The following is a 60,948-nucleotide window of genomic DNA, read 5'->3' on the forward strand; positions in this document are numbered from 1 at the left end:
TTGGATAAAGCCCTAAGGCTATGTGGAAAACATGGATATAGTCATTGGCTGTATCCATGTTTTCCAGACAACCTTAGAGCTTTATCCAAGTTCAGCAGCCCCAGCTAATCAAATGCCGAATGTTCGGGTTCGGATGGACTTGAGCATGCTCCAGGTTGGCTCATCCCTATTAGACACTAAATTGTAGAATCCTTAGACTGTGCGATGTGACTTTGTTTTTATTATGTATTGGGACAATAAATTGACTACAAACATAGACAAGGCCTTGACCCTTCCTCTATTCCATGCACTGTGTAACTCCCTTGTCATAGAGGTATCTCCGATACTTCCCATCCTGAGCTTCCTGGTTCATTACCAGAACAATAGATCTAAATGAATTATCATTCTCACATATACATTAGACAATTGGTGTAGCTGTCTGTCATTGTAGATGTATATGCCATTCAGAGTGTGGAAAGCAGAGTGTACCTCTTCTGGCTACAGTAATGGCGTCTATCATTGTTTACTGTCAGGACTGGTCTGGGTATCCCTGCACATTACATTCTAGAAGGGATCGCCAAGTGATCATCCTTAGCTGAATAATTTATTGCTGCTGAGAGTCTTGGGTTATTCAGAAGAATAAAGTCACTTGCGAGAGAGGAAGGAGGAGAGAAGGAGGGGGGGGGGGACTGCTGGGTCTTTGACTGTAATGAAGTCAATAGGCTGAGGCAGCGGGCAGACAGGGAGTGGTGAGGATACAAGTCACTGAACCCATGCTGGAGTTATCTGTGCCACATCTGTGTAAGGTAAGCCGTGTGCCGGTGACAACCATACCGCATTATCTTACCAGCTCCAATTCCATTAAGGCAGATTACAGAAGTCCATTTAGCTGCATTGATAGAGGGCGATAAATATTCCAGTGCATGGAGATGTAATATGCTGCAGTGTAGGATTTTACTGTGTCAGCTATGAGCCGCATCTCTCCGTCTGTACAGCTGATCTCCCTGGGAATGTGTAGTCGTCAGTGACTCCCCCGTCTAGAGGAGCTGCCGGCTCATCATCACTATGGGACACGATCATTGTGATGAATTGCAGGCTAGAACTAGAAGAGTCATGCCGCTTGTCTGCTCGGTGGTTTGTGTTAGATTGAAGTCTTCAGTAGTAAATATAAAAAGCAAAGAAATGGCCACATATTAATCTGACTTGTCATCAGGTTGGGTTTATTATCCAGTACCTGTCGCTGACATATAGTGACTTCAGCAGATCGACTTCATTCTGTCCCAATTACAGTGGATGTGTCATTGTTCAGTATCACATACTATATATATATATATGTGTTGTATATTATTATACCAGTAGTATTTTACTACCAGACTGTACAGATGTTATTGTCTTCCCCACTTGTACTCTATTCCCTGGTGCAAATACAGTTCTGACCTGTGTGAACTTTTCCTTAGGCAGAAGCTTAAAGAGAATGGTGGCTTTTAGGACCGTAGTCACTATAGTATTGGGAAAGTCCAAGCCCACGGATCTTCTGATATCTTTAACATTACAGTAATGACTTTTGGGTGGATTTTTCTTTTAAATGTAATGTGATTGGTTCATATATCATAATGATAATATTTGTATAGCGCCAACAGATTCCGCAGCGCATACATATATAACACATGGGGCATTCCTGATCGTACATGCACATTTTTGCATCTGTATTACGGACCTGGCCTGAGTGATTCTCTGGTGCTTTGAGCTGTCAGTTTAGTTTATTACAAATGAGATTTGCATCTGTAATAAAGATGCAAACACATGTACTATGCCCTCGTAAAACTGGACTGACATTCTATTGTTATTGATACAACAGGGAGTGGGGACAACCAAGGTAGATTGAAAGGGGTTATCCAGCATTAGAAAAACATGGCCACTTTCTTCCAGAGACAGCACCAGTGTTAAGTTTGGGTGCAGGTCTTGCAATTCATTTCTATTTAAGTGAATGGAGCTTGATTGCAAACCACACCAGAACTCGAGACAAGAGTGGTGCTGTCTCTGGAAGAAAGTTGCTATGTTACTGGATAACCACTTTGAGACCCTTGTATAACTTTAAATCTTTTTGTTTCTTGCTATATAGGTGGCTTGTATACATGGTGCTGGATTAATGATGATGTGCTATTTTTCCAGCCTATGAAGCGTTCAACCATGGTAAAATGCCGGAAGTTCAGCATCTCGGTCATCGCATTTCTTGCTCTCGTCGTCACCAAAATTTTCATTGACTTGACTTACTCACCTATCAATCTGTCCGAATCCTCCTCTTTCTCTCCGGAACCTGACAGGAACCCACTGATGTTGTTGGAGCCCTTACAAGATGACGAGAAGGCGTCTTTGGCAGCTCTTCATTCCTTGGCACAGAGCTTAAAAAAACTGGTACCCAATGCTGGAGCCTATTGGAATAATGAGCAACTTCAGCTGCTGGACCTGAATAGGCCATGGGCATGGATGTGCAGCAAAGCCACAGCACAGGTAAAACCTCCCGAGCCGTATTCCGACCTCTTATTGGCTTTTCTAGCTCAGGATCAATGCCGAAACCATAGAATGATCATCAATCAGCCAGACAAATGTCCACACAATAGAACTTTCCTTCTTCTGGCCATCAAGTCATCTCCACAGAACTTTGCACAGAGACAGGCAATAAGGGACACCTGGGGGACAGAGAAAGACTATGGTGGGAAGTATATAAGATTAGTCTTCCTCCTGGGCACCATGCCATTGCTTGATCTGTCTCCTCTCCTGGAGTATGAGAACAGCTGCTCTCATGACCTTCTTCAGTGGGACTTTGCAGACACCTTTTTTAACTTGACATTAAAGGACCAGCTGTTTTTGGGGTGGGCGAGGACATATTGTGCTAAGGCCACCTACATATTAAAAGGAGATGATGATGTTTTTGTCCGGACGTCCAACCTAGTACAGGTTCTGTCCATACTGAACAACCATGGACATAATTCACTGTATATGGGACATGTAGTCAAGTTAGCCAAACCTTACAGGGACCCAAAAAGCAAATACTATATCCCTACATCTTTCTATATGGGCATGTATCCACCATATGCAGGAGGAGGAGGGTATGTCTTTTCGGGATCTCTCACCCCATGGCTGTACTTGGTGTCCCATTTTGTGTTCCCATTTCCCATTGATGATGTCTACACTGGAATGTGCTTTATGGCTCTGGGGGTGAAACCAGTCGCACACCCTGGGTTTAAGACATTCAATACACAAAAGAAAGACACACTATCTAGCTGCTTGGAGAAGAACCTCATTTTAGTACACCAGAAGAGCCCTAAAGAGATGTTGAAGATGTGGGGAGGGGATCCGGAGCAGGCGGTGACGCAATGCTGATAGCGGTGCCTTATTGTACACTTACCCCCAGTATTCTTGTGCCTCAACCTGACTGCCTGTCTTGCAAAAATTGTTATGGAGTATGAAGCCTTGGCTTGGCACATGACATGAGATAAGATTTATGGGGCATGATTCAATGCAAGCTGCTTGGACTCTGTATATTCTCCTTATAGGACACAATACATTATTTATAATAAAGGTTTTATCTATTGCAAATGTTCTCTGAAAGAGCTGGATAATATTCCCTGTCTTGTACTGTCATCTTGAATTATGTCAATAGCTGCCTTTACAGGATGGGCTCTTTGGTGCTGCCACGTGGAGGAGTTTATCATCCAAAGTTACATAGTTATATAGTTAATACGGTTGAAAAAAGACACATGTCCATCAAGTTTAACCAAGGAGGGGGCAGAAATCAATAGTACAGGCGATTTTAGGAAACTTTGTAATTGGGTTTATTAGCTGAAAAATGCATTTTTATCATGAGAAAGCAGTTTAAAGCTCTCCCCCCTGTCTTCATGATTGTCTATGGAGAGGGGAGGAGGGAGATGAGGCACAAAAACAGGAAAACAAAGAGTTAATTTACAGCTACGTGGCTTTTACACAGCTCCCACTGTGTAATCCTTTGTTCTCTGCTGCGTACTAATCTCCCTCCTCCCTCCCCTCCCCATAGAACAGACAGGGGCATGTCTGGTGCAACAAGACATCATTTCCTGATAATGAGCAGTGAATGGAAAAGAGGAGGGGGGACCTGGGGAAAGTCTTTTTGAATGCAGATAATGGCATACTTGCCTAATAAACCCAATTACAAAGTTTCTTAAAATCGCCTGTACTATTGATTTCTGCAAAAAAAAAAAAAAGACAGTGACACTTTAAAGGTAACCGGTATTTCTAGATGTGCCATTATAGTTAGCTGTATATCTGCTGGTGCCCAGGTTAAGTATATCCTTAGGAGAAGGATACTTTGCTTTACACATTGTTGAAGGTGAACAAAAAATTTCTGGACACTAATTGTCCCCATACATCTTATACTTTAGTAGGTAGGTCATTGGCTATCAGTATAAGGTGTATGGAGCGCTCCCAACCATCCACTGGTAGATGATGTTGGTGGAGATAGGGGTCAAACATGATGGGAAAAAAAAATCACCATCGGACCCCTTTGTTCTAGGAGAGATAAGCTGTAACCAGAGCTCTCTGGCTGCAACTTAAAGGGGTTATCCAGCACTACAAAAACATGGCCACTTTCCCCCCTACTGTTGTCTCCAGTTCAGGTGCGGTTTGCAATTAAGCTCCATTTACTTCAATGGAACTAAGTTTCAAAACCCCACCCAATCTGGAGACAACAGTAGGGGGAAAGTGGCCATGTTTTTGTAGCGCTGGATAACCCCTTTAAACCTCCCATTAGAGACAACAGGAGTATGAGGAGGATGTGCACTGGACAGGAGAGATACCTGAAGGGTGGGCGATCATTTGGCCATCAGTTATTGAAGATGAATGGGGATTTGTAGTGAAGCTGCAATGTTGCCATGACGTGCTGTTGGTTTCAGTGGTTCCTTGTAGAAAGGAAAGTTGGAAGCTTCCTAATAAAGCTTCCCATAGAGAAACATTGAAAGTGTCTGCAGGCTGTGTTAATGCTGCCGTTTACTATAGGACGCTAATGTGAAGCCATCCCCTTGTATCACACTGACTGTAGTGGCCAATTTCTCAGAATAACTCTACATGGTAACATACAAGTATGATACAGCAAATAATGCGAGAACACAGTAAGGGTATGAAGACCTAGATTAGACCCGCATGGTTTGTGGATAAGAAACCGTGCCTATTTCTGTGTCAAAAGACCAAGCGGTGTCCACTATAAAAAAAACAAAACATTCCAATTGATGTCAATGGGATATGGAGAAAAGCACAGACCTGGTTAAAAATCTTTGACATATCATAGAGACTTTAAATGTTTTGATCGCTCAAGGTCTGAGGGTTCACCCCGCACCTGATCGCTAGATAGAATCAGGAGGAGTTCTCTTTGTCCACTTGACTCTTAGGGTGCTTACACAGTACACACACGACCGATGCGCAGCAGATTTGATGCTGTGTTCAGTTATTTACATCAAATCTGCAGCAGAAAATTCACTGCGATACGAGGTGTGTGAAGCTACCCTTAATGTTAAGGCCTTCTTACACCAAACGATTATCGGCCACACTGTTCTGGCTGATGATCGATAGCGCATGTTAAAAGACTACAATCAGGTGACATGCACGATGAAGGCTGATCTTGGTCTTTTGACATGTTGAAAGATCACGACAGACAGTCTGCTGCTAGCCACTCAGTGTAATAGGAGTGGCAGCAGACCATGGGTGCTCACCTTCTCCTCTATATCATGCTGTGTAACAGGGCCTTAAGAGCAACCGTATTAGACGGCCCAACATTTAATGTAGGTGAGCGCCGATCTGCTAGATCTGTGCTCGCTTACTGAGCCTATTACACGGCTTGATGATCATGAAGCAAGGGCTGGATATATTATTAGCAATGTTTGTGCAGCCCTTGCTTTAAAAGTGTAAAATAATGAAGTTTACTTTATACCACTATACGCTCCCTGGTGTCCTTAAAGGGGTAGTTCACCAAAATATTTTTTCTTTCAAATTAAAAAAAAAAAAGAGAAATTTAAGTCAGAGATTTGTGGAGAAGTTATGTATTCTTTCCAGTCTGACACAGTGTTTTCTACTGCCACCTCTGTCAAAGTCAGGAACTGTTCAGAGCTGTAGCAAATCCACATAGATCCTGCTCTGGACAGTTCCTGACATGGACAGAGGTGGCAGCAGAGCTCACTATCAGACTGGAGAGAATACACCACTCCTTGTATGCAGGACATACAGCAGCGGATACGTACTGAAAGACTTGAGATTTCTAAATCGAAGTAAAGTACATATTTCTGGAAAAAAGTTTTTTTTTTTTTTCTGAACTAAACAGTCTCCCGGCTCACCACAGCCAATGCTGGCACTTCTAAAGCAGTCTCTGGAGTGACAAGTCGCTTAGCCAATCACTGTCCGAGATGGGACAGTGCCATGACCTGCGATTGGCTGAGCGGCCTGTCACTGCACAGACAGTGCCAGTGGTAAAAAGCTAAAAGGACACTGGGGAGCACGGACAGGTTAATTGGTAGATTATCGCTCTGTGTAATAGTAGGGATTGTCTCCTTTAAATTCTCATTCTAGTGATTGGTTGGGGTCTGAATACCCGACCAAAACATGTCAAAAGTTTTTTTTTCTTTTTTGAAGTGTCCTTCATTGGGCAATAACAGGTTAGTTGAAGTCACTGACTGTGTGTAAATGGACAAAGCAACAAAAGTGAAGACAGTGAAGAGCAAGAGGTGGCGACTTCTGTAATGATAAGACAACACCCTGTTTACCATTATGATCCTGAAGAGGAGTAGAGATCGATAGCATTACATTCCCTTCTCTCACAGCTAATGTACTTCACCTCATAACACTGATCCCCAAGCCCTCCCTGACCAGACGGAAACACAGTGTGCTGGTGATTATTATAATAATGTAGAACTAATGGGTTAAAAGCATGACAACTCCCAGCAGTGCAGGAAGAGGCCCGGGCCCCATGGCAGGTACTAAGCCATAGATCTGATACTCCACATGACTTAATGGAGCTGACAGTCATTAAAAAGCAATTATAGGGAAATATTGTAATGATGGAGCGACAGCTGGAGACGGGTAATGGACTGAACGCTGCCATCAGAGGCGGCAATTATATACCACAGGCTAGGAGTATATTGCATTATTTAACTCTCACAACTGATCCTTCCTTGTTTGCGGATTATGGGCAATAGAGGGTTAAGTTGTTATACGCAGATGGGAATTACAGGAGGGCGAGATGCCCGAACTGCGGCAGTACTGAGCGGAGGATTATGGATCGCTGATGGGAAATTACCCAGAGATCATTAGGATGCCATCATCTAAGTGCTTAGACCTTACAGAGCTATAGCAGTACCAAACCTTTCTTCTCACCTCTCATTACTGGAAACCCCTGTCTCCTTATTATACGTACATACAAAACAAAGGCTTCTGTTTCCAATATGAGATCTCCGGTGAGGAGCTGCAGTGTCAGGGCTATAGTATGGATACATGTTATACAGCACCACAGAAATCTATAGGCCAGTGCTGTACATCTGATTTTATAGACCGACTGCACCATTGTACAAGATCAGGCTATTGTGCAGTTCAGTTCTATTAGGGTGGGTTCATACATAACGGAACTGAGAGAATCTCACACTGCCGCTGCCGTCAGTCGATTCCTGACACTGTCAGTTTCGATAGAGTATTTTTCATTCCCCTGCAAGTATGTAAAAAGCCGTCCCCCTTAACCCACCACAGCCCAGTGAATACTTTACTGGTCCATGCTCCGCAGGCCGGAGTACGGACCGGTAAAGTATTCACTGGGCTGTGGTGGGTTAAGGGGGGCGGCGTTTACATACTAGCAGCGGAGTATGTAAACCTATTAAAACTAACAGTACGGATCCACAGCGGATTTCTCGCTGCGAATTCGCAGCGAGATCGGCTGCGGGACCCTGCCCTGTACACTTGAGGGCAGACAAACTCGCAGCGGGATGCACATCTGCACATCCGCCCCGTTAACCCCCCGGCCGCCAGAGTGTATACTTCACCTGCTTCCCGCTCCTGCTTGCAGCGCATGGAAGTGCCGGGAGCCCCAAAGCAAGCCGGAGCAGGAAGCAGGTGAAGTATACAGGGCGGGCTGCAGGCATACTCAAAGCGGGATGTGCATCCCGCTGCGAGTTTGTCTACCCATAAGTGTACAGGGCAGGGATCCGCAGCGATCTCGCTGCGAATTCGCACCAAGAAATCCGCTGTGGATCCGCTACGTGGGAACGCAGCCTTAAAGAGAATCTGTCAGGTCTATACCAGGTACAGAGCTGCAGACACAGGCAGATAGATGGTAGGGAGATAAAACAAGTGATGCTTTTGTCTTTACTGATGGTCATTGCAAAGTTATAAAATTGCATTTTTCCTCAGAAGCTGAAGTGCCACATCTATCTGCTTGTAGTATTTTCATTGGAAGCTGAAGTGCCGCACCTGTGTGTAGCTCCACCTGGTAGGGATCTGACAGATTCCCTTTAAAGTGAATAGTGACAAGATGTAACAACACACACAGGACAGGTATGGGGGGGCTAAGCTAATTTTGGATAATTTGGATAATTTTTTTCATGCTGGATAACCATTTTAACCAGTTCACTACAATGAGTTTGCCTGTGGGCTCACCATTAAGTGCTTCAGTGGGAACCGGACTAAAAACTATTCTAGTGTCCTCCTGCCATATGATTTAGTGACATCTTAGCACTACCATAGGAGATCATGACGTACATAAAAAGTAAGTAACACCCTGTTCCTGCACTTAAAGGGAACCAATCACACTTACATTGGCCATAAAGCTAAGGAAACGTACTGGTAGATCAGCACACTTCCTAAACATCCCCCTGTACCCTCTGTCCCCTGTACATACAGCCCGCAAATTTAGTTTAACAGTCTCCCGCGCTCTATGCAAATGACCATCTAAGTAGTTACGGTGGGCGGGTGGCTTCTTCAAGTAGTCACTGTCCTGGGCCGGCTCAGGCGCTGTTATGTCCCTCTGGGCGTGTGTGGAAAGCGCCGCATGATGACGTAATTAGGGGGGCGGCTTTGCACGTCGGCCACGCCGACATCTTTACTAATGCGCAGTGCAGCCGGAGAAAACGCTGCTGTACTGCGCGGCATAGTACAACAGCGGCTTCACCCACTGTACTGCGCATACGCAGCCTAGTAAAGACATCGGCGTGGCCGACGTGCAATACCGCCCCCCCCCCCTAATGACGTCACCATGCGGCACTTTCCACACACGCCCAGAGGGGCGTGATAACAGCGCCAGAGCTGGTCCAGGACAGTGTCTACTTGAAGAAGCCACCCGCCCACCGTGACTACTTAGATGGTAATTTGCATAGAGCGAGGGAGGCTGTTAAACTAAATTTGCGGGCTGTATGTACAGGGGACGGAGGGTACAGGGGGATGCTTAGGAAGCGAGCTGGCTGATCTACCAGCACGTTTCCTTAGCTTTATGGCCAATTTTAGTGTGATTGGTTCCCTTTAAGCTGGGCAAATATGTACATGGCTGAACCTATGTAAAAAAAGATATAAAAGAGTCCTTGTCGTATGGAAAAACTTGTGACCCCTCACAGAGACGTGAACAGCTTTGACACGTCAAAAGGATTGATCGGTTGGGGGTCTGATGGTTCAGACCATGATAAATCAGGAGAACGAGCTAGGAGAAGTCCGGGCTGCTGTGTGTTCCTCTCTCCGTGCTGGACGGCTCCATCGACTTACATTATGCGGCCGTCCAAGTCACAAAACAGAACTGTGAGGGATTGCTTTTTTTATTCTGATGACAAGACTGCACTGAAAGACGCCACTACCCAAAACCATGAGACATTTATTCACTGCAATGTCAGTTTCTCCACCGTTAGATCTAGTGTTCTCTTCTTACAGAATAAGTTACATAGTTATGATTTCTTATTATGCCCCCACACCCCTTCATCAGACAGCTGCCAGAAGTCCCCCCTCCCAGTTCCATATCTTTTCTCCCCTTAAAACTTCCCTCTCCCTTATTTACAGACCCCGCAGAAATCAGAAATATTCCATAAAAATAAAAATGCGGAATGAGCAGCCCTGAGGAGGAGACCCTGGCGGAGTGTGGTGCTGCCTGTAACAGGAATCCTAGGGTAACAGCGTTTACAGCTTTGTCTCTGCCGCACAGGGACGAGGTTATTTTTCATAGCTGTCCAAGGGATAATGTTCCCCATAAACCTTTAGGTGTTTTTTCAAGGACTCCTCCTGTTTCTTAAGAAGTGGCGGCATCTCGGAGTAGACATCTGTGAACATGTGTTGGACGTTGGGCTTGCGTTCTCGCTCTGCCTTTTCAAAAGCTTCCATGACCTGTGGGAAGAGAGAGTCTCTGTTATATTCACAGTGTCTAAGCTTTTCATTCTCTTATTTCCTAAAAGGGAATCGGTCACCTGGCGTGACCCCTTTAAAGATGATTTTTGAGAAAAATGGACAAGTTACAGTCCTTTCATATATGGTTACAATGATGACGTCACTCAACTCTACGTTTCCAGCATTGTACGTCTTGACTGATGAACTCCCCATAGTGCTGTGACAATGGGGTTTTACAAGCTGCCAAACTCTAGCAGAAACATCAGCCATAGAAGCCTACAGACTGCTCTGGGTGTGTTTTCTATCCCTGCTTTGTACTTATAGTGCAAAAACACTTTATTCATAGATCTTCATACCCGGTTACTAGGTACAGGGCTGGCTACTATGTATTGTTTGCCAAGAAATGTGTCAGGGGAGCAGCATAATATAAGAGCAGATCAAAAGTCAACTGTGATGAGGTCTTAAAGCGACTCTGTACCCACAATCTGACCCCCCCCCCCCCCCCAACCACTTGTACCTTCGGATAGCTGCTTTTAATCCAAGATCTGTCCTAGGGACCGTTCGGCAGGTGATGCAGTTATTCTCCTGACAAACAACTTTTAAACTGGCAGCCCTGTGTCCAACGGTCGGGGGTTCGATTTTGTAAGCATTAGGCTCGCACAACCTCTCTGTCCCTCCTCATCATTAGGAATGCTCTAGGGAGATTATCTCCTATTCATCACCTGTGTGAACACTGAACATGGGCTGGATCGTTATGGCACCTGTGCAATGTTCAAACAGGAGTAAATGTTCATATGGCATTCCTAATGATGAAGAGGGTGGGGAGGAAGGACGGAGGGGCGGTGCAAAGTTAGGGCACAGATACTCCCCTTGGGCACGGGGCTGCAAGTTTAAAAGTTGTTTTTTAGGACAATAACTGCATCACCTGCCGAACGTACCCCAGGACAGATCTTGGATTAAAAGCAGCTATCCAAAGGTACAAATGGTTTGGGGGTGTCAGATTGTGGGTACAGAGTCGCTTTAAAGGAGAAGTCTGGCAAAAATGTTTATTACAGTATTGTATTGTCCCCCAAAAGTTATATAAATGACCAATATACACTTATTACGGGAAATGCTTATAAAGTGCTTTTTTTCCCTGCACTTACTACTGCATCAAGGCTTCACTTCCTGGATAACATGGTGATGTCACTTCCTGGATAACATGGTGATGTCACTTCCTGGATAACATGGTGATGTCACAACCAGACTCCCAGAGCTGTGCAGGCTGTGGCTGCTGGAGAGGATAATGGCAGAGGGACACTGAGGGACACAGGGCACTGGAGGGACACTGAGCATCTCCCTGCCATCATCCTCTCCAGCAGCCACAGCCTGCACAGCTCTGCGAGTTGGGTCGTGACATCACCATGTTATCCAGGAAGTGAAGCCTTGATGCAGTAGTAAGTGCAGGAAAAAAACACCTTTATGTGCATTCCCCGTAATAAGTGTATATTGGTAATTTGTATAACTTTTGGGGGGCAATAAAATACTTTAATAAAAATTTTTGCCGCACTTCTCCTTTAATCTGAGACACAGCAGCCTGCACTATATGTGAATGCTAGGAGGCTGTAGAAGAGAAACTAATCAACAATTTTAGTAACCTGGAGAATTTCCCATACTTACAATGCAAGAATAATAAAAATGCACTCAAAGGTTTTCATAAGCTTTAAAGGAGTTTGCTCACAATAAATACTTTACTCCTGTCTGTAGAGGAGGGGTAGGAGTGTCTGACTGGTGGGGGTCCAACTGTTAGGACCCCTACTGATCATGAGAATGATGTCTCTCTAATAGAATGGATCTGCAGTCATACAATGTGCTGAACACAGACACCATAGTTGTAGTGTACATGTCTGACCGCCACACCATCCAACCAAGGGGACACAGGGTCTCATGATCAGTGAGGTTTCCAGAGGTCAGACACTATTTTATGGACAAACCCCTTTAGGTTGGACTCCCATCAACCATACTGATTAGGGATGGTCCGAACCAAGTTCGGTTTCGTACGAACCCGAACTCTCCGAAATGATTCCCGCTGTCTGCCCGCTCCGTGGAGAGGGTGGATACAGCGGGAGGCTGTATCCCAGTTTTCCAGGCGGTCCTCCCGCTGTATCCACCCGCTGCACGGAGCGGGCAGACAACGGGAATCTGATGCCGAGCGTTCGGCAGTTTCGGACCATCCCTAATACTGATGAAATATCCTAGTGATATGCCATCACTTTATAAGATGTAAAAAACAAAGAAGACTGGAGACTTCTTCTGGCAGCGCTGTTGACTGTATTGTAAGTGTATGCAGTCAACAGAATTTTGTCTCCAACGTTCACCTGAGCAGACAGCACAGCGGCTGGAGAGCGGATTGAACAGCTGCCACACTCTCTCCCCAGCTGTATTTTAATATCACGGGGGTCTCAGCCCACCCCGAACAATTGGGGAGATTTATCAAACATGGTGTAAAGTAAAACTGGCTCAATTGCCCCTAGCAACCAATCAGATTCCACCTTTGATTTTCCAAAGAGTCTGTGAGGAATGAAAGGTGGAATCTGATTGGTTGCTAGGGGCAACTTAGCCAGTTTCACTTTACACCATGTTTGATAAATCTCCCCTAATATCTTTTAATATACCTGAATACATGTCAAAACTTATTTCTAATGACAGACACTTTTGAACCCCCTTTGGGCCTGTACTGAGTATATCAGTGTACGGTATAAGTTATGCCTCAGGTGTTCTACAAAAATAGTTTCAGAAGACTTATCTATGACTTTATGAATGAAAAAAGAAAAGAAAAAAAACAGTGCACAGACATATGAGCGCTCACTTTCCTCAGCACATTAGATGTATATACAAGATATGAAGAGGCATCACAGGAATGGGGATTATTATGGGGACTACAGACCCATTAATTTTTACCATCTCTGTGTTCAGTATCAGGTAAATGGTAAACCACAGTGAACTACAAGCTGGGAAGGAGACTGTGCAGTATGAATCTAAGCATAGGTATAAGTCTCACCATTTTCCGTGACTTCTTCCTCCATATCTTCTCCTGATCATCATCCCACCAGCCTTTGTGCATCATGTAGTGACGAAGCCGAGAAATGGGGTGGTCCTGCTTGTCCCAGTAATTCACCTCATCTACAGAGCGATAGGCTGAGCTGTCATCGCTGGTGCTGTGGTGTCCAATCCTTCAATAATCACAGCGAGACCTATTCAGTATCACGTACTATAGGTATGAGCTCCACATACATCTAGCACAGCACTACAATACCTGTACGTCATGGCTTCTATCAGGAACGGCTGGTTCTCTGCCACTGCTCTCCGTCTCGCCTCTTTGGTGGCATTGTACACGGCAAAGACATCATTGCCATCCACTCGAATTGACATAATGCCGTAACCAGGACCTCGAGCAGCTGTGACATGAGAGATACCATAAGCTCCAGAGCTAGGCAGCTTTACGTCTTATCCGTTAATTGTTATTCTAATGCAGGTACTGTTATAAACCTAAAAAGGTCCCCATACACTATATACTTTTGTTGGCTGCGTATGGGGGTATGATACAGAACCTCAGGGACTCACTGTACATACTTTGTGTAGATGGCTTTGCTAGGTGCCACTGACCACCGTCCACACAATGGTTCACACTCACCAATGCCATCCCCGCGGTACTGCTCTGAAGTAGGAGTAGATATGGCGTAACCATTGTTCCTGCAGAAGAACAGCACGGGACACTCCAATGTGGCGGAAAAGTTAAAAGCAGCATGGGCGTCTCCTTCACTCGCAGCTCCTTCACCAAAATAGCAGATGACGACCCGGTCGGCATTTTCCCTTTTCATGGCATAGGCCGCACCCACAGCTAAGAAGTAAAGCTGGTTATTATATTATATACAGGATGAGATATAGCACAGTATGGTGGAGGAGTAACAAGAACCTTATTAAGATGTCAATCTGGCTGTCCATATTCCGGAATATCAGGAATATGGAAAGTACAAACCAGCCCAAGGGGGAATTCACACATGTAAGAAAGTTAAACACATGATATCCGAGGGCTGCAGCGGACAATGGATAAAAGGCTTTATGCTTGATCTGTCTGTATATTCACCTTGAGGTATCTGGGTCGCTAATGGTGAGGAAATGGTCACAAAGTTCAAGTCTTTACAGCCATAATGTACGGGCATTTGTCTTCCTTTGCCGGGATCTAAGGCATTACCATAGCACTGCGCCATGAACAGATCGAGAGGATATCCCCTGTACATCAGGACTCCTAGAGGAAACCAAACACAACTCTTACATACAGAGTCCACATATATCCTATACAGTAAGATCACTATAGAGAGCCTCTCACCTGCCTCCCGATACTGCCCGAACACCATGTCTGTGTCATTAAGGGCGCCAGCGCTGCCCACGTGCGTCCCCTCCTCGCCATAGTTTGTCATATAGAAAGAAATTCTTCCCTATGAAAGAAAAGTGTAAGAGCAATGTAGAGTCTGCCACAAGCACAGCAGGGGCACAGGCCAAGGGGTATAATGTGGTATACAGTCTCCTCCCACTATAAGAGGAGACACATGGGCAGCTTCTCTTACAAAAGGGACGCTGCATTATTCCCCTATGATCAGGAAAGTCACTGACCCATGTTAGCGTCTACACAGGCCTTGAAAATAGTGCCCTCCCTCTGGTAAGTATAAGGTTAAAATGTTATTATTATCTTTAGCGGGCAGCAAGATACGCTAACAAAATCCTGCAAAATCGTGCTGGGGACGGATTTTTTTCCAGCAGCGCCACTGTATACAATGCAATCAACTGCGCTGCTGGAACAATTATGTCTCCAGCGCATGCCTGCATTATATCCTGTCACCCGCTATAAGATGATAGTTATACTTCAAGCATGCACAGTAAACCCATCCTACACACAAGAGCACCCACCTGCCTCTGAGACTCATACAGGATCCTATCCATGGTGTTCAGCAGCGTCATTGTGTGATAAAACTTTAGGACTTTCTCCTTAGGGATCTGAAATAAAACCGTAAAATATACATATCCATAATTCACGAAGAAAGAAGGAATAGTCTAATGGTGTTATCCAGTGGAAAAAAAAATTCTTTCAAATCAACTGGTGTCAGAAAGTGGCAAAGATTTGCAATTTACTACCACTGAGCACAGTAGCCTCTGCACAGCGAGTGGTGATTGCCATCCTCACTCTATGAGTGTCTACGTAGTACTCACTGCTCGCTGTGCAGAGGAAGTCATGCACAACGATAGAGACTGGTAGCCCACCCTCTTCCCCCTAGTTACCGTATATTCTATATTTAAGTAGGGACCCTGCTCTGTATCACTAGCTCCCATGTCAATTGAAAAGGGTCTTTCAACTGACATGTTAATTCTTTGAGCAGAGAGCGGCAGAAGCAGAGGCGTGCAAGCTGCTTTTACTCTCTGAACATACCCTTATACTTGTAGGACTCATCAAGTTAAAAAATTTGCAAATAGAATTATTTAGCAAACTTGCTTCCTTCTCTGCTGCTCTCTTCCTCCCATTGTTGACAGCTCGTTGTCTATGTTACAGACCAAAAGTTTGGACACACCTTCTCATTCAAAGAGTTTTCTGTATTTTCATGACTATGAAAATTGTAGATTCACACTGAAGGCATCAAAACTATGAATTAACACATGTGGAATTATATACTTAACAAAACAACTGAAAATATGTCTTATATTCTCGGTTCTTCAAAGTAGCCGCCTTTTGCTTTGATTACTGCTTTTCACACTCTTGGCATTCTCATGATGAGCTTTAAGCGGTAGTCACCGGAAATGGTTGTCACTTCCCAGGTGTGCCCTGTAAGGTGTAATACGTGGGATTTCTTGCCTTATAAAAGCAGTCGGGACCATAAGTTGTGCTGTGCAGAAGTCAGGTGGATACACAGCTTACTGAATAGTCTTACTGAATAGACTGTTAGAATTTGTATTATGGCAAGAAAAAAGCAGCTAAGTAAAGTAAAACGAGTGGCCATCATTACTCTAAGAAATGAAGGTCAGTCAGTCCGAAAAATTGGGAAAACTTTGAAAAAGTGTCCCCAAGTGCAGTTGCAAAAACCATCAAGCGCTACAAAGAAACTGGCTGACATGAGGACCGGCCCAGGACAAGGAAGAGCAAGAGTCACCTCTGCTGCGGAGAAGAAGTTCATGCGAGTCACCAGCCTCAGATATCACAGGTTACCAGCAGCTCAGATTAGTAAGCAGGTCAATGCCACACAGAGTTCTAGCAGCAGACTCATCTCTACAATAACTGGTAAGAGGAGACTCTGTGCAGCAGCCTTCATGGTAAAATAGCTGCTAGGAACCCACTGCTAAGGACAGGCAACAAGCAGAAGAGACTTGTTTGGGCTAAAGAACACAAGGAATGGACATCAAACCAGCGGAAATCTGTGCCTTGGTCTGATGAGTCAAAATTTGAGATCTTTGGTTTCAACCCTCGTGTCTTTGTGCAACACAAAAGGTGACCGGATGGACTCTATATGCCTGGTTGCCACCGTGAAGCATGGAGGAGGAGGTGTGATGGTGTGCGGGTGCTTTGCTGGTGACACTGTTGGGGATTTATTCAAAACTGAAGGCATACTGAACCAGCATGGCTATAACAGCATCTTGTAGCGGCATGCTATTCCATCCGGTTTGCGTTTAGTTGGATCATGATTTATTTTTCAACAGGACAATGACAGGCTGTGTAAGGGCTATTTAACCAAGAAGGGGAGTGATGGGGTGCTACGCCAGATGACCTGGCCTCCACAGTCACCAGGTGACCAGAGTGAAGGCAAAAGGGCCAACAAGTTCTAAGCATCTCTGGGAACTCCTTCAAGACTGTTGGAAAACCATTTCAGGTGACTACCTCCTTAAGCTCATCCAGAGAATGCCAAGAGTGTGCAAAGCAGTAATCATAGCAAAAGGCGGCTACTTTGAAGAACCTAGAATCTAAGACATATTTTCAGTTGTTTCACACTTTTTTTGTTAAGTATATAATTCCATATGTGTTAATTCATAGTTTTGATGCCTTTAGTGTGAATCTACAGTTTTTATAGTCATGAAAATACAGAAAACTCTTTGAATGAGAAGGTGTGTCCCAACTTTTGGTCTGTACTATATATATATATATATATATATATATATATATATATATATATATAATGTAGAGGTATAGATATACAGTGTAAATATACTGAATATATATATATATATATATATATATTTATGTTTACTAGATCTATATACACAACAGCCAGACCACTGCTTTTAGAGCAGAAAGGTGGTCAGTAATGTAGACCACGAGCTGTCATTAATGGGACGAAGAGAGCAGCATATCAGAAGAAGACAAGTTTGCTAACTGAATGTATGCAAAATATTTAACATGACAAGTTCTTCTTCATGTATAGCTATATTACTGTAGCTGAGATGAGCATACCCCTTTAACCTTCCTGCTGGTTATCCAGGAAAAAGGGATATCTCTTATCTTCCTGGGCACAGATTAGACAGCTCTGAGTACAGGGAGAGAAGCATGTTCTCCATTCACATACCAGCAACAGATGTAAACTAACACTCTGCCCATCTGTTTATCTCCTCTGTATATAATACTGAGAGGGAGGGAGCAGCATCCTGTAAGTTGTATGGAAATGGTTATTCCCACCTTAGACTCTGATGGTATATCCACAGGATAGGCTGTAAGTGTCTGATGACTGCAATCTATCACAGGATATAAGAAGATGATATATATGTATATAGGACTTACATTGGGGTCTTCGCTGGGGTTGATAATCTGCCCCTGACGGTCCATCACCCTGTAGATGGGGATCCCGGAGATGACATTGGGCTGGATGAACTCCAGAGTCTCCACAAACTCTGCTGAGGCTCCAGGGAACTGAGGCTTCTCCTCCAGTGATGTGAACTCGCTGCGGGAGCGGATGACCTGCCGGATGGAAATACAGAGCAGTCAGCACCATCATGAGGTAACCGTATCATCCATAACCAACATGGCAGTGACATCCACCCCGGGTAACGTGGCGCTGATCCACTGCACGGCTGACTGAGGAAACTATACAAATTCATAGAGACATGAGGACGGACTCACACTGAAGGAGCTGCTAGATGGACGTCCTGCTTTCAGTGTCAGAATATACTGGCTGATTCTGAAACACAGGCATGTCAGGTGTCTGCATTACTGAGGGTCTGGGTGCCGAGATCACCTCTTCCTAGCCATGGCTTCTCACCTTCACCTCCGCTATAACAGCAGAGGTATAACAACCCCCCCAATGTGCACTGAAAGACAACACCACTGGCTACAGTACAACACTCACCGCTCTGCTATTCTAGCATCAGAGTATCTGTGTTTGATGAAAACCATGAGGCCTTGTTACTACAGCAGCTAACAGATCCCTGATCATGGAGTCCATCAGGGTCCTTCATTTCATGGGAATAATAGTAATAACAGCTTGTAAGATCTAATGGTATCTGTGCAGGTCTGGAGCCTCCGGTGCACATCTCATTCTAGATCTATAGGAAAGTGACATTTTATTTATATATATATTTTTTTTCTTTAAAATTATATTATATATATATATATATATATATATATATATATATATATATATATATATATAGGCGTCACATTACAGATCTACGGGTTGTGCAGACAATGAGCACTCTTATTGTGTACGGAGGGAAGGGGGGTGGGCAGGCAGGAATTTCCAGTCTCCACGCCCCCTACTGGCAGCCAATCAGCAGTGAGATGTGCGGCGAGCCTCCCTGTACTGACCTTCCTGCCATCACCAGCCGCAGCTGTATGTACACAATGACAGCCTGTCAGATCACATACTGCGCCACAGTATAGAGATAGGTTACAACCACTGACCTAGGATGTGTCCTCTAAAGGGCAGCAATGGAGCCTGGCCATAAAATATAGAATATAGTATATAGAAGGTATAAGGGTACAGAATACATGTATACTATCAGTATGAGTCTCCTCGCATTCTCTATCATCTAGGACTATGACGGATAAGATGAGTATTAGCTGCATGATGTATACACACCTGGTCACAGTTGTCAAACCTGCGGCCCTCCAGCTGTTGCAGAACTACAATTCCCATCATTCTTGGAAAGCTAAAGCTTTGGCTGTCCAGGCATGATGGGATTTGTAGTTTTAACAACAGCTGGGGGGGGGGGCATAGGTTTGACACCCCTGATCTAACTAAACTATAGTTACAGATTCACCCCCCCCCCCCCCCCCCCGCCCCCCGATGGCAGTGGTACGCCCAGTGGCCTCTTTCCGCAGGATAAAGCCCCGATCACACTGTACATATTACTCAGGAATGGATTTGGCCTCTAAATTCTCCAGATCTCAACGTTGTGGATAAACTCGACTCATTTAATTGATGCTATAGGTGCCAAGATGCAATTCCCGGCACAGCCTGTAACCAGGAGTGGCGCTGTTTTTGGATAGAAGCTGCTATGTTTTTCTAATCCTGGACAATCCCTTTATATGGGTCTTTCCTATCACTGTGCCTGATATCTAGAATCACCCATCACACTACAGCAATGACAACGTCACAGTCATATAATAGTCCCCACAACCTTCGGCCCTCCAGCTGTTGCAGAACTACAATTCCCATCATGCCTGGACCGTGCACCCATATATGTGCCAGCGCACAATCCCACGTCGCTATATACAGTAGGTTATATATATGACGCCTCCATCATCCAGTATATATACATATATATGCATATTACATTGGACTTCTCCCCGTGCATCAGAATCCAGATCAATATGTAGCAAATTCTGCATTGTGTGAATATGACCTTAAAGGGGGTGATCCCTGCAGAACATCCCCTTCTTCTAAGGTAGCTGGTGGGCTATAAACTACAACTCCCATGATGCTTCAAAGGCAAAGGGTTAGAGAGCATTAAAGTGCACTCTTCATCTGTTGCAGAACTACATGTCCCAGCATGCCTGACAGCTGTGGAGCCAGCAGTGCTATATAAAGAGCATGTTCTCCACCTGCTGCCCTCACAGCCCATATCCTATATACACAGTGAGTGACAATCCCTGGTGTCAGCTCCAGGACTCTCCTCACCTGTCTTCCCCCGGCTACTCTCCACCCAGCCGCAGCCCGGACCCTCAACAACGTCCTCAGCGCCGCCATCTTTTCCCAGACTGCCCCGCTCCCGCCTGTTTTCACGTCAGGTCCCCGCCAGTGCCTGAGGTCCGGCTCTGCTTCTAGCTCCTGTAAACATCCCAGCACTTCGCCTCCCCCCAGAACAGAACACGGACTTTCCCGTATACTACACTGACGGGCAGTACTGAGGGCAGCCCGGCGCAGGACCCCGGAAGCGGAAGTGTCTAGCACGTGTTTGTTTTGGAGAATGATGGAGGAGCCGGAGACTGGCCTGAGGGAGATCGGTTGTGAGCAGAGCCTGCTGAGCAGGCCGGATGGCTCCGCTACCTTCGTGCAGGGTAATGATAGCTGATGCCGATTATATGTCATCCATGATAGGTGCGAAATCCTACTATGTGCAGTGTCATACAGAGACCACCAGTGGCGGGAATATGCAGGGGCGCGGCCTAGAGCAGCCAATCAGACCTCAGCTTTCATCTCTGCGGAGCAGATTTGAATACGAAAGTAGGCATATGATTGGTTGCTATGGCAATGCCTCAAGTCCAAGGGCTATTTTTTTCCATAGCAACAAGCAGTAACACTGCTTTCCTTTTGACTGCGTTTTTGCGTCCATAATAACCTGGCAAGTCTTAGGGCCCTATTTCACGGGATGATTATTGTTAAATCGTTCGAATCTAAACGATAATCGTTCGGTTGAATAGCAGTTAACGACTAACGACCGAACCAGTTTAATAAGACCTGGACCTATTTTTATTGTTGCTTGTTCACAAATCATTCGCATTGAATAAGACGTCGTTCGGTACGAGCGCAATAACGACGACAACACGACCGCAAGAACAATCATAAGTAACGATTGTCTTTCCATGTAAATGGGCGAGCAATTTCAGGTCTTTCGCAATAGAAGTCGTTTGGATCGTTTATCGTTAACGATTATGCGAACGATAATCGTTCTCTGGAATAGGGTCCGTTTACACGGACAGATTATCTGGCGAAGATTTGAAGCCAAAGCCAGAAACAGAATATAAACCGAGAACAGTTCATAAAGGAAAGCCTGAGGTTTTTCCTCTTTTCAAATCCATTCCTGGCTTTGGCTTCAAATCTATCAGTGTAAATGGACCCTATGATGTAAGATATGGATGTATTGCAGGTAAATACCACCAGTATGTCATCAGATCTGCTCCTGTATTTCTGCCACACGTCTGCAACATACGGACTGTATACTGCGGACCGGACCTAAGAACTCCCCGCATCATCATCATTCCATGTCAGAACAATAGTGCGTTGTCATCTAGAATTACACATGGAACGATAGGTGCAAAATAAATAAAAATACAGATATAGATCTGTATTTTAATTCTCCATGGAGTTCAGTGGGCGTATTCCAGCCGCATAACATGAAAGTAGCACATGCTTCATTTTTTAAAGGGAATATTTAAAAGCTGCTGTGATGTCCCTATAATGCAGGGGTGCTGTTTATGAGAGTACGTTTCTTACCTTTATCCTCAGCTCCGTTTTCGGGATATTAGTAGTTATTTTGTATGCTAATATGCTTCCAGTTTGATTCGCTGGGGGTGGGGCTACACTGATCTGCCCGGCTGCCCAACCCATCTAATGAATATTGGGGATTTGCAGTGATGAGTGCCGGAGTGATGTCATTGCAGAGTGCCACCCCAATGTTCATTAGGCTCCCTTTACACGGAGTAAAACTGGTGGAATTCCGCGGCGGAGATCCCGCCATCCTCCATGTCATACTGGGAGTCTATGGGAGGCTTGCACGCCTCCTCTTTTCGTGCTAAAGAATTGACATGTACATTCTTCAGCACGGAGAGAGGGTTAGACTTCCAGTATGACACAGTATGACACAGAGGCTGGTGCCAGTTTTACTCTGTGAATGGAGCCTTAGAATGGACAGGCCACCGAGGGCAGAGTGGTACACTGAGGCCAAGTGTGCCAAACCGCATCAAATAGCATATAGAACAAAACGTAACAAAAAAAACAGAGCATAGAGACCATACATAGAACATATGTTAGCTACATAACGCTGGAATAACTTGCAAAGTACAGGAAAACGGCGCTGAAGATGAAGCTAAGAAACTACATACATTTTTGCATACACTTATTTAACAAACTTGTCTCCTGATAAGCTGCTCTCTTATTCCCATTGTTTCCAGCTCATTGCCTAGGTTACCGACCACCAAAAGCAGGGGTTTGGCTGGTGTGTGTGTGTGTGTGTATATATATATATATATATATATATATATTACACATACATACACACACACACACACACACACACACACAGTGGTACCTCGGTTCTTGAACTGCTCGGTTCTCAAACTGTATTTTCTAGAAAAGTTTGCTTTGGTTCTCAACCACTTTTCTGACACCCAGTCTTGAAGTACTCGGTATCTGAACGTTTTTGTGAGCGTGGATGGTGGGTTGTACGTGGTGAGTTTAGCACTGATGAGGCGTCACATACAGTACAGTGCAGTATAAGACTGCTGGAGTGCATATACAGTGCAGTAGTAGTACAGGCAGTGCACCACCATCTCCCATACGTTACAGTGCTGGGATGGGGGGGACCCTACAAAGTAAAGGATGGGTGAGGAGTTAGTGACTATTGTACTATAATTGCTGGTTTTGTTGAATGTTTCTTGTGTATAATGTCCTGTACAGGATATAGTGCTGTTCTGTCCTGTATTGTAGGGATTATACTGGGCACTTATCAATGCAATAAATGAGTACTGTAGGTAATTATTAGTGGGTGCTGGAACCAATTAAACACATTTACATTATTTCCTATGGGAAGACACTGCTCGGTTCTCAAACTGCCTTCCGGAACCAATTACGTTCGAGAACCGAGGTACCACTGTATATGAAGATGTGCACTGTAACTCTATATCTACAGCCTCCAGACCACTGCTTTTAGACATGCAGTTGTCAACAATAGGAGGAAGAGAGCAACTTAGGCCGGGTTTACATATGTCCGGCGGTGCGGCGGCGTTTCCCTCCGGCGCAGGAGAAAAGCGCCGGAGGGAAACGCATCTTTGAACTGATCCCATTGTTTTCAATGGGATCGTTCAAAATGTGCGGCGGTGAGCTAGTGGCCGCCGCATCGCCGGACCGTCGGTGCGTCAGGACGTGTCTTGCAGCGTCCTGACGGACCACCGCTCCGGTGATGTGGCGCCGCACTCATTATAACGAATAGAACGCCGTATGCCTGGCCGGGCAGGACGCATCCCGTACGGCACCGGCATCCGGCGTTCAGGCGAAGAGGATTGCCTTTGCAGCGCCCGGGGGTCCTGTGAAAGCCCACCCAACAGGGCTGTGTATAACAGTGTAAATAAAACCTTTTAAAAATCATTTATATCCCCCCAGTGTGCTCTCCCCCCTCCCATATAGCCCCCCTGTGAGCTCTCCCCCCTCCTATATAGCCCCCCTGTGTGCTCTCCCCCCTCCCATATAGCAGGCAAAAATGAGATGTGAACATACCCAAGGGGTCTGCCACTATACTATACTGCAAGTACCTTAAAATCACTTTGAAAATGACAGGAAAACCTATAGGGAAAAGAAATGTCAACTTTATGAGAGCAAATTGTGACAACTGATGACAACTGATGGCAACTGATGGAAAAAAGGATAGAAAAACTGATGACAACTGATGCATTTTTGGCATCAGTTGTGGCATCAGTTGTGGTCAGTTTTTAGGCCAAAAACGCAACTGATGCCAACTTATATATGTGAACCCAGCCTTATCAGCTCCTGGGAATACTCCTTTAAGACATACAGATGTCATGGTGTGGCCAGAGCAGAGAGCTGTTATGTAGAGTGTTTCTCACTGACACAGACCAAATAAATATATATATAGATATATATTGGAGACGCTGTTTTCTATTTATTATAGATAAAAATGAGTTCAGACGCTGTGGGAAGAGATCTACACTCTGTACTTAAACAAACTACATAACCTTAGCAAGTTTATGAATATATTGATCACATTTGTCACTTGTTATTATATGTGGGACACTTTTATGTAAGGACACTTTTTAATCACATCTATGAAAGAATCTATTGGGATACCTGTACGCTACGTAGAAGGAGGCGTATCTTACACAGGTGCCGAGCTCTGCACGAATAATGTGCACTGATGGACACTTGCACGCACTTGATGGGCACTTGTATGCACCTATGAGATTGCTGTGTTAATTACTTACACTTGTATAAAAGAAGGACGTTGTACACTAATAGGTATGCTTGAGAAAGGCGGTGGAGATCGCCGAAACGTTGCATCATACCTTATTGTTTTTGCTGTGCTACACCTATGTTTTTTCCACTGTGAGATGAAATAAATACAACCAAGTTTTTTCACTACAAGAAGTGCTGCAGGAAATTTGTTAAATAGCTATTTTTGTACTTTGGTCGAATACGTTGCTGCTGGAACTTATTTACTGAGTGGTATTCAGTTGGACTAATATATATATATATTGTAGACGCTCACAGTATCAGGGCAGATATAGGCACTTCTTGCTCTTCTTTGGACAAACTAGATGTTGACCTTGTCACTAGAATGAACTCGGGGGTCTACAGAACAAGTTAACTTACTGCTCTAGGTCAGTGAGAACCTCTCTATAATGGCTATCTCATATTGCTAAAATGGGGTCCTCACGCCCTCACATCCATACACCTTAAAGCGAATGTACCACTAGGTACATTGCTTTGTGTTTTTTTACAACAGACTGGCTCAGTGGTCCTTTTTTGAACTGCAGCCTGTTTCTCGCGCTCACTGACGGTCTTTTCCCGAGCGCTGCCTGCCCCCAGTGTGACTATTTCCCCTCGCCTATGTGACCCGGCTTCATTGTTTCTAATAGAGCCGCTTCACAGAGACATGGGGGCTTTGTCACACTGGGGGGTGGCGGGCCCACCCCCATCGCTTCATGCCGTGCCGGTGCTTGGTAATAGACAGGTGCTGTGCGGTGGAACTGGGTGACGGTTCAAAAAAGGACTCCAACACCGGCATCCTCACATTGGTCTTTTCATTTAAAAAAAACACGAAGCGATGTACCTAGTACATTCGCTTTAACCTGTTGAAGGCCGAGGCCAAAAACTTTTCTTTTAGTGCAATTAGTACAAGTCCCAGTGATATTGGTATGAAGACATAAGACTGTGGTTACATTTGTCCTTCTCTTTGTTCTTTTTCAGGGGACACATCAGTTCTGGTGGGGGTGTACGGCCCTGCAGAGATTAGATTCAGCAGAGAGATGCTTGACAAGTCCACTGTCGAGGTGATGGTGCGGCCAAAAGTGGGGTTACCTGGTAAGTCCCATGATCTCAGGATTTTGCTATGGGGCTATGACTAATGCTAGACTAAGGCAGACTGACTCCAAAGCAGGAAAATCAGCCAGACCAAGGCTCATAACACCAGCTACACATCAGTATCTCTAAAGTTAGTTTTCCTCCCCATTCTTCAGCTCTCAATACCCCAAAGTGAATGCAGAAGGTTAGAAATCTTGTTTATTGAAAAGGGAACACTGAAACCTTGCATTGACTATGAGAATTTATATACACTTAGTCAAGGCCCCTTTGGCAGCGATTTTGGCCTCCAGTCGTCTTTGCCAAGATGCCCCAAGGTTTACACTGCCGGATTTGGGGATTTTCAGGTATTCTGTCTGGTTGGATGGGGAGCCATTTTCAGGTCTCTCCAGAGATGTTCAATTGGGTTCAGGTCAGGACTCCTGTGCTGTCTTGGCTGTGTGCCTATAATCACTGTCTTGTTGGAAGAGGCAGATTCAGTCCAAAGCACTGTAGATTAGGTTTTGATGAAAAAAAAATCTCACTACTGTTCATCATTCAGCTTTCTCTCAACCCTGGCCAGTTTACTTGTCCCAGCTGCTAAAAAGCACCCCCACAGCACAATGTGTACCACCACCAGGCTTCACCGTAGGGATGGTATTGGGCAGGTGATAAGCTGTGCCTGGTTTCCTCATGATGTCAGACTTGAACCTTACAAATTAAGACTAAAGCATTCAGTCTTGATTTTATAACCGGAGAATCTTGTTTTTCACAGTCTGAACAGTCCTTTAGATTTTGTCTTTTTGCAAACTTTTTGCGACTTCATTCTGGAAGTTTCTTCCTTCTGAACAGAGGATTTTGAGGTTCTTGGTCACCTCTCTCCCAGAGTGCTTGGGGCGACCAGCTCTAGGAAGAGTCCTGTTGTCCAAACTTATAGATTATTAAGAATTATGGAGGCCACTTTGTTCCTAGGAACTTTCACTGCCAAGTTTTGTCCCCTTCTCCAGATCTGGCTCCACACCATCCTGTCTCTGAGCTGTACAGGCAGTTTTTTCTACCTCAGGCTTGGTTTTTGCTCTGATGGCATCGTCAATCGTGAGACCTTATATATCAGAACTGGATCCTTCCTGATCACATCCAGTCAATATGACAACTTGTGACTCCAATCAAGTTGTAGAAACATTTAAAAGAAATGGAAGACCCCCAGAGCTAATTTCATAATTCCTTAGTAGTGTCTAGGTTTATGTAGAGCTGTCCAATGAAAGCATTCACCTGGTGAAAAAGATCCTTATTCATCAGCTATCTTACATAAAGGGATTTCCAGGGAGAGAAAATTTGTACCGCAGCTGATCCTCTGACACCAAAAGTTATATATATCCCCAATATACACTTATTACGGGAAATCCTTATAAAGTGCTTTTTTCCCCTGCACTTACTAATGCATCAAGGCTTCACTTCCTGGATAACATGGTGATGTCACTTCCTGGATAAAATGGTGATGTCACGACCCGACTCCCAGAGCTGTGCGGGCTGTGGCTGCTGGAGAGGATGATGGCAGGGGGACACTGAGGGACACAGGGCACTAGAGGGACACTGAGCATCAATCTGCCATCATCCTCTCCAGCAGCCACAGCCCGCACAGCTCTGGGAGTCAGGTTGTGACATCACCATGTTATCCAGGAAGTGACATCACCATGTTATCCAGGAAGTGAAGCTTGATGCAGTAGTAAGTGCAGGGAAAAAGCTCTTTATAAGCATTTCCTGTAATAATTGTATATTGGTGATTTGTATAACTTTTGAAGCGCAATACTAGGGCTGGGCGGTATACCGTCAAAATACCGATACCGTCACTGGCGTCGGTTAACCGACCTCAACTCTGCCAGGACGGTATCTGCGGTATTCCCCCCCCCCCCATCTCCTCCTCCTCACCCTGCCGCCGTATGCTCTGCTCCCCTCTGTTAATCTTCCTGTGGAGGAGGACTGGAGATCTGACAGGCTGCGCACAGGCGTGCTGTGTGCTCAGCGCTGCTGCTTCGGGGCGCCTCTGGAAGCTGCAAGGTGTTCCCTGCCTCCCCTCTCCCGTACATAAAGTGGCTGCTGGGGTCAGGTATGGGTCGGCACATCCTCCCCCCCACCGGGCACCGCACTCTCTCCCGCACAGGAATCCTCGGCACCTCGTTATCTTTTTGCAGTGTTGGAAGCAGCCGTGTGTGACGCTCTGCCGGTGACGCTGCCGGCAGATATATGTGCTACAGCACTGAGTGACGGGGGCAGAGGATTCCTGTACAGGAGAGAGAGAGGCCGGGGGAGCATGGAGGTGCTGACCTATACCTGACCCCAACTGTATGTGCGGGAGAGGGGGGGGGGCAGGGCAGCATGTGACAGAGTGACTGGGGGCAGATATTAGATAGAAGAGAGATAGATAGATGATAGATAGATAGATAGATAGATAGATAGATAGATAGATAGATAGATAGGAGTCCTGTCTATTTATCTATGTATCTATCTATCTATCTATCTATCTATCTATCTATCTATCTATCTCCTATCTATCTATCTATCTATCTCTCTATCTATCTCCTATCTGTCTATCTATCTATCTCCTATCTGTCTATCTATCTATCTCCTATCTATCTATCTATCCATCCATCCAGCGCGCACACACACACAGACAGACAGGAGATAGATAGGAGATAGATAGATAGGACTCCTATCTATTATCTACCTGTCTCCTATCTATCTCCTGTCTGTCTGTGTGTGTGTGCGCGCGCTGGATAGATAGATAGGAGATAGATAGGACTCCTATCTATCTATCTCCTATCTATCTATCTATCTATCCATCCATCCAGCGCGCGCACACACACACAGACAGACAGGAGATAGATAGGAGACAGGTAGATAATAGATAGGAGTCCTATCTATCTATCTATCTCCTATCTATCTCCTGTCTGTCTGTGTGTGTGCGCGCGCTGGATGGATAGATAGATGGATAGATAGATGGATAGATAGATGGATAGATAGATAGATGGATAGATAGATAGATGGATAGATAGATAGATAGGAGATAGATAGATAGGAGTCCTATCTATCTATCTATCTATCTATCTATCTATCTATCTATCTATCTATCCATCCATCGCACACACACAGACAGACAGGAGATAGATAGATAGAACTCCTATCTTTCTATTATCTACCTGTCTCCTATCTATCTATCTATCTCCTGTCTGTCTGTATATGAATATATATATATATATATATATATATATATATATATATATATATATATATATATATATATATATATATACTGTATAGATAGAGCAAACAATACTGGCAGCACACTAAACGAACTGTGGCTGCCAGCAGACGTGAAAACGTGAATTTATTCCAAATCACAATGTGCAGCAAACTTCACAAGTAATATATGACGTTTTGGCGTCTCCTATGCCATTTTCAAGTGGCACTTGAAAATGGCGTAGGAGATGCCAAAACATGTATTACTTGTGAAGTTTGCTGCACATCGTTATATGGAATAAATTCACGTTTGTATTACCATCAGAAAATGGGGTTTTCAAAAGGTGTGTGGCTTTTAAAAGGGGCGTGTCATAATTATCGTTCAATTTATCGTTACCGTGACGACATGTACGATAAACCGCAATATTGATTTAGGCCATTATCGCCCAGCCCTACGCAATACAATACTTTAATAAAAAGTTTCGACTTCTCCTTTAAGAAGACTGACATGCTACTAGCATTAATATTTGTTTAAACAGTCTCAGTAAAGAATTTGTGGCACTCACCGTCTTCGTGAAATAAAATAGCCTTTATTGCATGGCGGCTCGGTCAGGACGCTGACACAGTGACTGAGCTACAGCCGTTTCACGCGCATGCGCAGCGCGCTTCCTCAAGGCCCTACACGTCACTCGTAAGTCCAACCTTTATCATCACATCACAGGTGTATTAATTAACAACATATATAGTACAAAAATATATACATAGGACAAACAAGTTTAAAAACACTGCACTAAAAAAAAAAATATATATATATATATATATAACAGTGAACTACAGATGTATTCCATGAAGATCTAATCGGTCATTCAACCCCAAAGGCCCCAATGCATCAGTTCTTAAAATTATTTGTGTTTCTCTTTTCAATAACATATTATGTCTATTTCCTCCATGTTGCAAATGTCTCTTATGTGTCAGACCAATCAAGCGTAAATTTTGCGTATCGCCTCCATGAACTTCCCACATATGCGCAATGAAGCGCGGGCATCCTTTCCCGGTCTGAACAGACCTCAAATGTTCGGAAAACCTTTTAAGCATGGGGCGTATGGTTTTACCCACATAATAATAGCCACAACTACACATCATTGCATACACTACAAAAGCAGGGAAGTTCATGGAGGCGATACGCAAAATTTACGCTTGATTGGTCTGACACATAAGAGACATTTGCAACATGGAGGAAATAGACATAATATGTTATTGAAAAGAGAAACACAAATAATTTTAAGAACTGATGCATTGGGGCCTTTGGGGTTGAATGACCGATTAGATCTTCATGGAGTACATCTGTGATTCACTGGTTTATATATATATATATTTATTTTTAGTGCAGAGTTTTTAAACTTGTTTGTCCTATGTATATATTTTTGTTCTATATATGTTGTTAATTAATACACCTGTGATGTGATGATAAAGGTTGGACTTACGAGTGACGTGTAGGGCCTTGAGGAAGCGTGCTGCGCATGCGCGTGAAACGGCTGTGACTGTGTCAGCGTCCTGACCGAGCCGCCATGCAATAAAGGCTATTTTATTTCACGAAGACGGTGAGTGCCACAAATTCTTTACTGAGACTGTTTATGGAATATGCAAGCTATTGTTGAGCACCACCGGCAGTGTTTTGGAGTCATTCCTATAGCGGACTGTGTCTTGTTCCCCACCCGAGCCTGTGTAGGTAGTGTCAGGAGATTTTTCTTCTTGATTGGACACGATTAATATTTGTTTACTGGTATTGAGCTACCAGCGCATGCATCTTAATAATCTTATCTCCTTGTTCTTTATACTTTCTCCCAATCAGCCATACAAGAAAAGAACCAGGAGCAGCTGATCCGGGAGACCTGTGAGTCTGTAATCCTGGGCACTTTGCACCCTCGGACCTCAATTACCATTGTCCTTCAGGTCATCAATGATGGAGGCTCTGTATCCTTACTACTCTCTACTGTACTTGTAATACCCATGGCTCACCACTGGAGGGCATGTTCTCTACACACAATCTTCCTAATGAGCCTCCCTGCAGTTCTTTCAATGACTTTTCAGCCTGCCCCTCAGTGTTATCCTGTCAGTGTTTTATTCCCTTTAATGTTCTCAGCTATCAGTACAAGCTTTTCTTCCCGTTGCCCGTTACTTTCTTGTCTTATCTTGCCTTTATCTTCCATTGATAGAATGCCAGGCATTGTGCGGAGCTATTTGATTTTATGCCACAGTCGGCTCTGGCTGATAGCGACGAAACAGAGAGATTACATTCTAGGACAGATCCGGACTTCTTTAAAGAGCCGTATAGACTGAAATGTCACATGTCTCCGAGACGCCCAATCGTCGCACGCTTAGATTAGCTTCATAATCCCTGCTCATGGAAATTTGTCAAATTGCTTACCAGTGAGGTTTACAGAGGAATATATTAGGGAACCACAGACTTCCATTAGTTGCTTGCAGCAGGAATGATCTGCAGATAGATCAGAGAAGCCGCAGCAATAAACAAGTTTATGCAGATTCTTTGCAGTTCTTGTATAATCTGAGCTCCATAGACAACCCATAGACCAGACTTATGCTGTAGGCTACTAACTATCTGTACCATGCCTGTCCTACCGGAATAAACATCTAATATATTATTCCTGTACACCTTTCTGGTTAGCCATCTCCTAGTTTTCCGCTCTGGCTAGTAGAAGGTTGACCCCCACCTATTACACCCCTGTGCCACAGATGATGATCTATCTATCTATGATGGGTAATATATTACAGCATGCAGCGTAATGCATCTCATGTGGAGAGCTAGATTCCATTGTACGTAAGGGACGGCTCATTATACAGTGGAATTGATGCTGTATCCTGCTTCCAATTTTAACCAATTGATATGTTAATGCCCATGGTGAGACTAACAACTCCTTCCATACTTGTTATTAGCTATCACGTCTCCTTCCTCCAGTTCTGAGCTGCTGCTTTCTGTTGAAGACACAAATATCTGTGTGTGAGCTTTTCTCTCCCCCCCCCCCACCTTTTGAGACAGCTGATGTAAACAAGTCACTGGCAGGCTTTATCTGCAACATCGTAGCTTCTTTGTAATGCTGGGATGGTTAATCAGCAACTTCACCTCAAATTAACCCCCCCAGGATGACAAAGAAGCTACAAAGTTGCAGATAAAGCCAGCGGGGGACTTGTTTACATCAGCCATCTCGGAAGGGAGAGAGAGAGAGAAAAGCTCACACACAGTTTTTTGTCTTCAACAGAAATCAGCAGCTCAGAACTGAAGAAGCAGACTGAATAGATAATAACAAGTATGAAAGGAATTAAAGGAGAAGCACAAAGAAAATGTGATAACAGTCTATAGGGGGGAGATTTATGAAATATGGAATAAAGTGAAACTGGCTCAGTTGCCCCTAGCAACCAATCAGATTACACCTTTCATTCCTCACAGACTCTTTGGAAAATGAAAGGTGGAATCTGATTGGTTGCTAGGGGCAACTGAGCCAGTTTCACTTTACACCATGTTTGATAAATCTCCCCCATAGTCTTTAAAATGTCCCTGTAAGAGACTGACCAGGATGATCTGCTTTCTCCAAACCCTCATTGCCTTATGATGTGTCATCCCTAACTGTGATCTCTTCCTGTGCTACTGATTTCTATCTACACCATGGTAAAGTTTCCCTTACAATGACTGCAGAGAGATCTTGAGAACCATAAGGAATTAGGCTATGTTCACATGGCGTAAGACACCAACCGTTCTGTGACCCGGCCGGGTCACAGAACGGTCGGTGTAAGAGAAGATCATCCTGGACGGTACCGCAGTACTGGCCGGATTATCTTCACTTCTGCTGATTTCGGATGTGGGGGCTCACCAGTGTGCGCCCGCATCCAAATTCCCCTCTGCACACAATGGAGCGTGCTACAGAGACAGGTTCTCCGCATGTCAGTCAGTTTTTTGCAGGGCCGCTAGCTATCCCGGCCGGAGTGTATACTATGTGTATTCCCTCTAGCTGCAGCACAATGTAAGTTAAATATTAATCACGGCCATGTTGCAAATCGGCAACAACGGCAGTGATTAATACTTAACTTACGTTGTGTGAACATAGCCTTAGGGCCCTATTCCACTGGACGATTATCGTTCAGATTATCGTTAAATCGTTCGAATCTAAACAATAATCGTTCGCTTGAAATGCAGTTAACGATTAACGACCGAACGAGAAATCGTTGTTCGCTTTATAAGATCTGGACCTATTTTTATCGTTGAACGTTCGCAAATCGTTCGCATTGAATAAGACATCGTTCGGGTGTTCGCAATAGATATGAACGCAATAGCGAATAAATAGCGAAGAAAAAACAATCGCAATTACGATCATAAGTAACGATTATCGTTCCATGGAAATGAGTGAACGTTTTCAGGTTTTTCGCAACAGCGGTCGTTTGAGATCGTTAATCGTTAACGATTATGCAAACGATAATAGTCCGGTGGAATAGGGCCCTTACACTGCAAAATGTATCTGATAATGCAATGAATATCCTTTATTTGATGAAACCTTTAAAGGCCCCCCGTACACTTTATACTAAAGTTGGCCAAACCCACCAAAAATACTGGGTTCAGCCATCAGTGTATAGCGTTTGGGACCTTCAAAGTCTGGAGATAGGAGTCAGGTTAAATGGAATTTCACTGCCCAACCACTATGTTCTATAGGAGAGAGCAGTCTGGCTGCTCCTTCCCATAGAGAACAACTGGGCTGAACATTCATATGTATGGGAAGGATGGGAGAGAGAACTGTCAGACAAAAAAATTCGTCAGTTCTTTACGTTTTACAAACTCGGCGGTGGTCGGCTAGAGGTCACCAGATGATAACAAACATTGATAGTAATTAGAGATGAGCGAATCAGGTTCGAGTCGATCCGAACCCGAACGTTCAGCATTTGATTAGCTGGGGCTGCTGAACTTGGATAAGTCTAAGGTTGTCTGGAAAACATGGATGCAGCCAATGACTATATCTATGTTTTCCACATAGCCTTAGGGCTTTATCCAACTTCAGCAGTCCCCGCTAATCAAATGCCGAACGTTCGGGTTCGGATCGACTCGAGTATGCTCAAGGTTCGCTCATCTTTAATAGTAATAAATCAGATAGCAGACTCTTCCCTGCATCTTCAGTTCAGCTTTCCGTCTGTATCCTGAGTACACGTTGTCTCTGGTGACGACTGGAGAAGTGATGCAGCTTTCTAGCAATACGTTCTGGCAGTGAATCCAGCCGCGTCTCCCCTTTAATTCCTCAGAAATTACCGTGGTAATTAAAGCTGTACAGGTAGCGTCGGAATTAAGATGTCATGTAGTTATGAACAGAGGATGTCTGCGCTGCTGGGAGAAGGGCTTAAAATAGGATCCGGCTGATTCTTATCACCGCTCTCATCTTCTTCATGTCTGTTTGTTAGAGATGCATCATGGCTGAAGTTCTTTAAAGTAAATTTCCAGAGATTTCCGCAGAAAACTGTTCAGAATGTGCACCTCGGGTTTACAACAAAACTTTCTTTTCTTGCTGTTATGCTCCTGGCTACAAGACACAGAGATTTCTCTATATACCCACGTAGAGGGAAGAAGTTAGCTACTTCCTATCTTGCTACGATCATTAAACGTCACGTCTCACCATTCCCTGTTTTTATGGTATAAGAAAGTGTTGTTCTCATGCTACAGACCTGAATTACAAAAGCCTGGTGAAAAGGATGAGGCTGGAGGGTTCTGCAGATGTAAGAAGTAAGGCCGTCTGGGTGATGGATGACCATGTGGGCTATCAGGCAGTTACTTCCTGTCCCAGAAACTTAGTGTAATTGTTATTTAAATGTCACTTTTCAGAAATCAGTAAATATCAATAGTAAAAATGTTTTTAAGTAACTCTGTAATAGGTTTTATTAAGCAAAAGAGTTTCCTTTTATACTCAAAAAGCTGTTTTGCAGCCTCCTCCCTCTTTTCAGAAGAAGCAGGTTTTCTGTGTTTATTATGGTCAATGGAGGGGGGGAGTGGCCGAGGGGGATGAGTGAGCACAGAGAGGAGAAAAGGCAGCCCTGCACAGCACAACATCCTGCTATTTTATCTCACTCAGCAAACCCGTCTTCACTTGATTCTCTGTAATGAAGACGACTTTGCCTGATAATGCACAGATAAGAAGTGAGGGGGGAGGCTGTAAAACAGCTTTTTGAGGACAAAAAGAGGCTTTTTTGCCTAATGAAACCTATTACAAAGTTGCTCCTCAAAATTGCTCCTACTAGATTTCTGCAAAAACATTTTAAATGACAATGGCAATTCTTGTTGCAAGCTGCCGACACTGTTAGAGCATGACTGAGAGCTTCTCTTTTCACCTATCTGATATTTATGGTCTATTCTGATGGAGGCTGCATAGGTATTCATTACAAACTAAGGGTGAGATTTATCAAACATGGTGTAAAGTGAAACTGGCTCAGTGGCCCCTAGCAACCAATCAGATTTCACCTTTCATTTTCCATAGCGTCTGTGAGGAAAGTAACGTGGAATCTGATTGGTTGCTAGGGGCAACTAAGCCAGTTTCACGTTACACCATGTATGATAAATCTCCCCTGAAGTTTCTAAAATTATACATAAAAATGGCAGCTTTCTTGTAGAACCAGGGCCACGTCTGTCAGTAGGTAGTGTCTAGTATTGCAGTGAAGCCAAGCTGCAATACCATACACAACCTGTGGACAAGCAGCCTAGTTATGTACAGACACATATATAATGCAGAGAATGTCCTAATCTTCACTACTAGAATATTTGGTCAGATATAAGTAAAAACTAATATATTTTATATACCAGACCAATTGTATGGTTTGAAGCCTTAGCTGTTCTTCTCTCAGTTGCTCGCCTGCTTCCTGAATGCGGCCTGTATGGGTATGATGGACGCCGGACTCCCCATGCGCTCTATGTTCTGTGGTGTCACCTGTACTCTGAACGACGATGGACTGATAACCATTGATCCCACTACTAAGGAGCAAAAGGTATGTCAACTAATAAGGGGGGGGGGCTGGTTTGTGCCCCTTGTGCCACTATTGCAAAGTTGTATGATAGGATACAGGATCATCTTACAAGATGTACACATGGGTCAGTGGGATACAATCTGGTCTTTCCTAATACCTAGTATCTGGATCTCCTGTGCAGCCATTTTGAATTAATATCCTGCTTTTAACAGATTTATTAGATAATATTTGCTGTAAACACTCCCATCCCGACCAAGTTATCGATAGAAAGCTGTCATGGGATTGAGATGACTGAGTCCATGTTTCGTTCTGTTGTCAGGAGAGCCGCGCTGTTTTCACGTTTGCTATTGAAAGTACAGAGAAGAAAATATTAACCGTTTCCACGCGAGGTGCATACTCCCCCGCAGAGGTAAGTGTCAGTCTGTGTCGTATCCTCATTTGTCGGCAGCAAATCTTGTTCTGCCGAAGTGAATGGCTGCATGAACTGTATAGTTACTCTGCGCTTCTATAGGACAGTTCCCAATTTTTAAAGCTCCTCACTTCCTTCTTATGCATGCTCGGTCCAGTGGAGCATGCATGTTACAGGGTTTAGGAGAGAGAATTGTCGACCTCTGCTGTTGACAGCTTTTAGATACAGGTAAGGGTCCTATTACTCGGGCTGACTACGGCCCGATCATTTTAGTAAATGAGTGCCGATCTGCTAGATTGGCCCTCGTTTACTGGACCTATTAAACGGCCTGATAATCGGGCAGCAAGGGCTGCATGGACATCTTAAGTGATGTCCATGCAGCCCTTGCCCAAACACCTGACACCTTACCTCTCCCTGCTCCTGGTCTTCCCACCTGTGCTCCGCAGCCTCTTAGTCCTGGCGGCAGCAGCAGCTGACAAGCCACTCAGACGCTGCTGCTGCCAGGATCGCGAAGCTGCAGGTTACAAGACCGGGAGAGTTAAGGTGACAGGTGTTTGGGCAATCGTCGGCCGCACATCGTTATTACACGAAGCAAAGCGTGGTTGCCACCCGGCTATTTTAGGTCCAAACCTAAACCAATGATCAGCCAATGATCGCTTCATTAGCTGATCACTGTCTCTATTACACAGCGAGTGTAATAGGGCTCTAACTTTCAAGAGGCCAGTGGGTTGAGGAGGCCCTGTGGCTCCTTCAAGCGATGTCCGGATCCCTCTGGGGCTCATGCTCTTCCATCTTATCCACCCTTTTCCCCACCAATCTACACCATGTTTTGATGCCTAGTATGAGAGTCTGGACTGTCAACTGGGTGGCCACCAGCACCTGGCTTTTAAAGGGAACCAATCACGCTAAAAACAGCCATAAAGCTAAGGAAACGTGCTGGTACATCACCCAGCACGCTTCCCAAACATACCCTTGTAGTCTGGTTCTCATGTACATATAAACCGCAAACTTAGTTTAATAATTTAATAATTTAAATTACCAGCTGGGCGTGTGGCTGGGTCAGGTAGTCACGGTCCTGGGCGGGTTCCGGCGCTGTGATCACGCCCTTCTGGGAGTGTTGGAAAGCGCTGCATGCTGATGTCACCCGGGGGCCGGCATTGCACGTTGGCCAGTACAGAGGGAGAAGACGCTGCTGTATTGCGCCTGTGCGGCATAGTAAAGACGTTGGCCTGGCCAATGTGCAATGCCGGCCCCCGGGTGACATCAGCATGCAGCGCTTTCCAACACTCCCAGAAGGGCGTGATTACAGTGCCGGAACCCGCCCAGGACCGTGACTACCTGACCCAGCCACACTCCCAGATTACTACATAGCTGGTAATTTAAATACAGCGTGGGAGATTATAAACTAAGTTTATATATAGAAACTAAGTTTGCGGTTTATATGTACATGGGAACTAGGCTACGAGGGTATGTTTGGGAAGCGTGCTGGGTGATGTACCAGCACATTTCCTTAGCTTTATGGCCGTTTTTAGCATGATTGGTTCCCTTTAACTAGGAGAGTCTCATAGTATTATAGCATAAAGTATTGCAGGGTTGTCAATGAGGAATCATAAAACGTATAATCTGGTACAAGCAGCCTTGATTCATATACATCCTTAACCAATTCTGGCAGCGGACTATCTGCAGTGTATTATAGGTACATGATATGGGCTTTCCTATATACACTCTCTATTAGCATGTTATAATACAATGTTTGTGTGTTAGGATATTGCAGCTCTGGACTCTACATAGGGCTGAACCTGTAGCCTTCTGCTGATGTCTGCATTACTGTACGTTGGAGAGGATCATATTGCACCGAGGGCCGGGATGCTGCATTATGCTAATACCAATATTTTTGGACAGTCTTGAGCAGCCTCCAGGCCCAGTGACTGATGACGTCTGGCAGGCTCAGTGTCTGCACACATTGCAGTCTGCCACGCTCCTTGGGCTTCGGAGGCTCGAAGTAAACCTCGCACTGAGAATATGTCTGTCACTGACCAATGGATGGGGGCTGCAATTTGGGCACTGCAAGGTCCATCGATTTTTGGATGTGAAAACCAATGAAATGATGACACCTCTAGGACTGGAGATTTGGAGTAGGGATGCAGTAAATTTTATGACTTCAGTAGTGGAGATGCTGAAACCTCTAAGATCAGTGAGGAAAAGAAGAAATGTAGACACCCTGCCAAATGCAGAAATACCTATAGACACCTCAAAGACTGACAGACATATCTATCTAGGTCCACAAAATCCCATCCTTAATTTTTTTTCTTCCAGTGCTGTGGGATTTGTCTATCTATCTATCTATCTATCTATCTATCTATCTATCTATCTATCTATCTATCTATCTATCTATCTATCAATCTATCTATCCAGAGAGTTACACCTGTATGAGTGATGTATTAGAGCAGAGATATACCACTAGGGCTGAGGTGTTACAGGAAGACCTCTAGGACTGATGTAATATGATTAGTGACATACCACTAGGACTGATGTGTTACAGGAAGACCTCTAGGACTGATGTAATATGATTAGTGACATACCACTAGGACTGATGTGTTACAGGAAGACCTCTAGGACTGATGTAATATGATTAGTGACATACCACTAGGACTGATGTGCCAGAGGAGGTTCTGATACCTCTAGAACTTCAATTTTAGAGCAGACACTTACACTTCTCTTCAGTTGATGTGTGAGAACAGAGATTCAGAAGGGGCTGGAAGATCAGAGTCTATACATATTCAGACAGCCCTAGGACCAGCCTTCTTATAAGTTCAAAACTGAAATATTGGAGCAGATACACCTCTAGGACTTGCAGACTAATTCTATGAAACGTGCAAGAATTTCCTATAAACATTGCAAGAGTTACTCCTGTATAGTGCGTATATATACGTAGATGCCCCCACTGTCTTAGTAGAACTTTTCCCCAGCTGCCCCATCTCTGTATAACATCCTGGTTATACAAAACCGTAACAATATATTGGCCTTAAAGGGGTGCTCCAGCATGGGGGCACTTTCTGGGGGGGACCGTGGGGGAAGGTGGCTGAAATAAGACGTCCACTCACCTCCCCGGTTCCAGCGGCGGGTCACCCATCGCGGCGCTCCGGTCCCCGTTTCCCGGCCACTTCCTGGTGTCTGACGCCGCCCAAGACGCTACGTCTCAGGGCCGCTCAGCCACTCAGTGAAGGAGGCTCCGATCCCGCCTCCTTCACTGAGTGGCTGAGCGGCCCTGAGACGTAGCGTCTCGGGCGGCGTCAGTCACCAGGAAGCAGCCGGGGACCGGAGCGCCGCGATGAATGACCCGCCGCTGGAACCGGGGAGGTGAGTGGACGTCTTTTATTTCAGCCACCTCCTCCCCGGTCCCCCCCAAAAAGTGCCCCCACACTGGATAACCCCTTTAAAGGGGTTGGCCACTTTATAGTAATGTTCAGTGTATAGTATTATCACTGTATATACTGAAAGCATCTACCTGTGTATGTCATAGAGCTAAAATTAGGCTCCCCTCCTCCAGACTGGGCTATCCTGCTCTGTGGTGATTCTGTCTGTCCATAAGATGGCTCATAAGAAGGGGCATGTAACCGTGCCCCCCCTCCAGTGTCCACCACTAAGCTTGTATTTGCCAATAGAGAACACTGGTGGGCGGGGCATGGTCACATGCTCTTTCATGTCAGCCATCTTATGTACAGACTCACCACAGAGGAGGGCAGCACAGCCTAGAGGAGGGAGTCTGATTATCTCTATGAGGTAGACAGGGATCTGCAGTCAGTATATACAGTGAGTACACTAATACTGTACAGTGAACAATTTTATTATAAAGTGGACAAACCCTTTAATGTACCTTGGTATGCCTCCAGTTTCCTATAGAGGTTGACAGAATATAATGGTGACTTACGTTTCATGTACAGTCTGTAGTCCTCATAGTGAACACTACCTCTGTACACGACACCTGACGTGATGAGGCCTTGATGACACACACAAATAAATATATATAGATAGATAGATAGATATAATCTCATACCTCTAGGACTAATGTTTTGTAACAGACCTCTAGGACTGATGTCCGCATAAACATGTGGACCTCTTAGACTGATGTAGTCAGATGTCTGTATATAGATATATACATCATACCTCTAGGACTAATGTTTTATAAGCCCCCTCTAGGTCTGTGTATCCGAGCACTGTGGCTGACATTCAATCCTCTCAGCCCTTTGCTATCTATTTCCCAGCATGCTCTGGATTCATTATAAGCCATTCCCTCGTCTGCCAGGCAGTAGCCCCTCCAGGTGGCCGTCAGATCATCACAATCCCCTCTGGGTAATTTCCTGGCCCAGGTCTCGGCATTCGTCATTTTCAGGCAGCACACGGATCTGTATCCCGGCATCACCGCACCTGCCAGCCCTTCTCTTCATCTAATTGACCAAATGCGACACTTCTCCCTAATGTGAGCTCAATGACCAGGTGTCTGAACAATGAGACAGGAAAATGGCAGGCTGCCCCCCGATCGCTTAACTGTGTATACAGGCCAATAACAGCGCCATCACCCTCCATTAACTAAATGATCAGCTTGTGATTGAGACATGAGAAAAGCTGCATCTCAAAACCAGAGACTCTGATATCAGCACAATCCAAGCACTACAAGACCAAGCATGCCCCACGCTGCGCAGTCCTGTGGGTGGCATATGGCCATCAATAAGAACATTTTGGGACTTTTTAGCTTCTGTGCCACTTAAAGGGGTAGTTCAGTAAAAAAGAAAATTCTTTTAAATCAAAAAGTGCTAGAGATTTGTGATTTACTTCTAAAAAAAAAAATGTCAAGTCTTCCGCTACTTATCAGCTGCTGTATGTCCTGCAGGGGATGTTGTATTCTTTCCAGTGTGCACAGCAGAAGAGGTTTTCTATGGCCATTTGCTACTGTCCTGGGCAGTTCCTGACATGGACAGAGGTGGCAGCAGTGAGTACTGTGTCAGACTGGAAAGAATACACAACTTCCTGCAAGACATACAGCAGCTGATATGTACTGGAAGATTTGAGGCTTTTTAATAGAAGTAAATTACAAATCTCTGGCAGTTTCTGGCACCAGTTGATTTCAACGATTTTTTTGTGAACTACCCCTTTAAGAGGGTTATACAGCATTATAAAAAAGCATGGCTACTTTCTTGCAAAACAGCGACACCCCTGTCCCCTGTGGTATTACAGTTTACTCCAATGAAACTAAGCTGCAACCCCCCCAGCCAGCCTGAGGATAACAGGGGTGCTGTTTCTAGAAGAAAGCGGCCATGTCACACATGAAACTGTAGAGTTCTAGGGGTCGGACAGAGATGAAGGGAGGTCTCTATGTGATTATGTGCTAACCCCCCTGCTATAGTTTTAGTAAGACTGTGGTGGGCAGCACCTGAATGGTGTAAGTACCAGTCCCCCTGCTTAGTCACATCTTGGCTCCTCCGTCTGCCATGTCCCCCTCACCCCACAACCCTCCAGCACTGGCTGCGCACGTCTGGCTCTGCTACTCTCTCTAGCTTTGAGCTCAGGCGACATTGCAGTTATGGTGGGGGAAGGCAGAGCTGTTATTTGTGATGTGTTCCCCTGTTCTCTCCTGTCGTACCCGTCCCTGTACAAGTCCCCCAGCTGGAGAGGATCTAACATTCGGTCTGATGGCTCCTCTCCAGTGAATACTGATGACGCCGCCTGTCCCTGTCTGTGTCACTGTGCAGATCCCACGTCCCATAGTAGTCTTTGTTAATGTCACCCTGTGGTGGGGGCAGACCCTCCTCTGCAGCTGACCAAGGTTACCGCTGAGACCTGTAATGGGAGGGACGTCCGTGCATCAGACCTTCCTGGTTTTAGATGGTCTATGTCTTATAGCTTTCTCATGTTACCCGACTGTGGGAGGAGCAAACATCTATCATAGCTGCCTCCTATTAGTCTACAGTAGGGTTGTGTATATGTGTGTCCTCACTAGAGATGAGCAAATTTACAGTAATAAAGAAGCGAAGTGCCTGGTTGTCTCGGCAGTCGACTTATCAGCCTGCTGCCTAGTAGTAGGAGAAGCAGCCATGTCTCATAGATCCTCTGTTAGCCTTAAAGTGTCACTGTCGTATTTTTATTTTTTTTATTTTTGCAGAAATCAATAGTCCAGGCGATTTTAATAAACTTTGTAATTGGGTTTATTAGGCAAATATGCCATTATCTGCATTCAAAAGGCCTTTCCCCAGGTCCCCCCTCCTCTTTTCCATTCACTGCTCATTATCAGAAAATTAAAATGTCTTGTTGCATCAGACATGCCCCTGTCTCTTCTATGGAGAGGGGAGGGGGGGAGGAGGGAGGATGGACATTAGTTGGCAGCAGAGAGCAGAGAACAAGGGATTACACAGCAGGAGCTATGTAAAAGCCTCTATTCAGGGGTCACAGAGGTCAGTGCTGATTTAAGAGGAGATAGCACAGTGATGAAGCTGTAAATTAACATTTTGTTATCCGGTTTTGGTGCCTCACCTCCCTTTACCTTTCCCCTCTCCATAAAGAACCATGAAGACAGGGGGAGAGCTTCAAACTGCTTTTTCATTATAAAAATGCATTTTTCGGCTAATAAACCCAATTACAATGCACATTTTTTTATTTTTATTTTTTAAAGTTAAACGACAGGTACACTTTAAGTACATCCATGTCTCATAGGTTCCTTGTGTTACCCTGTTGTTCATGTCTCATTGCTACCGTCTAAGGTTGTCTAGTAGTAGGAAAAATGTAGTAAGCCTTGGTTTCCCTTCTTACACTACAGTGATTATGACAGACCTTCTAGCTTAGCTTATACTTACACCCTCTACAGCAGACGAGGCTTCTGTGTGTTATAGCTCCCATATGTACAATGCTGCAGGTGACAGTATCTCAGGTCTTATTGTCCCTTTGGTGTCGCCCTGTGCTTGGAGGATCAGCCACTGTTCATCATTTCCCTCTCTGTGTCACCCTGTGGTGGGAGGATCAGCCCCTGTTCATCATTTCCTTCTCTGTGTCGCCCTGTGGTAGGAGGATCAGCCACTGTTCATCATTTCTCTTTCTCTCTGTCACCCTGCGGTGGGAGGATCAGCTCAAGTTTATCCTTTCCCTCTCTGTGTCACCCTGTGGTGGGAGGATCAGGCACTGTTCATCATTTCCTTCTCTGTGTCACCCTGTGGTGGGAGGATCAGCCACTGTTCATCCTTTCCCTCTTTGTGTCACCCTGTGGTGGGAAGTGTCAGCCCCTGTTCATCATTTCCCTCTTTGTGTCACCCTGTGGTGGGAGGATCAGCCCCTGTTCATCATTTCCTTCTCTGTTTCGCCCTGTGGTAGGAGGATCAGCCTCTGTTCATCAGTTCCCTCTGTGTCGCCCTGTGGTGGGAGGATCAGCCCCTGTTCATCATTTCCTTCTCTGTTTCGCCCTGTGGTAGGAGGATCAGCCTCTGTTCATCATTTCTCTTTCTCTCTGTCACCCTGTGGTGGGAGGATCAGCTCAAGTTTATCCTTTCCCTCTCTGTGTCACCCTGTGGTGGGAGGATCAGGCACTGTTCATCATTTTCTTCTCTGTGTCGCCCTGTGGTGGGAAGTGTCAGCCCCTGTTCATCATTTCCCTCTTTGTGTCACCCTGTGGTGGGAGGGTCAGCCCCTGTTAATCATTTCCCTCTCTGTGTCGCCCTGTGGTGGGAGGATCAGCTCCAGTTCATCCTTTGCCTCTCTGTGTCGCCCTGTGGTGGGAGGATCAGCCACTGTTCATCATTTCCCTCTCTGTGTTGCCCTGTGGTGGGAGGATCAGCCCCTGTTCATCATTTCTCTTTCTCTCTGTCACCCTGTGGTGGGAGGATCAGCCCCTGTTCATCTTTTCCCTCTCTGTGTCGCCCTGTGGTGGGAGGATCAGCCCCTGTTCATCCTTCCCCTCTCTGTGTCACCCTGTGGTGGGAGGATCAGCCCCTGTTCATCAGTTTCCTCTCTGTGTCGCCCTGCGGTGGGAGGATGAGCCCCTGTTCATCATTTCTCTTTCTCTCTGTCACCCTGTGGTGGGAGGATCAGCTCAAGTTTATCCTTTCCCTCTCTGTGTCACCCTGTGGTGGGAGGATCAGGCACTGTACATCATTTTCTTCTCTGTGTCGCCCTGTGGTGGGAAGTGTCAGCCCCTGTTCATCATTTCCCTCTTTGTGTCACCCTGTGGTGGGAGGGTCAGCCCCTGTTAATCATTTCCCTCTCTGTGTCGCCCTGTGGTGGGAGGATCAGCTCCAGTTCATCCTTTGCCTCTCTGTGTCGCCCTGTGGTGGGAGGATCAGCCACTGTTCATCCTTTCCCTCTCTGTGTTGCCCTGTGGTGGGAGGATCAGCCACTGTTCATCCTTTGCCTCTCTGTGTCGCCCTGTGGTGGGAGGATCAGCCTCTGTTCATCATTTCCCTCTCTGTGTCGCACTGTGGTGGGAGGATCAGCCTCTGTTCATCATTTCCCTCTCTGTGTTGCCCTGTGGTGGGAGGATCAGCCTCTGTTCATCTTTTCCCTCTCTCTGTCACCCTGTGTTGGGAAGGGCACCCATTTAGCCTTGCGTTCTGCTTTGGGTGCGTTTAGATTCCCAGCCTATTCTCTTTTTAAGTACAAGTCCCCCCAGGCAGACGGAGTGAGAGACAATTTAATAAAATGATGTTAAGAGAATCATTAAAATTGAACAAATAGCTGCGGCTCCCTGTGGCAGTTCATAAAGTGAGCGGGTGGAGGACGGGAGGGGGAGGCGGTGGGTGCGGGGAGCCTGGGGGTTTAATAATGTGTCTTCTCCATGTATCATGCAGATGCTGGCGCTCTCTCCTCACCACTGTCTCTTCTCTCCTCAGCTCCAGCAGTGTATAGCAGCCGCCCAGCTGGCAGCCCAAAATATCTTCCACTTTTACAGGGACTCTGTCAAGAGACGATACTCAAAATCCTAACAGAAGACCAGCACCTCTGTCCGATCATTGTGCACACATTATCATTCTGAATTTTTTTTTTTTTCAGCCATTTTGCATACGTGTCAGTATACTGTTGAGGCGCGAGGCACAGCATGTCTCAGATCTCAGCAGGGCATTCTGATTTCATCAGCAATCATATGGATGTTGGATAAGCCTGCAGAATAGATGCCACCACTTCATAGAGATAACAGGTTCTGGGAAGTGTCTTTTCAGGATCACCAGGAGGCTTATAGAATTTCAGTTGTTGTTTTTTTCCATAATCCTTAGCTGAATGCATAAAAAATAATTAGAGATGAGCGAACCGGGTTCGGGTTTGAGTCCATCCGAACCCAAATGTTCGGCATTTGATTAGCTGGGGCTGCTGAACTTGAATAAAGCTCTAAGGTTGTCTGGAAAACATGGATACAGCCAATGACTATATCCATTTTCCACATAGCCTTAGGGCTTTATCCAACTTCAGCAGCCACCGCTAATCAAATGCCGAAAGTTCGGGTTCGGATGGACTCGAGCATGCTCCAGGTTCGCTCATCTCTAATAATAATAATAATAATAATAATAATAATTAAAAAAAAATCTATATACAAAAAATGTTGTATACAAAAGTTAAAGCATTCAGCTTTAGCGTGAACCTGTAAGTCTGTACCCTCCAACCTGTAGCTCCCCAGCTGTCAAAAAATTAAATTTTCCATTGCCCCCTGACAGCCGGCATGATGGGAGATGTAATTTTGCAGTATCTGGAGAACCGGAGATTGGGGAAATAGTACTGCTGTAAATAGTAATCCCGTGTAAACTTTTATTACCGCTATTTACACTATATCGCATTTGTCGATTTTGTGATTTAATAAATATTTTTCAGCTGTTTTATATAATTTCCAACGTTTGTCTCTTTTATGAGCCATGTGTCTGCGTAGTTATTCAATTTAAAGCAAAGTTCAGTGGAACGGCGCCCCTCGTGGATGTATTTTGCAAATGATAATAAAACTAAAATGTTATGGTTTGCGCAGGATTATAAACATAAGGTTTTCCTTTCTGCTATGTGAGCGGAAAGGAAACAGCAGCACAACAAGAAAGGGGTTACACAAAGCACTGAAAGTCAGAGAAACTCCTTCATTTACTTCATGACAATACATATCCTATAGAGGTAGCACACAGTCTCCTGATACTAAGCTCAGTCCCCAACTTCCTGTCTTCTATGCTGATCTCTGTTACTAGAGACAGAATTCCCCTGACAACAGGCAGTGGACAGCAGATTGCAGGGAAGGGACACACTGGGCTGTTTACATGGGGTAAGGTGTGTTTTTTGTAAAAAAATAAATAAATGTTAGGAGTGACATGACAGAACAGGAATGATAACATACTAAGGAGAGTTTAAAGCTTACCTGTTGTTTCAGAAGGTTTTTATAAACCTGCATGGTTTTCTTTCATTAACCTTTCAGAGTGGTGATTTTCTCTGTACTGTTATTAAGTCCATAAGACCCTTCATGGTGCAGAGCTATTTCTTATTCTCACCATTTCAGGGGACAGGGGTGGAACCAGACCGGTTTGCCATTAGTACTCTTAGAGATTGTTCTTTACCCTTACTTGTCTGCCAATCACTGGACCACACCTACTACTCTCTGCTATGTCATTACATAATACTGGAGAAAGTGCACTGGACTAAATAGGCTGGCACTGTGCTAAGGGATTATTTACAAAACTGTACTTTAGATAGTATGGGTGTGTGTGTTATTGATGCACTTGGCTTGAAAGGAGTTATGTGTGCAAAGCAAAAGCACAGCAAGGAATGGGTTACTCAATGCACTAAACTGCTGATTATGGTGGTTATTATAAGCCTGCAGACTAAGGCTGCGTTCACACTACGTATATTTCAGTCAGTATATTTCAGTCAGTATTGCAACCAAAACCAGGAGTGGATTAAAAACACAGAAAGGATCTGTTCACACAATGTTGAAATTGAGTGGATGGCCACCATATAACAGTAAATAACGGCCATTATTTCAATATAACAGCCGTTGTTTTAAAATAACAGCAAATATTTGTCATTAAATGGCGGCCATCCACTCAATTTCAACATTGTGTGAACATAGCCTTTCTGTGTTTTTAATCCACTCCTGGTTTTGGTTGCAATACTGACTGAAATATACTGACTGAAATATACATATACTGACTGAAATATACGTAGTGTGAACGCAGCCTAAAAGTGGAAAGGGGTTTAAATTCAGGAGTCTGCAGTGTGTACATACAGTAGAAAGAACATTGTGCACCTTTGGACAGGTTTACAGATTGCAGGCACAGACCCCAAAATATCTCCTGAAGATAGCATTAGCTGAATGCCTTCCCCTACTTACTATGCTCCATCTTAGTGTCTCTGTTACTGTGAAAGTGAACCATCAGGTACATCGCCACTTTTTTTTTATTTTTATTTTTATTTTTTTACCCTAATAATGGATTGGCGCGGGGATGCTCCTGGCACAGTCCTTTTTTTTGTATTGCATCCCGGTTCCCATGCTCGGCGCCAGTCTTCCCGAGCACCGGCCACCCTGGAGGACTGCGGGCAGGCCCGCCGGCCCCCAGTGTGGCGATATCCCCTTCCCTCTGTGATAGGGCTCCATTGATTCTAATGGAGCAGTGTTACAGAGGGGAGGGGGTTTCACCCAGTGCTCTGGGGCGGGCCAGTGCTCAGTAAAAGACTGGCAACGAGCCTGGGAACCAGGAAGCACTTTAAAAAAAAAGAGTGGGTGTTTACATGCAGGCATAGGGGTGTTAGGAGAGAAGGGTCTGCATGTTGCTGGGCCTCTGCAGCCCAGATAAACACCCCATGCGCTTTACCTCCCAATTTGCATAAAACTTCTAAAGCTTATATGTCAGTGCTGAAAAACCATACTGAAATAAGAGTTCTATCTCCTGATTCTGGGGAAGGAGCCATTTTGTACACTGCCTTTATTATAGTCAGTAAAAAGCTGCTGACAGGTACACTTTAAAAGGGCTCTGGGTGCTAATCCCTTGAAAGCAAAGATTAGGGCTGCTGTTTGGGGGGGGGGATCCTACTAGATAGCCAAACAAGATTGTCATTAGCGCATAGGCTCCTTCAAACAGCACCACGCATCTGAGCATCAAGGACTCCTTTCACGGAGGAAGGAGATTTTAATTTTTTTTTTTTTTTAAACCTATAACATTAACCCTTATAAGTCTGGATTTTGTTTTGCAGATCTTTATAATGCACCTCCTCAGCAGATCTTTAGCATCTTCCCTCCATGTCTCCAGATGACAGAAGGAAGAATGAGTCTTTGAGAGTTGTAAGAACTCAAGTCAAGGGCTGAGAGTTCTACTCAACAGATGATGTTTATCTGCGGAAATCTCTATCTAAGTCCCCAAATGAATCCCCTCCTATCCCTAGGGAAGAATTCAGACGACTTGATTGGCTAATCTCCCTGATCTGATCACATCTCCTCTCTTTTGTTAATGTGTTGTCATTGCCGTATTCTATGGCCGGTCCTGTGATTGTATACACACAATGCATCTCCCTCCGCACTCTGTAAATCAATGTTCCTCTTCTGTCAGAGCCCTAATAACCTCCTAGGAATTGTGCGGTGTCCTTGTAGGCAGATAATGCATTGCCTGTGTTATCTGACTGGACCATAATAAGGTGCATTTATTGTTTGTGTTCTGATCTGTGATGTCACCTCTGATATCCGTCGGCATAGCCCAGGGCTGATGGAGTTCAGCTCCGACACCGAGCTCAAGATACAGAATGCAAATCAGGAATGGTTTATTACAGCTCATAACAGATGCCTCCATACACAGCTTCTCTTTACTGTCAGGCGCTGTGGTGTGCCGCTCTCCTGCAGCTTACTCATTTACTATATTACTAAGTGCTGGCGGGGTTGAAATGCGTCAGGGCTTTGCAGTCTCTGAGACAGAGACAGTATAGATAGGTCCACCTGAATTTACATCTGTGTGTCTAATGGAAGTGTACTGTCTCCTTGTCCTACTAGGACATCATATACATACAATCCATTAGATGCCCAAATAATAACGCGCCTGGGAACTGAAGCAGCGGTATAGGAAACAATAATAATAGCAATAGAACCCACATAGCAATTGTAGATAGCAGAAAGCCACCAACCTGTTACTCCCTATAAAAAGGTACACTGTTATTGCACTTGTGTGGACCCCCTAGAAGTCTGGGGTTCACAGGCTATAACTACACGTATCATTTGGTATAAATGTGGGAAAACCAGTTAAGAGGAGGTTTGTGACCAGTACAGATACTGTGAAGTTAGGACATCTTACTGTAGGGCCTGGGGCGCTGGATGCTGGTGTTGCAGTAGCTGGTGGGTTCTGGTGTTTTGGGGCAACTTGTCACGGTGGCCAATAGTGGTAGTACCCACCCCCAGACACACGGGCATCGGACATTGGTAGAACTGGTGTGAGGTGCTGGTGTAGGTGCAAGGTGTGGTGACAGAGAGTCACGACTTAAACAGTACTTCAGCTTTACTTGGCAAATATCTTCAGTGCAATACAAAATACAAAATTAGAAAAATACTGGTTGCAAGTGCTAGTGCAAAAATACTTAAAGGGGTTATCCAGCGCTACAAAAACATGGCCACTTTTCCCCTTTCTTGTCTCCAGATTGAGTGGGGTTTGGAACTCAGTTCCATTGAAGTAAATGGAGCTTAATTGGAAACCACACCTGAACTGGAGACAAGAGAGGGGGAAAAGTGGCCATGTTTTTGTAGCACTGTATAACCCCTTTAAGAGCTTGGTGGCAGACTAGAACAGAAGAAAAAAAGAGTTGTGTGTGAGGGTAGTGTAGGGGCCAGATAGGAGCCCTTGTCTAATTAGTAACAGTACTCTGCCAGGATGTTTGTAGAAAGTATAGTTTCTTGAAGAAATTATCGTACTCATAACTTTGATAGCTTCTGCCTAATTAATATTGAAGACCACCTTATGAGGTAGAACGAGTCCTAGGCCTTTGTCTCTAGGTGTAGCTTCCACTGAAGACTATCCCCGACTGGACGAGCGTGTGTCAGTAAGGTGCCTCAGCTCTTAGCATCTTTGCCTTACTGGGGATCAGTCCCTCTACCTTTCCTTAGTGGGTGACTGTCCTGACTGTAGAAATGCACAGCGTTGACAAAGGTTGTCCTATTGTCCTGTTACCCCACCTCTTGGGCTCAGCCCTGCATACTGGCTGGCTGTCTCTAGCTAGAACTGAACTCACTTGTGGCTGGAACAGAACTCACTGCTGAGCTGAACTAGCTGTACAGGAAGTCCCTACCATATATAGGGGAGTGTGACAGGAAGTGTAGGTCAGAGAATGTGGTGTACAGAAAGTAGACACAGGCAAACATGCACACAGAGCTAAACCTTTACACATATACTGCAGCTCTGCACAGGGGGAGTGAGACACCTAGTGGCTGTAGTGGAAATCACAGCTGACAGTACTTGGTGTGACACCTGAGTGAGTTACTTTACCTGGGTGGTATAAAACTTAGGGAACAACCTGTGGTGGGATACTACATTTGCAGCTGCCCTAGAACTAAACAAGTGGATACAACAGCAGTCACTAAATAGTCATCCAAAATAGCAATGAAAGAGCGTAGATGTGCTAAAATTAAGACATGGCATTAAGACAGGCAGCAGTGTTGTGAGGATTTATATGGACACTGTTACTAGAACTAAATGACATGAAAAGTTTTGATCAGTCCAGATGTTAGATACAACAGGGAGAAGCGCTTGGCTGAGCTCTTTACTCCTTGGTTCGCTGCAGTCGATGTCTCGCTTCAGGAGACAGTCTCCCTTGTAAGTCTATGGGGCTCATCTCCTGCAGTGAGCTGGAGATCGCAATGTGAGATTGCTCAGCACTGTATTTTGTATTTTCTCCTTTAAGGCTCATCTTCCTCTAAGTGCATTGCCAGGTATGAGCATTACGAGCTGGTAAATGAGAAGACGAGACGTTACCGCTTGTGACTAATACTCAGTAAATTGCATGCGGTGAAGGAGATTAATATGTCATTATATAATAACATTACAGCTGAAATGACAATTCTCCCGATCCCACAAGAGGCTGTGACAGTTAAATACAGGGATGGCAGTGACACCTCCAGGCTCCACGGAATATATGAGTTTGTGTTTACTCAGCCTATTATACAGATATTATGAGAAAACAAATATCTCCAGATACCAGCGAGGACTGGAATCCATATATAATGCTATAAGATAAGCTGTCTCTGAAATAGAGGCTAATATCTGTCATAAACGGAGGATAGCGCTCCCTAGATCCCCACTGCAATATTCAAGATAGTTTATAGGATTATACTCAACGCAAAGCTGTCAGACGCAATTCAGATTGCAAACTGCTGACACTGTTATTTGCCTATATGGTCCATCATTATTAGTATGTTACACGTATGGGTTTTCAGCCATATTGATTCTTTTTTCTCACTGTTTTCTAATGCTGCCTACATGATACCTCTGGCTTTACAGGAGTCTCATCTCTGCAGTTTACCTAATGCTGGAATCCAGCCAGGTGAACTTTTTAGACTCATAAGTGGGTTGGGGTCAGTTCACACCATGTTCAGTTTTCTGTGTTTTCTTATTCTGAGTGTTTTTCTTTTTTCTTATTTCTTTTTACAGAATTTTGTGCAGTCCCAGTGCTATTTTTAAGCGATCAGGAAAATCATAACACGTGATACGTTTTTCCATTGACTTCCAGAAGAACGGATCAAAATGCATCCGTTTTTTTAACGTATACAAAAAAAAGGTCAAGTACGTTTTTTTGTGTATGTTAAAAATTGCATCTGTTTTTTTCTTTTGCTAAAACGTAGTGTGAACCCAGCCTTAGGCCTAATTTACATGTCTGTATTTTTCATCTGTTTTCCCGGACCAGAAAAAACTGAATCCATTACAACCCATTATTTTCATTGGTGCTATTCATACATCCAGTTTTTTTGCGGATCCGTAATCCGTGACAAAAAAACCGACATGTTGTAATAAGGTCCTTAATTACGGATCGGACACCCCAATAGAATATATGGAGAGCACAAAATTTGCGGAGAGTACATTGTAATCCGTATCACGGATCCGTTTTTTTGTGACATCACCAAGCTCCTCCGGACAGAAATATCCTGCCTGATAGAAGGGACTGTAAAATGGCCCCCAGACAACCATGTGACCTTTTTTGGGGGGTTGGGACAGCTTCTGACATCATTTTTGCCATTCCCTCTTTTTTCTTCACTACACCTTTTTTTGCGGATGCGCAAAAACGGATAAAAATACGGAACACAATACAGATGCAAAATGGATGATTTTTTGCAGATTGTGGATGAAAAGGTGAGGTGTATAACTACTTTATATCCTTATCCCATAGAGATAACAGCAGGGACATACCGTACAGATGCTAGAGAGCAAGGAAAGGGCCTTGGAGCTGGCAGGAGGGATGTAAAAGTTGATAGGTACAGTCATTCTGTAGTTCGCAGGAAAGACCACTTACTGAGACACATAAAGCCATGTAATTTTCTGAAGGAGGGGGGAGGATTGACTGCTGCAGCCACAATACTGAAACATATGACTGCAACAGAGCTGGAATGAAACAGATGGCACCGTAGGAAAAGTGTTGAGTGTGAATTATATGGGCAAAAAGTGCTTCATACAGCAGAGCAAGCAAATGTTTTACCTTCTCCTTCCAACTGCAACAGTAGACGTGACCTGATGACACATTTAGGCTATGTTCACACTGTGTACGAGGCCGGCCGCTTTTCGTGCGCCGCCGTACATGTGCGGCTGAAACTACGGGCGTGGGAAAAATAGACATGCGGCCGGATGCGTACGATCCGCAAACATATGGCCGTAGTACAGTTATACTTCCCTAGCTTGTTTCGAAGCTATCTGAGGCAGGTCATTTACTTGGAAATCTTCGCCATGCCCAATAAAACACACAGAACCTTTTGGATCGAAAAATCAAGTTCAATTTGGCTGAAATAAGTACTCCGTACGGGGCCGCATGGAAATCCACGGCCGTGAGTTGGAACATTTCCGTCCTCAAACAATGGTCTTGTTTATTGTTCACGGTGCCGCATACGATCCGGCCGTAAGCTCATACGTAGTGTGCATTGTACGGGCGTATATCGTATACTTTGAAGCGAACGCATCAACCTCAAAACTATGTGCGTATATACGCGGTTCACGCTATGGCCGGACTCATATGCAGTGTGAACATAGCCTTATAGTGAATCCTATGAACCCTATACCATAAATATCTTTGACTAGAATGCCCATTATAAATGGTTTTCAGAGACCTTATCATACACCAAGAAAATTTGGGTTGATCAATGTGATGAAAGGGTTTCTGACTTTATTGATGTACTCTGCACTGTACTTAGGGGCCATGAGCTGCAGTACCAGGCACAACCACATGTACGACACATTAGCATAAATGAACTATAACCAGCAGGCGCATTGTCGCTTACTAGAAGTTGCACCCCATGATCAAACATAGACGACCTATCCTCAGAATAGGCGATGCATATTACAGTCCCAGAGTACCCCTTTAATGATAGATATGTTTGTTGTTCTCACAATTTAATGAGCGAACCATTTTACATTCTAATTATTTCTAATCCAATTACTCCAAATCCTCCCTCAGTAGTGTTTGTTTGCAGCGCCAGCATCGGCAGCTGGGACCCAACACTTTCATCTTGTCCTTCTTCTCTGTCACTGCTTCCATGTTATCCTCATTATTCTGTTCTGTCATTGAATCAGAAGACATCATAAGACGGTGGTATTATATCCTACATATATCTACTCTTCTCATGTCTCCCAGTGCCCCATGGTGGCTGCAGTGCCCCAATCACAAACACAGGGGGAGATTTATCAAACATGGTGTAAAGTGAAACTGGCTCAGTTGCCCCTAGCAACCAATCAGATTCCACTTTTCATTCCTCGCAGACTCTTTGGAAAATGAAAGGTGGAATCTGATTGGTTGCTAGGGGCAACTGAGCCAGTTTCACTTTACAACATGTTTGATAAATCTCCCCCATTGTCCTCAATGTCCCCATAAGAACTTTAGTTTCCCTATAGTGACTTGGCGGAGTGAAGGGTTTGCACCTATTTCGGTATCCAAATATCTGAACGTTTGGTTCATCTACACAGTAAAATGTCCAGGGTCCCCTCAGTAAGTTCAGTCTTGTTTTACCATATGAGCTTGTACTATCGCAACGTGCAGTACTGATAAACCGGCGTGTTTCATGTACCGGACTGGCCCTATTCCACCGGACGATTATCGTTCAGATTATCGTTAAATCGTTCGAATCGTTCGTTTGAATAGCAGTTAACGACTGAACGAGAAATCGTTGATCGTTTAATAACACCAGGACCTATTTTTATCATTGCTCGTTCGCAAATCGTTCGCATTGAATAAGAAGTCGTTTGGTCGTTAGCAGTAGTTACAAACGCAATAGCGACGGCAAGAAAGATCATAAGTAACGATTATCTTTCCATGTTAATGTGCGAACGATTTCAGGTCTTTCGTAATAGTGGTCGTTTGGATCGTATATCGTTAACGATTATGTGAACGATAATCATCCGGTAGAATAGGGCCCTTATTCAAGGCAGAGCTACACCTGCACAGCTCTCCCGGTAATATCCGCATCTGCCGCAGCCCTGTCTGGTGTCAGGATACATTAGCATATATTACCATATCACTCATTATTTTTTAATTGCGTCTCCAGTGATTTGAGCGGTGAGGATGGCTCTTTGCTGCGATAGCGCTATATCCTATGGAGAGCCAGCAGTGCACATTCAAGTGCTTGTCCCTGCCTGTGCCAGGAAATATCTGCAGTACTCATCTTCGATGAAAGCCCAGCTTGCTGCTTGTTTTCCTATATATTAATACATTGATTATAAGACTATTAAATAATGACGGGGCAGAAAGGTGGAAGAGCAGTCATGGATAAAACATCATGTGTTCATTAAAGGCTAAACTTTTTCTTTTTCAGATCAACTGGTTTCAGAAAGTTATATAGATTTTTTTTTTTTTTAATTCTATTTAAAAATCTCTGGCCTTCCAGTACTTATCAGCTACTGTATGTCCTGCAGGAAGTGGTGTATTTTTCCCAGTCTGACAGTGCTCTCTGCTGCCACCTCTGTCCATGTCCATAAATTGCCTCTTACCCCAGAAAAAAATCTAGGCCACTAGGTGCCTCACTTCTCTGCAATCTGCTCTCCACCGTCTATAGTTAAGCTCTTTGGTAACAGACAGACCAAGACACAACACAGGAAGTGGGGTTGGTATAGCTCCAGCTAAGTGCAGGAGAGAAACATAGAGCATGGGCTGTGTTCCTGCAATCTGTGAGCAGCCAGGGGATCCATAGTGCCCCTGAAAGGTAAATCAAGACTTCTCTATCTTCTCTGACCACCTATAAAGTTCTATAAAGTATATACACAGAGCAGCTTCCTAATCTGCCCCTCCATTTACAGTCATCCATAACAGCCGCAACAACAACAACAACAGTGCTTAGTGTAACTCCTTCCTTGCTTTGCTGTCATTGTTTCTTTCTCCTCACATATAACCTTGTTAAGCTAGTGTATCCCTCTATGTGCCCTTCTTCCCCCACATACTATACAGTCAATTATCCCTGTCAAAGTGTGCAGCCCAGTGCACCTCCACCAGCACTTTGTCATTGATCCAAGTCCCCTGCATAGACAAAGTTACAATATGAAATTTGGGCTGCATACATCCACCACTAGGGGGAGCTAAATTGTTTGATGCACACTGTTTTATTACTGAGGTCATTGTGCTAAAGTGAATGTACCATCAGGTACATTCAGTTTAAGTATCACCCATGTATAGAACGGTGCCAGCGTGGGTGCCGCGGTCCTTTTATTTGAACCACGGCCTGGTTTCCAGGTACAGCGTCATACTATTCACGGGTACCGGGCCAGGGATGATGCAATGGAGGCGGGCCGGCCCGCCCCCGAGTGAGAGGAAAAAACCCTGCCCCTCTATGACTTGGCTCCATTGATTCTAATGGAGCCGCGTCATAGAGGGGAGGGGGTTTCCTCCCACTGGGGGCGGCCCGGCCCACCTCCAGTGCTTCACCGCCGGCCTGGTAACCATGAATACACAGGAATTGGGCCGCGGTTCAAAAAAAGGACAGCTGCTTTGGCTTTCCCGCACCTGCACTGTTCTATACATAATAATACTTAACGCGACTCTGTACCCACTTTGTGACCCCCCCCCCCCAACTACTTATACCTTCTTTTAGCTGATGAGATGTTCTTTTTCATGCTATGTTTATCATCAGCTAAAAGAAGGTATAAGTAGTTGGGGGGGGGCTCACAAAGTGGGTACAGAGTCGCTTTAAAATGAATGTACCATCAGGTACATTTGCTTTAAATTGAACAGCATAAAACAAGCTCCCCCTAGTGGTGGCTGCTGATGGCCAAAATTTTACTCTCTGTTTATGTATGGGATTTGGAAAAAATGGACCCCTGACAAGTTACGTAAAGTGGGACTTAAAATACATTATGGTATGGTATGGTGTAAATACATCCCTAGTTGTAATGCATTGAAATTGGTTGTATGCCCTAAAAGCAGCATCCTGATAGGTTGACTTATATACGGCACAAAGGAAATCACCACCAGTACAGATTCCATATAAATGAGTATCCGCACCATAATAGATGTGCAGCCCTGAGCCCGGCCTGAACCTTTCCACGCCAGGCTGCTATACAAGCGCAATAATCTTGGCTCAGCAGTAATCTCAGACTAAAGCCGCTCCATATTTACGGTAATAAGCCATATATTAAAAACATTTTTCAGCATGTCAGTTCTCATAATTAGAATATCATGTGAGCTGTCTGCAGCGGCTGTATTAGCTACACATAAATCACGCAAACTATCCAAAAGTGCAAACACATTACAATAGGCAAACATTCAAAGATAATGGAAAACTAACCGTCCCCATCCTTATGCGCATTTAATGAGATGCATAGCGCATTCATCTGTGAGGAACGCACCAGGCAGACACTAAACCATGTCTACTGGTGTGTGAGGGGCTGATCTATAGGCTTGACTGGAAACATCCTAAAACTGGCTGAAATCCTGGAAATCATAAATAATGGTGTTTGCTGCCAAAGCTGTGATAGGATAATGCGGTTAAGTGATTACTGGCATTAATCTGCTGTACTGTATATGGAGAAGGCAGTGTTATCTGTCAGTAGAATGTTTATGACATGTCAATTGGTAGATAGCTATGCAGTATCCCAGTACAGATCCTGCTTTCAGGGACAGGTTGGTTGTCATATGGCAATAGTGCTGGCAGTTTTCTGACTGGGTCCTAGAGCTGTCAATCATAGGTGAGAGGTGGGGCCAAGGAGGTACAGAGTGCACAGAATTATAAGACCATGCCCCCTGGACACTTTCCTTCCTATCCCAGCCTCCCTTTTAGTTAAAGGAAAGGAATCTGGTTTAGGCAGTTACCTTCTGACCTGCACAGTCTTCAGGCCGGGCCTAAGCATCATGGCTATCACACCATTCATTCATTCATTCATTCATTCATTCATTCATTCATTCATTCGTGTATTCAAAGACCTGCACGTCCAGCAGACACTGAAGCTCAAGTATTAGTACTACCAGTGCCACATTGCTGGCCATGACCATGTGGCAGCACTCCTCACGCAGCTGTTAGCAGGGCACCCAGTGGAGAGTAAAGGACATAGAGGATGAACTGTAACTACCAACTGGAAACTGGTACAGGGGAACACAGCACCCTGCTATTTTCTTCTTTGGAAAATTAGGTCCCAAAAAAGATTGCAGAATGCATGGAACAATGACACAGTACCAGTCTTTAAAACAAGGCATGGGGCCAGGTTGTAGCCTGACAATGCAAGAGATTCTGTATTGCACCAAGGATAACAAGGAAACAATAGGAAATTTGTTAACAAGGTAATAGAATGCTAGAATTCGTCTAACCTGCCGATAGTGCCGTATGCCGGGGTAGCTATGTGGTGTTGTGGCTGCTGCGTTGGTGTAGGGTCATTTGGGCACTTGTTACGGTCGCCAGGAGTGGTGTGGGAACCCACCCTCGGACAAACGAGCACTGCGCTTGAGGTTTGTATTACCCAAGTGTGAATAGGTGTATGGGTGCAGGTGTAAAAATAATAGTCTAATAGCTTAAACGGGATAACTTCCGTTTACTTAGAATCTTCAGCACAATACAAGGCAATAATAACACTCTGGAATGCAGGTGTAGGCAAGAGGTACCGATGATAGACTTGGTAAAGTGAGAGTAGAGTTGAGTAGAGGAGCGTCTTGAGGGCCCTGGCCTATGTAGCTGTATACTCTTCCGGGATAGCGTGGTTGACAATAGAAGAAGAAGATACTTGTGGAACTTACCTCCTATTGCCCTATAGCAGGGGTGGGGAACCTCCGGCCCGCGGGCCGCATCCGGCCCCTGACACCTCCGGATGCGGCCCGCGGCACCCCTGTGACATGCGCTGCTCTGTAGGAGAAGGAGCCGGCATTCACAGCTTCCTCCTGTGTCTGTGACAGTTACCAGACACAGGAGGACGCTGTGTATGTTGGCTCCTTCTCCTCCAGAGCGGCACACGTCTTCTGCGGTTTGCGGCTCTCCTGTCATGTGCGCCGCAGTGGTGAGGCAGGAGCCGGCATACACAGCATCTTCCTGTGCCTGTGCTGGCTCCTTCCCCAACAGAGCGGCGCACATCTTGTGACTCCTGCGGGCCGCGCGCGATGACGTCATTTCACCGCGCGCCGCCTGACTGGGGGGTTAAGAAGGCCATTAGGGACCTGACTGGGAGGTTAAGAAGGCCACCAGGGACCTGACTGGGGGGTTAACTAGGCCACCAGGGACATGACTGAGGGGGTTAAGAAGGCCACCAGGGACCTGACTGGGGGGTTAACTAGGCCACCAGGGACATGACTGAGGGGGTTAAGAAGGCCACCAGGGACATGACTGAGGGGGTTAAGAAGGCCACCAGGGACACGACTGGGGGGTTAACTAGGCCACCAGGGACATGACTGGGGGGTTAACTAGGCCACCAGGGACATGACTGAGGGGGTTAAGAAGGCCACTAGGGACATGACTGGGGGGGTTAACTAGGCCACCAGGGACATGACTGAGGGGGTTAAGAAGGCCACCAGGGACATGACTGAGGGGGTTAAGAAGGCCACTAGGGACATGACTGGGGGGTTAACTAGGCCACCAGGGACATGACTGGGGGGTTAACTAGGCCACCAGGGACATGACTGGGGGGTTAACTAGGCCACCAGGGACATGACTGGGGGGTTAACTAGGCCACCAGGGACATGACTGAGGGGTTAACTAGGCCACCAGGGACATGACTGAGGGGGTTAAGAAGGCCACCAGGGACATGACTGAGGGGGTTAAGAAGGCCACCAGGGACATGACTGGGGGGTTAACTAGGCTACCAGGGACATGACTGGGGGGTTAACTAGGCTACCAGGGACATGACTGGGGGGTTAACTAGGCTACCAGGGACATGACGGGGGGCTGACTAGGCTACCAGGGACGTGACTGGGGGGGTTATCTAGGCTACCAGGGACATGACTGAGGGGCTAAACTAGGCTACCACGGACATCACAGAGGGGCTTAACTAGGCTACCAGGGACATGACTGGGGGTATTAACTAGGCTAGCAGGGACATAACTGGGGGGATTAACTAGGCTAGCAGGGACATGACTGGGGGGATTAACTAGGCCTACCAGAGGCATCATTGGGTGTGGGGGGGGGGGGGGTAATTAGGCTACCAGGGACATGACTGGGGGGTTAACTCAGGCTACAGGGTATCACTAAGGATTCACATCGGGTACAAGGGGCATCACAGACGGTTAACTACAATAGCAGGGGCATTAGGGGAACAATACTTTGCCTTGCCCCGGGTGCTGCAAACCCACGCTACCCTGCTGCGCACGGTATGCTGCCCTCGAATGATTTTATAAATGCCCGACTGGCCCTCGACATGGAAAAGGTTCCCCACCCCTGCCCTATAGTGTCGGGATACCTATCCTGTTAGGGTAGTACGAGGTCCCAGGTCCCTGCGCTGGGTTGAGCAGACTTTCCAAGGTGTCCCAGAAAAGCTGTGCGTTATAGTCGGATATGTAGGCTTAACTGCTGCTTTGTGCTACTAAGTTCAGTACCTAAATCCAGGTGACTGCCCTATGTGTTGTAGAAAGTATCCCTGGCATGGGCCTCAGAGGATGTCACTCCCACCTAAAGCTTCCTAGCACTGCATGCTACTGGTAATTACTTGCATAAAAAGAATACATTTCTTGGTTCCTGACAAGTGTCCTAGCCTGAGCCAGGCCCTGGCTTCACTGCAGCAGGAACTGTGCTCAGTAGTTGTCTCTCTCCAACTCTACTGACCATAGAAGACCCTCCTACCAGGAACTAGTTCCTTTTTATAGGGACAACTTAGCTAGCCTGTGATTGGTGGGGCTGTTTGTGCAGGAGAGAGA

General features: G+C 45.1%; 3 protein-coding genes across 9 annotated transcripts in view; 2 read left to right on the top strand and 1 right to left on the bottom strand.

Annotated features, from left to right (window-relative positions):
• Window positions 1-3,579, top strand: part of LOC138802936 (distal membrane-arm assembly complex protein 2-like) — a 20,219-nt gene extending 16,640 nt beyond the window's left edge. For 2 of the 6 annotated variants that reach the window (XM_069986708.1, XM_069986710.1), the window contains exon 7: window positions 2,152-2,239. Coding sequence is in view for 3 of the 6 variants with exons in the window: in XM_069986705.1 (XP_069842806.1) it covers window positions 2,155-3,363 (1,209 nt within the window). In the remaining 3 variants the exon portion in view is untranslated. Of the gene's footprint in view, window positions 1-2,101 lie in introns of all 6 variants that reach the window. The other 4 variants (XM_069986706.1, XM_069986707.1, XM_069986709.1 and 1 more) reach the window with 3 other exon arrangements.
• Window positions 3,580-9,824: 6,245 nt separating this feature from the next.
• On the bottom strand, window positions 9,825-20,935 carry BCKDHA (branched chain keto acid dehydrogenase E1 subunit alpha). Of its 2 annotated transcripts, none has more exons than XM_069943366.1 (9): window positions 20,850-20,935; window positions 18,143-18,319; window positions 15,295-15,381; window positions 14,717-14,825; window positions 14,474-14,635; window positions 14,021-14,227; window positions 13,643-13,784; window positions 13,388-13,559; window positions 9,825-10,347 (listed from the first exon to the last, which is right to left on the bottom strand). In XM_069943366.1, the coding sequence occupies exons 1-9, from the start codon at window positions 20,889-20,891 to the stop codon at window positions 10,177-10,179; spliced, it is 1,269 nt and encodes a 422-aa protein (XP_069799467.1). In that variant the 5' UTR covers window positions 20,892-20,935; the 3' UTR covers window positions 9,825-10,176. The 2 variants fall into 2 exon arrangements, with proteins under 2 accessions (XP_069799467.1, XP_069799466.1); XM_069943365.1 differs by lacking the exon at window positions 20,850-20,935 and adding an exon at window positions 20,481-20,639.
• Window positions 20,662-46,304, top strand: EXOSC5 (exosome component 5). Its single transcript, XM_069943369.1, has 6 exons — window positions 20,662-20,860; window positions 25,722-25,835; window positions 30,901-31,022; window positions 35,937-36,077; window positions 36,376-36,465; window positions 45,336-46,304. Exons 1-6 carry the CDS (start codon window positions 20,770-20,772, stop codon window positions 45,426-45,428), a joined length of 651 nt encoding a protein of 216 aa, XP_069799470.1. The 5' UTR covers window positions 20,662-20,769; the 3' UTR covers window positions 45,429-46,304.
• Window positions 46,305-60,948: the final 14,644 nt, after the last annotated feature.

The sequence above is a fragment of the Dendropsophus ebraccatus genome, chromosome 10 (assembly GCF_027789765.1).
Source record: "Dendropsophus ebraccatus isolate aDenEbr1 chromosome 10, aDenEbr1.pat, whole genome shotgun sequence".
NCBI classification, from domain to species: Eukaryota; Metazoa; Chordata; class Amphibia; order Anura; family Hylidae; genus Dendropsophus; species Dendropsophus ebraccatus.

What these genes read in the sequence shown, in the direction of transcription:
- BCKDHA (XM_069943365.1), bottom strand. Translation starts at nt 20,549, where the DNA reads ATGGCGGCGCTGAGGACGTTGTTGAGGGTCCGGGCTGCGGCTGGGTGG. An exon ending in ACCCCAGCGAAGACCCCAAT is followed by an intron (nt 15,382 to 18,142) that starts GTAAGTCCTATA and finishes GTTTTATTTCAG; the next exon opens with ATCCCTAAGGAGAAAGTCCT. An exon ending in AGCGACCCAGATACCTCAAG is followed by an intron (nt 14,228 to 14,473) that starts GTGAATATACAG and finishes TTTACTTCTTAG; the next exon opens with CTGTGGGTGCGGCCTATGCC.
- EXOSC5 (XM_069943369.1), top strand. Translation starts at nt 20,770, where the DNA reads ATGATGGAGGAGCCGGAGACTGGCCTGAGGGAGATCGGTTGTGAGCAG. An exon ending in GCCAAAAGTGGGGTTACCTG is followed by an intron (nt 25,836 to 30,900) that starts GTAAGTCCCATG and finishes TCTCCCAATCAG; the next exon opens with CCATACAAGAAAAGAACCAG. An exon ending in CCACTACTAAGGAGCAAAAG is followed by an intron (nt 36,078 to 36,375) that starts GTATGTCAACTA and finishes TTCTGTTGTCAG; the next exon opens with GAGAGCCGCGCTGTTTTCAC.